This window comes from Neofelis nebulosa, chromosome 16 (assembly GCF_028018385.1).
Source record: "Neofelis nebulosa isolate mNeoNeb1 chromosome 16, mNeoNeb1.pri, whole genome shotgun sequence".
NCBI lineage: Eukaryota > Metazoa > Chordata > Mammalia > Carnivora > Felidae > Neofelis > Neofelis nebulosa.
The window spans coordinates 4,970,236-5,040,087 of record NC_080797.1 but is presented as its reverse complement, the minus strand read 5'-3'; the positions used below and the strand labels follow the sequence as shown (position 1 = coordinate 5,040,087).

Here is a 69,852-nt window from a genome sequence, read left to right as displayed (position 1 = left end):
CCCCTTCCGTGCCCCCCACCCCCCACCCCGGGCAGTGGTCCCTGGAGAATCAATCGCCCCTTCTCTCCTTCCCCACAGGGAGTGTGGTTTGAAAAATCTCAAGTGTGTCTGTTTGTGGGCAGGGGGAGGGAAGCTAGGGCATGTGGGAGATAGGCTTCCAGAGGGACTCTGCCCTCCACGCACTCTGTAGACAAGTCAGGTCGCCTCTGAGATTTCAGGGGAAACACCTGTCACTCGCGAGGGGACCCAACTTTCTGTCCCTCCCAGGCTGCTGCTTGGTAGCTGGGTTGGGCTGCTGCCAAAGCCTCTCTAGCCAATTATGTTCTTCCCAGATAGGCTGGACGCAAAGGACGAAAAATCAAGGAAGGAGGGAGCAAGATTTACTCTGTCCCTAGCTGCCAGCTCACCAACTAGGCACAGAAGCTACAGTACTTCCCACACCAGTCATCAGCTTGAACTCTTGGGATTACTCTTCCCCAAATGTGAAGGGTTAACTCTCTCCCTCACTCCCTCCCCTCCCTCTCCCACTCTCCCTCTCCACCCCCCTCCATCTCCCCACCCAGCCCCCCTGTATGCCTGTATTTCTCAACCTCCCCTCTTGGTCTGCCTGCTTTCTGTCAGGTATTTGGACTTTATCTAACACACAAGTACTGCGTCATCAACCAAGAAATCACTCGATAATTGTTTGATTGTAGTAACTTCAAATCTCCTTTCTGATAAGTGAATCCTGCTTCTTTCCGTAGACTATGAGGTCTTAAAAACACATTTACACAGAACATAATTCAATTTTTAAGAGCTATAAGGCAGGTTTCCCCACAGAGATCAAAAGCACCACTTCCTGCAGGTGGCAGGCAGGGCCGTCTCTATTTGTCTGCAGAGATAAGAACGGCCGGCCGCCATCCAAGCTGAGCTAATTCCACAGCACGCCCAGCAGACTTGTGCTGGATGCCTTTTAACAGACTCTGCTGAAATGGGTAGTGGTGCTCTCTTGCAGCCGGTGGAAAGCCCTGTGCCCTGGGGCATAGGCACTGAGTGACGGTGTGTCAGGATCATTTCAAAAAATGCTCCCCAGGCAGAAACAGGGAGCCAAGTGAGGAAGGGGCGTGGGCAGGAGGACAAAACTATTCAGCAGGAAGGGGCAGTAATGTCTGGGGGCATGTGACACTCCAGCCTCCAGCTCTGCAAAACAACTTCTGACTCACACCCACGATGAAACCACCCAAGGGATAAAGGGGTTTTTTCCACTCAGGTCTCAACTTTGGGACCAGAAGCAGGTCTTCGCCCCTTAATTCTGTCCTATTTGTCCATAAAGGCCCATAATTATGGCAACGGAAGTCAGGTTGTGGGAGCATTTTCTAGGCCAGCACTGAGCCATGTGTTTGCTCACTGGTTCATCCAACCTGTGAACCTTTTACTGCCAAGCCTGCTGTGTGCCAGGCTCTGTTTGGGGGTCCTGGGGATACAATGGTGGGTAAAATATAGAAAGTCTATCCTCTCAAAGGGCTCACGTTCAAGTGGGAAGAGAATTAAAAAATGCACAACTAAATACACAATATAAAGCAATGAGAAGTGCTTAGGAGAAAAATAAAGCAGGCTAAATGGGTAGAAAGTGAAGAAGGGTACTATTTCAGAGTACAGTCTTTAGGATAGGGTGTCCCCTGATGGTAACCTAAAGGAAGGGAGAGATCAAGCCACAGAGAGAGAACAATCCGTGTGGAAGAAATGCCATCGGGAAAGGGGACGGTGTGCGTGGTATGTGGGAGGGAAGCGGGGAACCCAGTAGGTATGGTGTAGAATGAGCAAAGGGGAGAGAGGCGGGACATGAGCTCAGAGAGGTCATAGGCCTTGTAGGAAGGACACAGACATAGAACTTTCTTCTGGCACCACTAGAGTGTTGAGATGAGGAGGGTCTTGATTTTTTTTTTTTCCTTTAGAACAGTTCTGGCTACTGTGGGGAAAACAGAATTGAGGAGGAAAGATGGGGGAAGCCCAGATGCCACCGAGGCAGCAAAGGCAACAGTCCAGGTGACAGCTTTAGCACTAACCCTCAGGGTGGACAGGAGTGGCCCCGCTGTGAATAGATTTCCAAAGTGGAAGTGACAGGTTTGTTGCTGGATTAGCTATGGAAGAGGAAAAGAAGTCAAAGATGATTCCAAGGGTCTTGGCTTGAGCACCTGGGAGAGGAAGACTTGAAGGCGGAGCTGGTGGGGAGAAATCAAGAATTTGGCTTGACCATGGGTGTGCCCTGCCCCCCCGGGGCTCTTTCCCAACCCACCAAAGCCAAGAGCGGGCACTGTCCCAGCACTCACGGGTTGCATCAAATAAAGCTGTGGACACACGCCCCGCCCTCGACACTCTCCAGCAGCCTTGCTAAAGCTGGTGGGAAAGTGTGCACTCAGGAAACACCTCCTGATCGCCTGTCTCTGGTGGCCAGAGGGGCTTGTGTTCCTGGGCCCCATGGGACTGCAACAATCAGAAGGACGGTTCAGAGCACACCCGGGCACTCAGCGCACAGACAGAGCCTGAAACACACACCCATTCTGCCTGTGAAAAAGGCCCATTTACGTGTCCTGGAACTTCAGGCTAAGGGATAGGCTTTAGGTGTGCCACACGTTTAGTGGCTACAAAGATACTCTCAGGGAATGCAGGCAGAAAGACATCATCTTCACAATCTCTCTTGGCGTGGCCACAGCTTGAAGGTACCTCCCAGAAGCGAGCTTATATACTTGTCCGAAGCCCTGATTCTTTCACCTGTCATCCAGGGAACACCTCCAGATCTCCTGGTCCAGAGGTCAACAGGGTCTACAACTGCAGTTCCATAGGACTGTACGTACTTACGTATGTTAAAAGCTGCTGCCTGAGAACCTGGCTTCCCATCAGCCTGGAACTAGGTGCTGAGATCACTCCATCTGGAACACACTTGGCACACGCTCAACAACTGGAACCTGTCAAGGGTAAGTCAGGCTACTTTGACCTTAACGAGCGTGAGGGACAACCAAGAGCTAGGGCAAGTTTGAAAGATAAGGGTCCTCTTCTACACAGGGCCACTCCTTCAAGATTGGGGGGGGAAGCTGTGTGTGCGCCAATTCACAGAAAGAGAGGGAGCCAAGCAAAATGAGAAAACAAAGGAATATGTTCCAAGCAAAAGAAAAAGACAAAATCTCAGGGGAAAAAAAAATCTTAATAAAACAGAGGTAAGTAAAATGTATGATAAAGAGTTCAAAATAACTGGAGCGCCTGGGTGGCTCAGTCAGTTGAGCATCCAACTTCGGCTCAGGTCATGATCTCACAGCTTGTGAGTTCGAGCCCCGCGTCAGGCTCTGTGCTGACAGCTCAGAGCCTGGAGCCTGCTTTGGATTCTGTGTCTCCCTCTCTCTCTGCCCTTACCCCTTCACACTCTGTCTCTCTCTCTCTCTCTCTCAAAAATAATAAAACATTGGGGCGCCTGGGTGGCGCAGTCGGTTAAGCGTCCGACTTCAGCCAGGTCACGATCTCGCGGTCCGTGAGTTCGAGCCCCGCGTCAGGCTCTGGGCTGATGGCTCGGAGCCTGGAGCCTGTTTCCGATTCTGTGTCTCCCTCTCTCTCTGCCCCTCCCCCGTTCATGCTCTGTCTCTCTCTGTCCCAAAAATAAATAAAAAAATGTTGAAAAAAAAAAAATTTAAAAAAAAAATAATAAAACATTAAAAAAAATTTTTTTTTAACAGTGCAAAATAACAGTCATAAATATTCTCACTGCACCCAGCAAGACAGATGAACACAGTGAGAGCACAACAAAGAGGCAGGGAATACAAGAAAGTGCCAAAGAGAAGTCACAAAGCTAAGAAATACAATAACTGAAATGAAAAATACACTAGAGGGGTTCAAAAGCAGACTAGATGAAGCAGAAGAACAGATCAGCAACCTGGAAGACAGGGCAGTGGAACTCACCCAGAGCAGCAAAAAGAAAAAGAATTTTTAAAAGTAAAGAGAGCTGGAGAGAGTGATGGGATACCATCAAGCAGAATAACATTTACATCATAGGGGTCCCAGGAGGAGAAGAGAGAGAAAGGGGCAGAAAAGTTACTTTAAGAAATAATGGCTGAAAACTTCCCTAACCTGGGGAAGGAAACAGACATCCAGGTCCAGGAAGCAAAGAGAGTTACAAATAAGATGAATTCAAAGAGGTCCACACCAAAACACATTATAATTAAAATGTCGAAAATTAAAGATAAAGAACCTTGAAAGCAGCAAGAGAAAAACAACTTGTTACATACAAAGGGATCACCATAAAACTCGTAATAGCTGACTTTTCAGTAGAAACTTTGCAGGTCAGAAGGGAGTGGCATGATATATTCAAAATTCTGAAAGGGAAGAAAACAAAACTTCTAACCAAGAATATTCTAACCAGCAAGGCTATCATTCAGAATTGAAGGAGAGATAAAGAGTTTTTCAGACAAGTAAAAGCTAAAGGAGTTCATCACCACCACACCGGCCTTATAAGAAATGTTAAAGAGACTTTTTTCAAGCAGAAAAGAAAACGAGTAACTAATAACAAGAAAACATGAAAGTAAAAATCTCACTGGTAAATGTGAACATACATTAAAGGTATAAACCACTTATAAAGACAGAATGAAGGTTTAAAAAGTAGTGGGGTGTCTGGGTGGCTCAGTTGGTTAGGTGTCCAACCTCGGCTCAGGTCATGATCTCACAATTCATGGGTTTGAGCCCCGCGTCGGGCTCTGTGCTGACAGCTCAGAGCCTGGAGCCTGCTTTGGATTCTGTGTCTCCCTCTCTCTGCCCCTCCCCCATTCACACTCTGTCTCTCTCTGTCGCTCAAAAATGAAGAAACATTAAAAAAATTGTTTTTAAGTAGTAAAACTTAACTATAACTATAATAATTAGTTAAGGGATACACAAAATGAAAAGATGTAAAATATGACATCAAAAACATAAAACATTTGTAGCAGGGGCAAAAAAATGTAGAGGTTTTTAAATGCATTCAAATTTAAGCTGCAATCAACTCAAAACAAGCTAATATGCACATAGGCTGCTCTATGTGACCCTCAGGATAATCACAAAGCAAAAGCCTATATTAGCCCCACATTGGGCTCCGTGCTGGCAGTGTGGGGCCTGGTTGGGATTCTCTCTCTCCCTCTCTCTGCCCCTCCCAGCTCTCTCTCTCTCTCTCTCTCTCTCTCTCAGTAAATCAATAAACTTAAAAAAAATTAACTCAAAATGGATTAAAGACTTCAACGTAAGATCCGACACCATAAAACTCCTAGAAGAAAACATAGGCAGTAAGCCCCTTGACATCAGCCTTGGCATTGACTTTTTAGGTTTGACTCCAAAAGCAGAGGTAACAAAAGCAGAAATTAGCAAGTGGGATCATATCAAACTCAAAAGCTTCTGCACAGCAAGAGGAAACCCTCAACAAGATGAAAACACGACCTCCCGCACGGGAGAAACCATTTGCAAATCATACATCCAGTAAGAGGTGAAGAAGCTAAAACAGAGAAGGAAGTCAAACAGCTCAACAGCGCAAAACCCTACAAACAATCTGACTGAAAACGGGCAGAGGATCTATATGGACATTTTTCCAAAGAAGACACGGACAGCCCTGAGGCACATGAAAAATGTTCAACATCACTCGTCAACAGGGAAACGCAAGTGAAAACGTCCAGGAGGTTTCATCTTGCACCTGTCAGAATGGCTAGTCTCAAAAAGACAAGAAAGAACAGTGCTGGCAAGGACGTGGAGAAAAGGGAGCCCTCGTGCCCTGTTGGCGGGGACGTAAGTTGGTGCGGCCACGGCAGAAAACAGAATGGAGGCTCCCAAAACATCGAAGAATACGCCTACCGTATGATCCAGCTGTTCCGCTTCTGGGTATTTATCCCAAGAAAACAAAAACACGAGTTCAAAAAGATGTCCGCTCAGGGTGCCTGGGTGGCTCAGTCAGTTAAGCATCCAGCTTCGGCTCAGCTCACGATCTCGCATTTCACGAGTTTGAGCCCCACGTCGGGCTCTGTGCTGACAGCTGAGTCTGGAGCCTGCTTCGGATTCTGCGTCTCCCTCTCTCTGCCCCTCCCCTGCTCACCCTCTGTCTCTCTCTCTCTGTCTCATAAATACATATCAAAAAATTAAAAATAAAATAAAATAAAAAACAAAAAGATGTCTGCTCCCCCCCCCATGTTCGCTGCAGCATTACCCATAAGAACTGAGATGTGGAAACATCCGAAGTGTCCACTGATGGATGGTTGCAAAAGAAGATGTGTACCTATGTACAATGGAATACTACTCAGCCATGAACAAGGAGAAAATCTTGCCATTTAGAACAACATGGGTGGACAGGTTTTGAAGGGGCTCCGTGTAGCGCCTGTCTGGGACACAGGTGTGGTCAGGCTAGAGAAGAATACATTTTGCAGTTGGGGTCCACTTTCTGAGAATGTGACGCACCGTGACCTTGGAAAACAGAGTTAGGACCAAGCGCAGACATGTGTGAGTTTTGCTTGCGAACATGGCGGAGGGGAGGGTGTTGAATAGAGTCCTTTCAAGGGTCTTATGCTAAGTGAAATACATCAGACAGAGAAGGACAGATACTGTATGATTTCACTTATATGTAGAATCTGAAAAACAAAAAGGAATAGACAAAACAGAACTCATAGATACAGAGAACAGACTGGTGGGTATCAGAAGGGTAGGGAGGCGGGAGGTGGGCAGAAAGGGCAAAGGGGGTCAGTTGTAAGGTGACAGATGGTTACTAGATTTAGCGTGATCACTTAGTAGTGTATACAAATATTGAATTATTATGGCATACACACAGAACTAACAATGCTATATATCAAGTTTACCTCGATTAAAAAAAAAAAAAAAAGACCTGAACAGATTAAAATGAAATGACACATAGGGTTGGGTGTAGGGCCAGGGGCGAAGAAGGCTAAAGACTGAGCCCTGGACCACGTGTTGGAAAGATGACAGAGATCCAGCAAAGGAGGCTGTGAGAAGCCAGGGAGGCTGGGCTCTGTGGCTGAGGGAAGAGAGTATTTCAAGGAGGAGGCCTGATCAGCAAGGTCAAAAGCTGCTAGTAAACGGGGCAACAGGACAAGGAGACCCCACCTTGGAACTGACAGGAGGGGCAGATGTGCATGGAGGTGGTAGCCGACCTCGATAAGGTCATAATCGGTAATCCCAGTATGCACGCGGCCAGCTAGACCTTACCTGCTCCATTTTACAGATAAGGACGCTGAGGCCGGGAGGGGTCTGGTGATGCACCCGGGGCCACGTAACCGGTCAGTGGTGGGGACAGGATGGGGAGGCAGATGCATCTGGCCTTAGAGCTGCCTTGTCGGGGCCATCCAGGCTCCTCACCCCCTGCAGCCCCTGAGAGGGCGGTCTTGAATTTACCGCCAAGAGGACAGTGTCAGCATGAGGTGCTCCTAGAAAGTAGCTTGATCCAGTTTGAAACAGAAGCCTGGGGTTTCGTTTTCATTGCTTTTATTCCTTTTTTTTTTTTTTAATAGAAATCTATTTCTTTCTCTTTATTATTTTTAGAAAGAGAGAGAGAGAGCAAAAGCGGGGAAGAGGGGCAGGAGAGAGAGAGAGAGAGAGAGAGAGAGAGAGAGAGAGAGAGAGAGAGAATCCCAAGCAGGCTCCACACTCAGCACAGAGCCCAACACAGGACAGGGCTCGATCCCACAACCGAGAGATCATGACCTGAGCCAAAATCAAGAATCGGAGGTTTTTAAAATTTTTTTTTAATGTTTATTTATTTTTGACAGAGAGAGAGAGAGGAAGAGACAGAGCACGAGTAGGGGAGGGGCAGAGAGAGAGGGAGACACAGAATCCGAGGCAGGCTCCAGGCTCTGAGCTGTCAGCACAGAGCCTGACGCGGGGCTCGAACTCAGGGACAGCGAGATCATGACCTGAGCGGAAGTCGCACACTCAACCGACTGAGCCACCCAGGTGCCCCAACCCATCTTATTTTTGATGAGTTTTCAAGATGCAAACGTTAGTACCCTCCACCCTTTGGCGTGTATATCATTAACTAGAATTTAACATTTGCTTAAGGGTTTCCTTTTTTGAGATAAAGTTTGCAAACAGAGAAATTAACAAATCCCAAGCTTGCATATGCAGTTTGAACAAATACATACACGCCCGGGTAACTGAAACTTCTACTGAGATACAGAAAATTGTCACCACCCCAGAAAGTTCCCTCCTGCCCTCTCCCACTCTCACCCCACAGGCAACCGCTGACCTGATGCTTTTCACCATAGACGATTTTGCCTATTCTAGAATTTCACTTAAATGGAATTCTCCAAGCGTGTGCTCTTGTCCGCCTGGCTTCTTTGGCTCAGTACGATGTTTTTGCAATTCACTAATGCAATAGCATTTTTTAGTTCATGTCTTGTTTGTGTTAGTAGCATTCCACCATATGAATATATCACAGACTGTTTATCCATTCTCCTGTTCCCTGCAATAATTATTTTGATAAAAGAAATTATTCCCTAATGAATTTCTATTTGGGACGCTTCCGCTTTTCTGTTAAGAATTCTCTCATCATTTAAGTTAGCAAACTGGGTCTGAATCACGGCTCCGAGAAGCTGTGGGTTCCTATTTCAGGTCCAACTGTTACTAACTGGGTGACCCCGTGCCAGTCACCTGGCCTTACCGCGCCTTCCTTTTCCCAGCTGAACACTGGGAGCAAAAATATCTCAAGCATGTGAGATGCTTCTCAGGATTAGAGCTGCGACTTCATTCCTTTGCTCCTTCATGTAACAATAAGTAACAAGTGCCTGCCAGGTTCTGACTTTGCTAAGCCCTGGGAAAGCATCAGGAGACAACAGCAGGCACCGACCGCCTTTATGGGGCTTTCAGACTGGTGGTGTAGACCGACACCACATTGCACCGTTAATTATTTAATTGCCATTGTGATCAGGGCTGTGAGGGGAGATGGGCAGCTGCTGAGAGCCTGTAAAAGAGCTGCCAGAGCAGACAGAGGAGCCAGAGTTAAGTAAGCAAACGGGAAGCCTTCTGGGCAGGTGCCACAGAGCTCCACAGCTCCCCGGAGGGGTGGAGAAGCTATGCCGGAAGAACAGGAGAAGGCTGTGCAAGAGAGGGGCGCAGGTGTCTACGAGAAGTGGAGGGGAGGGCAGAGGAGCAGAGAACAAGGGGAGAGGCTGGCCAGACTGGGTTTCTCGGACTGTGTTCAAGCCTCAGAGCCACAGGCCGCTAGGGAGGGCGTATGCTTCACACAGGACCATCAGGTGGCCTTGGCTGCCTTGCTCAGCGCCAGCTCCCTAGTGCTCAGCACAGTGCCTGCACCAATTTGTGCAAGGAAGGGAGGGAGGGAAGGAGGCCTGACTTTAAGCACAGGTTTGAGATTTGCGTCTCGCTCGGGTCGCCGGCTGCAATGGAGAGACAGGGTGGGAGGGAGCGTATACGAGGTGCATGAGTTTGCTTGGGCCCTGGAACAAAACAGCACAGGCTGGGTGGCTGTGTCCACAGACATTTATTTTCTCCTAGTTCAGTAGATGGGAAGTCTGAGGCCAAGGTGCCATCAGGGGGACATTCTGGAGCGGTCTCTCTTCCTGGCTTGCGCACGGCCAGCTTTTCACTGGGTCCTCACGTGGCTTTCCACTGTCCCTGCGTGGAGAGAGATCTCTCTGGTATCTCTTCCTGTAAGGACGGCAGTCCTATCGTATTAGGGTCCCACCCTTGGGACCTCATCTAACTTTATCTCGTGAGTCTCCATCTCCCAAAGCCACCAACACTGGGGGATAGAGCTTGAATATACGAATTGGGGAGCAGGACCACGGTTCAGTCCACAACATGGTGGACGCAGGGAAACCAGTGAGGAGGTTAGGGAAGAAACGCCGATGGCTTGGACTGGGTGTTGGCAACGAAGACAAAGAGTCATGGAGCAGAAAAGTCCTCCGGAATCGGTGGTGGACTTCAGAGGGAGGGAGGAGGAAGAGGTGTCCAGGGTAACACCTAGGTTTCCACAGTGGCATTCGTGCACTGAATGGTGGCCCTGAAAATGTCTATCTGCGACCTAACCTATTGGGAATTGGTGAATGGGACCTGTTTTAGAGAAAGGGGTCTTTGCAGATATAATTGAGTTGAGGATCTGCGGGTGAGATCAACCTGGATTACCCAGGGGGGCCCTAAGTGCCAACGATCCTGTCCATCCGTCTCCTTATAAGGGACAAAAGAATGAAGACAGGGACCAGAGAAGGCGTTGTGAAGGGACAGAGGGAGACTGGAGTCACGTGACCACAAGAAGCCACCGAAAGCTGAAAGAGGCCAGAAAGGAGTCTCCCCAGAGCCTTCGGCGGGGAGCCCGTTCCTGCTGACCCCTGGCTGGACTTCGGGTCTCCAGAGCGGTGGAAGAATGAATTTCTGTTGTTTTAAGTCCCCAGCTTTGTGGTAACCAGCCAAGTCATTCCTAGGCAACTAATCCAAAGAGTAAAAGGGTGATGGTGCCATCTGGAACGGAGGGAGAGCTGGGAGGGCCAGGTCTTGTAGGATGGGAGCAAGAGTGTGAGTTTAGATCTGGAAATCCAGACTTCGCGGTCACTTTAGGGTGTCAAGGACATCAAAAGGCAGCAGCCGGGTTCACAGTAAATACTCAACAGCTGATTGCTATTATCATTATTATTTACTTCTGCAGTGCTCTAACATTAGAAGCGATTGTTCCTCTTAAACATATCTATCTTAACTTTCCCTGGAATCTCGGCGGGGCGGGGGCGGGGGCGGGGCGGGCAGTAAGCAGTTTGCACTAGGACACAGGCAAAGCTCAGCTCTACCCTTGCAACGCTCCCATTTGGACACCAGTATTTCCTGGTACAAAGTTCTGTCTGTACCTCTTCCCCCGATCCCGACTCGGCAACCACCCAGAGAGTCTACACTGCAAGCAGGCAGGGGGAGCCAACGGAAACAGCCAGCCCCGCCTTGCCCTCCCTCCCTCTCTCCTTCCCCCCCCCACCCCACTACAGAGCCGCTGAGCCTCCTGGACTCCACTGGTAGCAGGAGTCCGCCACCTTGTGGACACCCACGGTCCTAACAGCCTGGTCCTGACTCACGTGGGGATCAGAGAGACGAGGGCTCCAAAGTCACTTCACCTTTCCCACCTCCAAGTAGTATTCCCACCTTCACGGAATGAGGCTCCAAAAGTCAAGGGTAGGGGTAGTAACTCTTTGTGGTATTGAGAACGGCTGAGAGGCAAGCAAGCAGGCCCTGTATCCAAGTATGCCATGTACCCCCGCGAGAGAGATGGAAATAAGTGACCGTTCGTGGGATAGTCCAGGAACAGGAACAGCACACTCACACACAGATCAACCAGCACAAGGGAAAAACCAAGATGCGCTAGGAAAGCAATAAAAGCCGAGTGTAAGGAGAAGCAGGAGAAAGGACCCCTGGTTCCCACCAGAGGACGAGGGAAGTCCAACTGAGGCCAGGCAACGAATGACCCACCAGGGAATCTGAACAGAGCCAAGGCCATGTAGGGGAGGGATCCCATCGTGGGCAGGTGTCAAGAGGTCTCAGAGTCCTCCCAGAGCTCACCGGCCTGCCATAGCCAGGCCTCAAGCACGCAGACCCAAACACTTAATGGGCCATCACGCAGAGAGCGGACTCTCGTGTGCTATTCCCCGTTGGCTTTCTGTCCTCAGTGTTGCTCGAGCGGGCTTTTCTCCCCGCGGCTACTGCCCTCCCTCCCAGTCCCAGCCAGCATCACGTGTGGGCTGGTCTGCTGCAAGCACCTGCTGGCCAGTCCCTGCGCCTCCTCTGGGCTCTCTCAGCCTTGGCCCGCCCAAGCCTCCCTCCTCGCCACCCCAGCTCAGCTCTCCATTGTACTCGGGATAAAACCAAGCTCCTTGACCTGCACCTTTCTCCACTCACACCGGGGCCCCGGCCTTCGCTTCCCAATTCGGGGCCTTGTGGCCTGCCCCGTGGTCTGCATGAAGCCCTGCCCCATACCTCCCTCATCTGCACTCACCCTTCATCTCTCAGTGCCCTCTCCAGGAAGTTTCTAGAAGCCTTTGGAAAAAGTCCGATTCCCCTGTTTCACACATCCCTACTGCAGTCCTACTTGCCCGCCCTTCCCTGCTGTGATCACCGGCCTGTTGCCATGATTATCGCTCAGTCTGCAAACGCCAAGGGGCAAGGACCCGGCGCTTCTGTTCACAGTCACGTCCTCGGTTACCAGCATGGCGCCTGATGCAGAGGAGAGTCTGAATAAATATTTAGTGAATGTGTGAAATCAGTACGCTGCTAGGGAGCCAAGCGATGGATAGAAATATACGTCGACGCTATGTCGAACTGTCCACATTCTCCCTCCGTGGGTATAAGGGGAACATCCGGAATTTTGAGGAACATTATTCGAGGCAGGTGACTTTCACTGTCAATCAGTATGGGTGGGCTTTAAGGCTTTCATAACGTGGTCTGAGTCTTGCTGGTAGTAGAAATAACGAAGTTTTGGGGTGATGGTGGGGTGGTCCAGAGCCGATGGCCAAGAAAAAACTCTTGAAAAAGATATCTTTGGTGCAAAATGGTGATTTTATTAAAGCCCAGGGACAGGACCCGTGGGCAAGAAGAGCTGCCCTGGGGTTGTGAGGAAAGACTGGTTACATACCGTCAGGTTGGGAGGGGGGCAGGGACAGCATAAGTCTCTAAGGAATTTTGGAAGCAAGGTTTCCAGGACCTTGAGGGGCTAGCTGTTGCTAAGGAAACACCATTTATGACCATCTAATAAAACCCCAGTCATGAGACCCTTCAGATGCATATCAGGGGGCCATAAGCTTAGAGTACGATTGCCAGCATATATCTTGGGGCAGCTGAGATATAGGAAATTGACTTGCAGAATCCTCGAGGTTGGGATAATATTAAGCTAAGGTTCTCTCTTTGCCCCCAGCAAAGTGTCGTCATCGAGGCAGCTGAGCTCCTGGAGGACGGTCACTCTGCCCGTTTCAAGGACTTGTCAGTGGGCGGTAGGCAATAAGGGAATTGAATTTTTCATTTGCCTTAGTTTCCCACGTCACCACGGCCAGCACTTAAACCCCGTTCCTTTGTTCTCGGGTAGGCAGGAGTGTCCCAGGAATATCACACAGATCCCGCCTGGAGGGAGGAGGTGTGTTAGCCTGTCCTCTGCCCTCAGCTTGCCCCACGCTCCCTCATCAGAAACCCAGTCCCTGATGGAGACCAGGTGGGTTTTGCAAAAGCAAATCAATCCTTGCCCCGGTGAGGTACACGTCTGATTTCAGAGACCTTAGGTGCAGTCTTTAGAGCTGGGGGAGGAATCCCTCCATTGTCTTTTTCCGACCCCACCTCCCTGCCCCAACCCCTGCCAACAGCAACGCTTCCCTCACACAGACAGAATCAGCAGACTGGACAGAAAGGTGGAGATCCAGTGCGGTGGATGGAGAAAGGTGGATGGGACAGGATCTGGCACAGGCAGGATTCTTAGCCCCTGTCATCTCTGCCCCCACACACGGCATCCAACGGGCATCACCAACACCCGCGTTCAGGACACTCACCGACGATGACCCTGCCACGGACTCAGTCTCTCCTGCTCCACCCCACCCCTGAGTGGCTGATGACAGGACAGGTAATGGGGATGGGTACAAGATAAGTGAGTCTGTAAGAGAGAACGGTGCCTCCTCAGCTGCACTCAGAAGCGGGCGAGATGGCTGGGGCCAGCAGGTCAGCTCGGTTTCCACTCTGCAGGCGAGGTGGGTGTGAGGCCACACTCTCCAGAACTCTAGAATCACAGCACAGAGAGGAACGGAGCTTGTAAGGTGCCTCTCGGTCGACATCAGCCTGCGCGAGGACGTTTGACGGGGAACCTTGAGTGTCCCCGGCCGGCAGAGGAAAGCCCCTCTTCGGCCTGAGCTGGTGTGAGATGGGCCTACCCTGGCCCACTGGATGGACATGACTCTGGGTTTTCACGGCCACCAAGCCCCCTCTGCTGACACTCTTTTTTAGACACGCTCAAGGCCTCATCAGCTGCCCGTCAATCCTGTGGCCCCGGGAGGCCAGCTACGTCTGTCCGTGTTGAGTCTGCCGGTCTCCGCTCCGTCAAAAAATTCAAGTTACTGAATTTATAATCCCACTTGCAGAGCACAAGCGAGCACCTCTGTTTCCAAGTCTTCCGGGGACAGGTATCCGCGTGCTGCCCAGGCACCGGTGGCTCCCGCTGCTTTCCTGATGCTGTCACGACTCTGGAAGCTGGGGGACAGCCCGGCAGAATGGAGGCCTGTCGAGCCGCCCCTTCTGCAGAAGCCACCGTGACAGGTCCCTGCCCCCACCCACGTGGCATCATCTCGACTGTACTGTAACGCTGCAGTCAGAAAGGGAGACGAAGTGACTCCTCAGGCAGACCTCTCTGGGATACTGGATTCTTTCAAACTTATTTCTTGGGGCGCCTGGGTGGCTCGGTCAGTTGAGCGTCCGACTTTTGATTCTGGCTCAGGTCATGACCTCATGGTTCACGAGACTGAGCCTCGAGCTGGGCTCTGCGCTGACAGCACGGAACTTGCTTGGGATTCTCTCTCTCTCTCTCTCTCTCCATTGCTCTCTGGCCCTCCCCCACTCATGCTATCTTTACCTCTCAAAATAAATAAATATACTTTGAGAAAAAAACTTATTTCTCATGACTTTTCAGGCTAAGCCTTCTCTTCCCTGTCTTTGCAAAACACAGGATTTCAAGCATAGGTCTAAGTACTGATTCATGGTTTTACAAGCCATCGTTCTGCGGTCATGGGTGACGAAAGCCCAACTCGCACAGGCGTACATAGAAAGAAGGGACTCTGCTGGCTCACAAAACTGAAGGGGGGGCGCGGCAGCCCCCAGCGTTGAACATGGCTGGTTCTAGAGCCTCAAGTGATGTCCTCTGGTACCTGCCTTCTTTGTCTCTGACCTCGGATTCCTCTACATGATTTCACCCTCAGGAAGGCTTTCTGCTGGAAGCTTTGGCATATATGTGGTCAGCTCAACACAGTCAGCAAAAAAAAAAAAAAAAAAAAAAAAGGGAAGCAGTCTGGGTTACCAGACTTTGCAAAGATTTGGGACATACTCATACTAAAAGAATGATTCCTTGTCGATGTGAAAGTCAAATGTCACTAAGCACCCCGTATTTTATCTGGCGACCCCAGTCCAGCACAGCTCCCAGGACCGAACGTGGCCAACTGGGATCACGTACCATCCCAGACCCAGTCGGTGTGGTCAGGAGGATGGGTTACGCCGAGTGGCAGCCTGGGGTCACCTCCCTATTTCTGGAAAGGGGGCAGCATGGTCGGCCCTCTGAGTATAATACATGCCCCAGGGGAGGGAGGTGGGTCCCTCCCCAAATAACTGGTGTGCTGACCCTAGAAGGAGGGGGATGAGCCCTGCACAGGTGAAAACAACAGATGTCTACACAGTGACCTTGAAGGTCCCAGACAATAGCGAAAGTTATAAAACTCCACGGTGGCTTTATGGCACACCATAGTTTACAAGGCACTTTCCACACTAGTCTCTCCTTTGCCATATACTCCTGTTTGGTCCACAGATAGTATAATCACTCCCTGCATGAGTTTGCCGGGGCTTCCGTAACAATGTAGCCCAGACTGCGGGGCTTCAACAACAGACATCCCTTTTCTAGGATTCTGGAGGCCGGAAGTCCAAGGTGAAGGTGCAGACAGGGCTGGTTTCTTCCAAGGCCTCCCTCTTTGGCTCCTAGATGGCTGTCGTCTTTCTTCGCTGTGTCTTCACGTGATCTTCCCTCTGTGTGTGTTGTGTTTGTGTGTCCCCATCTCCTCTTCTTAGAAGGACACCAGTCATGGGGGCACCTGGGTGGCTCAGTCGGTTGAGTATCTGTCTCGATTTTGGCTCAGGTCATGATCTTGTGGTTGGCGAGATGGAGCCCCGTGTGGGGCTCTGTGCTGGCAGCATGGAGCCTGCTTGGGATTCTCTCTTTCCCTCTCTCTCTCTGCCCCTCCCCTGCTCTCTCTCTCTAAATAAATACGTAAACATTAAAAAAGAAAAGGACACCAGTCCTATTGGATCAGGGCCCACCCTAGTGATCTCATTTTAACTTAATTACCTCTTTTCAGATCCTATCTCTTGTGAAAGGTGAAATAAAATGGAGTCGCTTACGTCAAGCAGTTTTACAAGGGAGCCAGGGGACTATTAGGGAGGTGGTCCTCGAGTACATCCTCGTTGGGTAGAACTTCTGAACTGGGCCAAACCACAAATGTTCCAGGGACTCTGCACGAACACCTGTAGTTGCCACAGGAATGGACTTCTGCTTGGTGGCATCCTTGGTGACCAATGATGTCCAGCCACCACTGGCTTTCTGCCACTAACACCAATCAAAATTATTTGTGAACAACATACACAAACATTCCCTTGTGTCTTCAGAAACCTGACTTGTGTTCCTCATGGGACACAATTTGGGCTGCTACCCGAATCTGTGCCCCCCCCAAAATGCAATTCTGGGACCCCCAAATAAATGCTTTCATTTTATTTCAGTTCTGCCTCTTTTCTCGGTCGACTCTTCAAACACGGCCACACTCTGAAGTACTGGGTGTTAGGACTTTGATATATGAACTTGGCCGGGGGTGCAATTCAGCCTAAAACACTACCCTCTCCTTTATTAGTTTTTTTAGAAAAATTAAAAAATAATTAATGTTTATTTATTTTTGACAGAGGGAGAGCGAGAGAGAGGGCATGAGCTGGGGAGGGGCAGACACACATTCCGAAGCAGGCTCCAGGCTCCGTGCTGACAGCAGAGAGCGCAATGTAGGGCTTGAACTCACAATCTGTGAGATCACGACCTGAGCCGAAGTCAGACGCTCAACCAACTGGGCCACTCAGGGGCCCCTTTTTTTCAGATAAGGAATAGAACAGTGAGGGTGGTCAGGACTTGCTCTCGGGTTCCAGGGCTGATTAGGCAGCGGAACTCACTAAGAAGCCACATTCTCTGACTGGCCTTTATCCCCAACATGCAGCCATTGTTTCTATGTGTGCCTGTCTGTCCCCCCACCCCGCCCCGTCCCAGCCCACAGACTCCCTACTCCAAGAACACACTGCAAATCCACCCGCAGGGTCCAGGCCCTAAGCACGGGGCCGGGCACCCAGAAGGAATGACACTGAGTTAAAGAAACTCCTACAGCATTTTACGAGATTGAGCTAAAAGAAGGCCAGGAGCACGTGCTCCTGATTTGAAGAGATAAAGATGCCTTAGAACAGTAAAAATGATGAGGCCTATGGATGTGTAAATGAGCCTGGGGAAGACTAATCAGAGGATAAATTACACAACAACAACAACAAAAAAAAGGACTGTAAAACAAGCAAGGGGAGGACAGCGAATATTTCGGTGTCTTTAGTTCATAAGAAATTCATGAGCAATGCGCAGGGAAATTTTGTTGGTTTTGGGGGTGGGAAAGAATTGTAAATATGTAGAATATGTAAATACCTTTTATAATAAAAGCCCATGAAGATAAACGAGGCTGTCTGCAGAAAAGCTGTGAGCTGTGTAAGATGCTAACAGAACTGTCATCACTAAGAAATTACCATAATGCTTACAGGGCACTCAAAGTTCCTGGAGCTTTGGAAAGACATGCATAAATACTAATCAGAAAATGCACACAGACAGAGGCCTCTTTCTCCGCCTCTCACTCTGCGTTCTCTTTTTTCCTCTAATGTGAGGAAGGTAGCTTTGGGGAACAGGCAGGGTGGTTGGACCTACAGGGTTCAAACATGACCTTCCGCCACCCAGGAGCAGCACTGACTCCAGCTACTTCCGTTTTGACCTCAAACGTTCTAACTGATGAAGTTCTGCTTTCCAGCTCATCCCTTAACTCGGGCAACAGACCCTGCGGGCAAAGAGTCCCCAGATGGGGATCGAACCACCCCCTCAAACCATAAGGACCTTCCTGAGCCAGCAAGACCCTGCATGAGACCCCAACACAGGGTTCCACCTGACCTGCACTGCCACCTGCTGGCACACACCGACCCTCGCCCTACATTTTCCTTCCGTAAGCCTAGAAGTTTTTCTGGCACTTCGGAGACAGCGTTTGAGACGCTGGTCCGCTGTCTTGCCGGTGTTGGCCTCACTGAAACAAATTCCTTTCTTGTTTCGCCACCAGTGGTCGCCCTGCCTTTGGATTTTTTCAGCGGCGAGTGACCGAATCTGGTCTGTGTGGAGGCCCCGGAGCCGTGTGCCATCTTGGGCAAGTCATCCAGTCGTTCTGAGACTCGCTTTCCCCATCTGTGAAATGGGGACACAGCACCTTCCTTGGCCACGCCTTCGGGAGAACCTAAAGGGGGGAGTAGTAAGGCTAAAGTAGTGCCACATCCTTACCCAGCGAGCGGCCGCCAGCGGCCACTCGACACCTGGGGGGGTGTTTGGGGAAAGAAACCGGCGCAGGACAAAGTGGGTTTCAGGGGAAGCCCACCCACCGCTGCCCTGTTGCAAGCCCCGCCCCAGCCCCGCTGCCCCGCCCCCAGCCTCTGTCCGGGACGCCCCACCTCTAGGCCCCGACACCACAGCCTCACCACGCCCCGAAGCCCCGCCCCCGGCCTGCCTCGCACCGCCCCTAAGCCTTCACGCCTGGCTCCGTCCCCGACGCCCCGCCCCCACCTCCGCACCACGCCCGCCCCTAAGCCCCGACGCCCCGCCCCTAGGTCCGGGACGCCACAACCCCGCCCCGCCCCGCCCCTAAAGCCCGACGCCCCGCCCCCGGCCCGCCCAGACCCTTGGCCCCGAGCGGATGGCGCCTGCAGCGGGACGCTGGGCCCCCGGCCTGTGGCGGGCCTGCAACGGGCTCATGGCCGCCTTCTTCGCGCTGGCGGCCTTGGTGCAGGTCAGCGCCCCGGCTCCCGGCGGCGGGCGGGTTCCCGGCACGCGGTGTGGACTGACGGGGCCGCAGGGTCGGGGGTCACGCCCCGGAGCCCCCGCCTCTGTCCCAGCGGAAAGCCAGGCGCGTTCCCGTGACCGCCCGCCCGCGTCCCAGAGCGGGGACCCAGCGCGGTTGAGGGCCCGGGAGAACCGTCTGGGGCGCGGGTACCCCTCAGGTCTGCCTTGGGACCCCCGATAAGGGCTTTCCTTATTCCTCAGACGGGGGCGCCCACAACACCGGTACTGTGTGCGCAGTGTGTGCGGCCCCCTTGCGGCGCTCAGCCAGAAGCCCCTGCGACCCCGCCCTCCGCTAGACTCTGTCCCCGCCGCCTGGCGCCGCGCCTGGCACCTAACAGGACTGGGACGCATCGAGGAGCAGACCAGATACGGGAGTGGGGCACGGGCCGTGCCTGCTAATGCCAGACGTCCTGTCTTTCCAGGTGAACGATCCAGATGCAGAACTGTGGATGGTGAGTAAAAGCTGCTTCCTGCGTCCCAAAGAACCGTGGAGCCGTGCACGAAACACAGGCTTGTTACCCATCTTGTCGCCCCTCCCGGCTCCATGTGCGGAAAAACTCAGAAATAAATTCTTTGTAAGCTCTTTTTCCTAAAGTGTCAGAGGGGAAGGGATCAGGGTAGTAATGTGTATGGGGGAGAGAACAAAGAATTTTCCAGACACAGGGGTCCTTAGGGCAGTATTCCCTTTGCATAAAAATGGGCCAACTGAGGACACTTTTCTGAAGACACAGAGTAGACCTCCCAAGGTCAACTGAACCATTCCCCGTGAGTTTCTACCCAGACACTCCAACAAACATTTGACCAGAAAATGGCAGGCTTAGGGTCTGTGGTTCCTCTAATTCAGCGAGTTATATTTATAAAGAGTAATCCGAGCCCATAAAATCTACAGGATACATCTAACCAATGCTCTGGCTGAACTGTTCGGAGGAGGGAGAGATCGTCCACACGTTTCCTGAAATGTCTGGATCTTGCCCAGTTTCTTTCAAAACGGATACGCAAGACTGCAGTATCGCCAGCCAAGATGACTTTTGGCTTTGGAAGAATATTAGCAACAAATGGAAGTGTTTGGATTTGTAATGTGAAATCCCAGCCAGTCTTTTTCCTTCTGATAGTGCTTATTGTCCAGATTCACATGCTCTCGCATCAAATCAAACTGCCTCTTCCTCAGCACGCGGGGCCATGTCCTGAGTTCCAAATATTATTTCCCTGCAGGCGACTCTCCAACACCCAGCTTAATGGTGAATTTGCAAAAGACTGCTAGATCTTTCCACTTGTATATCACACTGGCTCCTCAAACACCCCGAGGTCCTGCCCAGCACCTTTCCCTACAAAGCCCCCTCCTCCTCCTGACTCACCCATTTCTATCAACAGCTGAATCATCCTCCGGGTCATCCTTGCTCCAAACCACATCTCAGTCCCTTACTACCACCTTTGAGAGCCTTTCAGAAAACAAAACGAAGAACAAAGCAATCCAACAGCGCCCCGTGTAGGTCCGACCGCTTATCTGTACAGTCTCTGTATGTCACCTCTCACTTCACGCTTAGATGACATAACACCAACAGACAGCATGTCCCCGCAGACAGCCCTCCAGCTTCCCAATTCTTGGAGCTGCCTCTGATCCCTTCCGCTTCCCACGTATCGCTTCCTGCTTCAGAAACTTCCCCCGCTCCCCAAGATCCCTGAGTTACAACTCCCCAGGTTGGCACTCAACGCCCACCGCAGGATGGCTCCAACCCACCTTCCCAGCCTGGTCTTGGAAGCCCGATCCACCTGTAAAACTTACTGTGCCTCGCCCCTGGGATTTGTGTGTGTCGTGCTCAAGCTTCAAAGTCTGTCTCAAATGCTACGTCACTCAAGTCTCTCTCCCTCTTTCCCATAGGTTCTAACCGTCCTTCCTTCAAACCTTTAACACTAACCCATTCTGCTTTACATTTAAGTTGGTTCGGTACATGCCAGCTCCTGGGAGAACAGGGACCACTTACTCCTTCTTCTTGGTATTCCTCAGGCAACCTAACAGAGCCTTCCTATGGCAGTCCTTCTGTATTGACCGTTGAGTAAAAGAATGAATGGATGCAAACAGGAACCAGTACTACGTCACTGGGCCTTGGGGGCTTGTACCTCACACCTGACTCACTTCCACGTCCCCTACTTCATCTTGTTCACGGAGGACTCCTGTATCAGGATGCATATAGGAGCAGATAACAGAACATCTGCCTAGCATCAGGTTATAAGAGTAGAGTATCTCACTTAACAAGAAGTCCAGAGGGAGTTGCTTAGCAGCCAACAACGTGATCAAAGACCCGGGCTTCCTTTCTTCTCTGCCATCTCCAATGTGTGGGTGATATATTCTCTCATGTTCACAGAATGGCTGCTGCAGCTCCAGACATCATCCCCAGACAAGGGCATCCCAAGTAGGAAGAAGTAAGGCAGGAGCAAAATGATTTTTCCTCCTGTGCTTTCTTCCCTTTTATTGGGGAGGAAATGTTTCCCAGGAAGCCCTTCAGACAGGCTGCTAGTCAGTGTGTGCATACCAACTTGGTTTATGGTCTGGGATCCATCCTGCTCGGTCAGCATCCGGGCATTATTGGTTGTTAAATGCTCTAGGTATCAGCCTTGCCCCTACAAGACTTCTTACTACATTTCATGGCGGGAGCATGATCACCCTAGCTGAAGAGGTTGGGAATATAAATTGGCTTTTTTGGCTTTCATAATGGCAGGTGGGCAAGGGAGAGAGACACTAAGAACAAATGCCATGGGGCGGAAATTACCCACGTAATTTTCTCTCTCTTTGCTAACAGGTGGTGTACATGATCCCTGCTGTGCTGACCTTGCTTGTTGGACTTAACCCCCTTGTCACGGGTACGAACCCTGGATTCTGCAGGGAGATACAGCAAATCAGATTTCTTGTAATAATGACAGACTCCCAGGAGAAACACGGGGCTGTCCAGGTCTTCTCATTTCTGATGATGAGAGGGGCTAATTCTAATCTAGATCACCCACACCATCTGCAAGCAAGTGTCACAAGGACCTGCCATACCAAGACGGTCTTTTACCAACTCGGAACCCAAGATCGCTTATGCTCGTGGGCAACAGTGGTTCTGCAGGTTAGCCCGTGAGAGAGAAGGGCGTCAGTCACCGCACCGATTTCTAAAGCCACCAAGCTGATAGAAAATCAGCAACAAAGTGCTAAGTTGGTATCTCCAGAGTCAGTGGCAACCAGTGTCTATTATATGTTTACTCTTCATCAATTCTTCTTAACTCCGGTACCACTGCCGGGAATCACTTTCTTATTTGAACTCATTCAACCCCCGTGTATATGGCCGGCTACTCTATGTAGAGAAACGGTTTATAACATCCATACAAATGTCTAGGTTTTGCATTAATACGTATCACCCCCCCCAACCTCCCTCTGTCCTGTCGTAGTACCTACGACAATTTATTTCATGCTTTTTTTATGTTTTCCCCCCACTAGGCTGTATGCCCCTTAAAAGTCGGGCCATGTCTAGCCCATCTTTGCCCAAGCCCCGCTGAAATAAGGCCACGAATACGGTTTGGTACTTAATGCTTGTTGAGTGAATGGATGGCTGTAACACAGAGGCTTTATCATACATTTTGTAAACTGCTCCTTGGAATGAAAAAAAATATATATGTATACACACACACACGTATATACATATATTTTTTTTTCATTTCGCATACATATATAAAATCTGCCAGGTGGATATACATACAAAGAAATTCCCTTAAAATATCAGGTCTGTGTTGCCCACAAGCTACCTACTACGATGTGGGCAAAACATAGTCGCTTCACCTTTTACAGCCCCAAAAACTCAACGAACCTAGAGGTGGACAGTTTTATACCATAAAACCGTGTCTCATAACAAAAAAGAAATTACATTTTACTGTGTTTACTAACATTTTCTTATTAACAGGGACTGTTGGTCCTGACAGGTTATTCTTCACTGTTGTGAAAACAGCTCCTTTGCCAGTGAGTCCTCAGAGTTCTCAGGGCCTTAGAATAAAGACCAGTGGCTCCCAGCTGGATGGGGAAAACTCATGTCCCCTAGATGCACACGTTCCTCGTACAGGCGCCGGGAACTCTTGTCCGCATCTTTACGGTGCAGTGGTTTGGGCTCCATTAGTTGCCGGCAAGGAAAAAACTGAACTCAAACGGGCTGTGAGCTCGAACGGAGACGTACTGGGGTACGTGACTGAAAGAAATGCAGGGGTCGTGCTCGCTTCAGGCACTGGCTCAGAACTCTCGGCACCTCTCTGTTCCACCACGTGCCGATGGACTTCAGTCCAGGGCCCCTCGTGGTAGCCCGGCAGGTCAAAGTTCACTTCTTCCTGCCCGCTCAGTCCAACAGAAGATAGGATCTGCTTCCCCGATATCTCCACCGACGTCTCAGAATTGAGTTGTCGGCCCTGATTTGTCAGCTGTTCTTCTGGAGCCAAAGCACCACCACTAAAGGGATGAAATGCACTGAATAATCAAGCTAAGGTCCAGTTGTCTGGGACACACGGCCAGGGGGGGTGTGGGAAGGGCAGATCCCCAAAGAAAATGAGGGTAGTCATCATAGAAAGGGCACATGTCCACTTAAGCTGATTATTACTGCTTTAACCTCTATGACATTCCCCAAAACAAAACTTAAAGAAACCCCAGCTTTTTTTTTTTTTTTTTTAAGTAAGCTCCACTCCCAACGTGGGGCTCAAACTCAGGACCTTGAGATCAAGAGTCCCATGCTCCACCCACTGAGCCAGCCAGGCACCACCCCAGCCTTTTCTGAACGCTTTACCTGAAAGACTATGGCAGAGCAGATACAGAGAGGTCATGGTTTCCCTGGGAGGTGATTCCATGACTGACAGTGTCAGAATATCTATTTTCAGGCAACATCATTTGGAAGAGTATCTCTGCTATACACACATTCCTGTGTATCCTGTGGGCTGTCGGCTTGGCGGGCCACCTCTGGCTTCATTCACAACAGAACGTCTTACATGAGGAAGAAGGCAGGTGAGCAGTGACCTTTGCTCTTTGGAAGGGGTGGGGTAGAACTGAGAAAGCTCCTGGTCCTCCGCAACCCCTGATCCGCACCACGATGACTCAGCTCCCTCAGCCACACCATCAGGAGCAGGGAAGGTATCACCTCCTTGAGAGGAGCCTGGGGAAGCCGAAGGAATAATGGAGCCAGGATGCACAGCCAGCACTGCGCACCACATCCCACAATCACTGCTGGAGGCGGTCAGCACACAGGTCGGGCAGTTGACCTCGGCTCCCTTATAATGAACGAGCCAAGGAAGCCGCACAGTTAAGAGTCTGGTCGAACAAGGCGAAAACTCCATCAGCATTCTGGTTTAGTTGTGGTTCTGGCCAAAATCTTACCTACAAGCGTGAGCAGCCACCTCAGAGGTCAGTATTTTAAGTCAACGTCTGTCAGCCTTGCCCTGCTAAGTCTCCTGTCATCTCCTCCCTTTGTCAAGGCCATCTGATCCGAACTTATCACCTCTTCCTTTGCTTCCTCCCACCCTTGACTCCTTGGCCTGTTGCATAGCCCCCTTCCCTTCCTGTCCATCCTACTGCTAACACCAAGAGTTAGAGACCTAGAAGTTACTCGTCCCTGGCAGGGTGCTTCTTTGCCATAGGCCTTAATCCCTGGAAAACCAGAGAGCAAATCAGGTTGGGCTGAATCACCTCCACCGACTTCAGGCCCATGAGTTACTTCCGGTAACTTCCGGAGTTACTTCTGGCTTCCGGTGGTACCATGGCCAGCTATGACTGTCTTCTACTCTATGTAAAAGATGCTTTTAAGGCATATTTCTAGAAGCATCTACCCACCCAAAATCATTAGTTGCCTCATACTACAAATCATTCCTCTCCACTAAGACGTGACCCATGCTCCTGCTGCACGTGCTTAATTATTTATTGATTTGAGCTCATCTTACCTAACATTGATCCCTCTAACACAGTGGTAAAGTGGTGCCTGTATGATCGATCTAGGATCGTTTCCCTGCTTGTACTCTAATCCTCCCCGTGACCTGAAGTGATTTCTGTGTTGTGCTGTTGTTCACTTAGAAGCTGAGGAGCAGTGATGGAGCTCACACCTGCCTCATAAGACGAAACGTGTGTTCATATAAGGCTTTAAATGGTCTGAAAGAAGTAACTTATGACTCATGGCCAGACTTGAAAATATTCTGTAGATGCTACGTATCTTGGGGGAAGGTCATCTAATAGCAGCAGCTGGTGGTCACAGAGAGAAAGGGACGATACACAGGTCATTTGCAGCTACTTCAAATATCTGAAATGTATGCTGTTTTATAGGGAACTGTTTGGTCTGGTGATTATCACAGCATGGATGAGCCTATGTCACAGTTCATCAAAGTAAGTTTTCAACTCGTTAGCTAAAATCAGATGTCTTGAGGACACCCAGGTGTCTCAGTCGGTGGAGGGTCTGACTCTCGATTTCGGCTCAGGTCATGATTTCATGGTTCGTGGGATCAAGCCCCGCATCAGGCTCTGTGCTGACAGTGTGAAGCCTGCTTAGGATTCTCTCTCTCTCTCCCTCTTTTCCCCTCCCCCACTCGTGCACCCTCTCTCTCTCTCAAAATAGATTAACTTTAAAAAAATGAATAAGTCACTTCAGAAATATAAACTAGCAAAACTGACACGAGAAGAAATACTCCAGGACAATTCCATAACTATTAAAGAAACTCTAGACCAGATGCCCTAACTGGAGAATTCTACCTAATATTTAAGGAAAAAATAACGTCAGCCTTTAACACACTCCCAGAGAACAGAAAAAGATGAAACACTTTACAATTCATGTTATGAGGACAGAATAACCTTGATGCCAAAACTTAGCAAGAACATTAAAAAAAAGAGAGAGAGAAGAAAAGAAATTACCCAGCAGCCTCACTCACAACCACAGATTAGAAAATCCTAAATAAAGCACCAGTAAATAAAATCCTGCAATATGTCACCCAACCACCGTCTTGGGTCCATTCTGTGAACACGGTTTAACATTCAAAAACCAACCAGTGTTCTCTATCATGTTAACAGAATAAAAGAATAAATAAGCTCTCTTCTCAATCTATACAGAAAGGATACCTGGTAAAATTCACCGTCCATCCACAAGAGGTCTTAGGAAACAGGTGTAGAAAGGAACTAAAGCTGACCAATGGGATCTACACCAAAGCCTGATACTCAGTGGCCAGCAGTTGCAAACTTGCCTTCTGAGATCAGGAAAAGGTGAGGTTAGCCACCATTACGACTTCCGCTCAACACTGTTCAAGCTAGTATCGTAGCCAGTCCGATAAGGCAAGAAAAAAATTAGAGGCACAACGACTAGAAAAGAAAAACGTTCGCTATCCGTGGGTAACGTGATTGTGTACACAAAAAATCAAAAAGAATCTGAAAAGTCGTTAGAGTGAGTTTATTAGCATGATTGCTGCCCACTAGGTGAATGTACTCAAATCAACAAGTCACGGAAAATGGTGAAAACAAAGTTAACCATAAATAAGAACATTGAGAAATCAACTCCCTAGGAATAAATCTAGAAAGAGATAGGCAAAAGCTCTACAAATAAATCGACAAAACACTGTGGGAGAGATTAAAGAAGACCTAAGCAAGTGGAGGGATAAACCTGTACTGGGAAAAGGGTAAGACTAATGAAAGAGTAAATCTAGAAACAGGTCCATCCACGCACAGGTAGACCCTTGACTCCTGACCGCGTGGCAGTACAGGTGCAGCAAAGAAAGGCAGACTTGTCAGCAAATCCTGCTGGATCAACGGAATGCCCATGTGGCCAAACTTTCCCCACCTGACTTTCATAAACAGCCGTTCCAGGTGGATTACAGATCTAATGTGAGAAACAAAACAGTGAGCCTTTGAGAGAAGATAACCCCAAATCCTCCCCAAGACCTTGGGGAGGAAAAGTTTTCTTAAACAGGATACAGAAATCATTAGGAAAAGATCGATTGTCACACTGCCTAATTAATCAGTGACTTCAGTTCCTCAAAAGACATCATTATAGGAGTGGGAAAAGCTATTTGCAACATATATAAACAACAAAGATGTGCACTAAGAATAAAGAACTCCTGGGGCGCCTGGGTGGCTCAGTTGGTTAAGCTTCCAACTTCGGCTCAGGTCATGACCTCACGGTTGGTGGTTTTGAGCCCAACCTGGGGCTCTGTGGTGACAGCTCAGCCTGGAGCTTGTTATGTCTCCCTCTCTCTGTCCCTCCACACCTCATGCTCTCTCTCTCGAAAATAAATAAACATTTTATAAAAGGTAAAAAATAAAAAAAAAGAACTCCCACAAATCAATAAGCTATATGCCAATAAAAATTAAGAAAAAGTCCTATAAAAATGTGTTCACCAAATTCAACCTTGATATTTGTTTCCAAAGCAATCCATAAATGTTATTGGATTTTTACTGATAATCATTCCTGTGTGTCTTCATAGGAATCCAGTTGGTGGAAGAATTCAGTTGGCTACTGCCATTGTAATCGCTCTCTTCCCATTTCTCTCTTGGGTCTACATATACATAAACAAGGAGATGCGGTCCTCCTGGCCAACTCACTGCAAGACAGTACTTTAAATGAAGCCAAGAATCCCATTATTAAAATGAGTATTGTCAATCAATTTTTTATAAACATGCTTGTAACAAGCCAATTTCCTAGGAACTTCAGGTAATCTCAGCTAATATTAGAGGTAATTAAAAAAAAATGCCAAGAACTTTCTGAGGATGTCTACGGTACGGCATAGAGTTGCATGGAACTGGTAAGAGAGGGGTCTGATATTCGATTGGGTCCCCGTAGAGTAGAGAAGGCCACAGAACAAAAGTGAAGAGATATAAATTCTGACTCAGCTTACCCCTGTCTATATGACTTGGGCAAATATATACACCTCCTGGCGGATATGTCTTCATCTGTAAGACAGGATTAAAACCAGATCCCCTACTTACTTAATACAGTTGCACGGGATTAGAGTGGATAATATGAGAGCCTCCAAAATTACCAAGTGCTTATAAGGGGCTTACAGGTGATTAAAACAGAAGAAAACAGGGTTTCGGTGGAATGATAGAAACAGAGATTCAAGAGAGGGCTGTGCCCCCGAAATGAACTCATTATACTGGACCCGTGCAGTGCAGTGAGCTCAATGATGCCCAAGGAACGAGCACATCTTGGAAAGAGAGAGTTAGGTAGAATAAAGGAATTTGGGACCAGAAGGAAACGGAATATTCACTACATGGTAAATGAGAAGTATGACCAAAATCGATATTTTTTTAAATGAATGTCAAAGGTAACCCTGGGGAGAAGACCATCTGGGAGCTGTACTCTCCAACCTGGCGACTTATGTTACCATAACCGTGGTGCGCACACACACGACGTGGTAACATGACCGCAGTGCGTGCACACACGCGTGACACGGTGACATCACCACGGTGCATACAAACGTCACGTAACATGCTAACATAACCATAAGATGTAGCACTGAGCACTTGGAATGTGGCTACACTGAGGAAGTAAAATTCTACGGTTTTCACTTTAATTTTATAACATGTCGATTCAGTTATTAGAAAAGTTAGAAATGTGTCTGCAACGCTTGTTTTAAGTGTGTTTGGAACAACATGGTTATGTGAATCTGCTTAATTCCAGTTTTTATATCTAAATATAGATGAAGTATTAACAGTGAAAATGTGGCGTCCCAATGGAGGGGTTGCTTGTATAAAACACACACTGGATTTTAAAGACATAGTACAAAAGGAATATAAAATATTCTCATATTGATTACATGTTGAAATATTTTAGCCGTATTTGCGTTAATATAAAATATATCATTAAAATTTGTCATCTGTTTCTATTTACTTTTTGAAGCGTGAATGCTTTTATTTTTATTTTTTTTTTTTTAATTTTTTTTTTTTAACGTTTATTCATTTTTGAGACAGAGCATGAACGGAGGAGGGTCAGAGAGAGGGAGACACAGAATCTGAAGCAGGTTCCAGGCTCTGAGCCGTCAGCACAGAGCCCGACGCGGGGCTCGAACTCGCGGACCGCGAGATCGTGACCTGAGCCGAAGTCGGACGCTTAACCGACTGAGCCACCCAGGCGCCCCGAAGCGTGAATGCTTTTAAATTACTTAAATGGTTCACATCGTATTTCTGTTGGCTGGCAATTTTGAGGGGTCAGCATCAAGCTCTGGGGTCAAAATACCGTCTCATGACATTTAGGAAGTATTTCACTCAAAAGAATATTAGTACCAATCATGTATCAGGAGAGTGGAAATAAGTCTGTCCATTTGTCTACTTTTATAGCCTTTAACACAATATTAAGGATTCTATAAATACTTGTTAAAGGAGGCACGTATGTTTTGTGTTTGGTTTACACAGTGGTCACTGGACAAGCGAAATTCTCTTTTCAAGGTTTAGATGAGGGAAAAGGGAAAAAGAAAATCTTGTCAATTGTAAGCAACCGACGTGAAATTTATTTCAAGGTCGATAAAACACACATAAAGGATTTCAGTCCAGTGCACACTTAGTTCACATGAGATTGATGGTTTTTACACCCCTTTTCATGTCACTACCAAAGTTACACAGGAAGAAGTGGATTTGTTTGCAAAGCCTGTATAGGATCTATCATCCAAGGAATGCCTGCTTCTGTGCTTAAAAGACCGTAATGTTCCAGTTTTTTAAAAAAGAAGTGACGTTCAAAATGCACTTTCATCGTATCTGCGGCCCCCGTGTCACTGCGAATTCTGTGAATACACGCGGCTCCTTTGAGATCTCTGAGCACAGAAAACTTCTGGTAGGAGTGCTGCCTTCGGAAAGGCACTGAGATTGTTGTGATCTCTGTTTCTCCGCTGAATTTAAGCAAGCTTAACGTTTCTATTATCAGAGCCCCTGCCTTCCCGCCCATCTTTTCTCTTCCCCATCAGCCTCTCCTCCTGCGAGGACTGAGAGGCACCTGTAACCACACTTCCCCAGCTCAGAAACCCGACAAGCTCACTTCCAACTCCAGGCTCATCATTCAAGACTTCACAGCACGGCCCTCGCCGGTGCTCTGCCTTCGCGATTTCTTGCCATAACCCCAGGCACCTTTCGGGGAGTCTACACAGCATTACTTGCCACTCAACTCACCGTGCCCTTTAACCTCTGCTGATGCTCTTCTGCCTAACACCCCATCAAGACCCTTTTCCTCCTTCTTCAAGTCCTCCCTAGTCCCGTGAAACAAAAGCGAACCACCCCTCCGCTCTGCATTCCTAGGCCTCTCTTCACACATTTGTGTCCACGGATGGTAAAGTCGGTGAATGCAGGGAGCGCATTACAGTCACCCTTCTGGTGGGCCGAATAACGGCCCGCAAAGATCGCCCGGTCCGATCCCCAGAGCCTGGGACTGTTACCTTGCATCACAAAGTAGACTGTGCGCACACGATTAAGTTAAGGGTCTTGAGGTGGGGAGACGATCCTGGATCGGCCAGGGGGTGCCTCCCCGTCATCCCAGCCATCCCGATGAGAGAGAGGGAGGCAGAGGGAGGCTTGAAGAGGCTGCACTGGTGGCTCTGAGAATGGAGGCTCTAGAAGCTGGGATACAGATTCTGCCGCAGAGACCCCCGAGGGGGCGCGGCCCTGACAACAACTTGAGCTTGGCCCAGGGAATGTGGTTTCAGACTTCCGACCTCCAGAAACGTCACATACACGCAATCTAAGCCACCAACGTGGGGGTAATTTGCCACAGCAGCCACAGAACACGAACACACCCCTCGCCCCCGGAGCCCAGGTGCTCGGCAGGTGCACTCAGGCTGACTAGTATCGGTGTCTTCTCGCTTGATGTTTCGTTAGGCCCTGACTCAAACTTGCTCCAAGCTTCAACGGTCCCGTTCGCCATCTAGTAAATGTTTCCGCAAAGAAACCTTAGCGCGTGGGACAGCCGAGTCAACGTGCCCCATTCGTCTACACGGGGAGCGGAGAGTAAACTCAATCCCCCCTGCAGTCTCACACAGCACTAGCTGCTGCCCAGAGGGGCCACACCAGCAGGTGCACGGCTGTGCCGGCCCTTGATCCCGCTTTACTCAGAATCACGAGGGGACCGCGTGACTTCTCCGGAGGCCTTTCTCACGGCCTCGCATGGAAGGGACCACACATTCACCCGTGAGACAACTTACTTTGTTTACAGGACAGGAATACAAGCCAATAAATGTACAAATATGTTGGGTATTCTGAGAAAAAAAAGTCCAAAGCTCATTCACACAGCAGGATACACAGAAAGAGTTTACCTGAGCTTATTTTATTATTACGAACGTTAAGTTACATGGTTAATACATGAATATATCCTCCTTGGTAAAAAAAAAAAAAAAAAAAAAAGAAAGAAAGAAAAAAAAAAAATTCCAGATCAGGCTAAATGAAGTCTGTCTTGAGGACTCGACCACCCCCCTCAGTCTCTGCCCTGGTTTATTCACGCCACCTGCATTCATTCTGTGTCCAGTTCTCAGCACCGGATCTGTTATCCAAAAACGACAGGTCAGAATATCTCGGGAGCTGACGCGCCCCGAGGCCACAGATCCGTTTTGTCGTGCAAAGAGAATACTAAGCAAGGAGACTGAGGGCTCTGGGGTGGGGGCGGGGGTGGGGGGGGAGATGAACAAAAACACAAAGCTCAGCCGTGCTCTCTCTCTCCAAAGGCAAACGAGATGGAACGCAGTGAGCCAGACTAACACCGGAAGGCGTTCTCCCTCTTATAATTCATGATCCTGTCCGGAACCCTGCCCCTCCCTTTCAACATCATCTTGTCAGGGTAGACATAAACGGTGCCAAAAGCCTGGCTGTCCGGCGCCGTCTCTATGACCCCTTCTAGGTTGACGTGGTGCACACCGAAAGGATCCTCGGAGTAGCCACCATCGTGAGTGTGACCGGCGAAGAAACACACGACACACCTGTGGGACCAAATGACGGCCAGCGCGTCTCTGTAATTCCAGGCCAGGCACACACTGTCAGAGGCCTCTGGGTAAATGGGAAGATGGCCTGTTAGTTAAAGAGAAGAAGAGTTATGAGCCGAGTAGGAAATGTCTCTTTCATCAAAAGAAATGGCTAAAAGCTAGTACTCACGGGGAAGGGAAAAAAAAAAAAAAAAAAAAAAAGCACGTTGCTACTTCTTCCAGATGGACTAAGACCAGAGAAAATCCACATACGCGAAGAACTGGCTAATCTACAGCCACATCTGTGCAGCGTAGACACAGGGAGACAGTCCGCATACACGGGGAGAGGCCAGAACCCCTGGCTCCCTACGCCCAGAGCGTCTGAAGACGCACAGACATGGAGAAACCCTGAGGGCGTCCGCAGAAGTCAGGCGGATGCTGTGCAGGAAATCCGTCTCGCCGATTTCCTCAGACACGAGCGGCAGAGACGCAGAAAGAGGTACTCCTAAATGTAACAACAGTTCAGGGATGGGTCAACGGGTCATAGGTCACTTACACAGACACTCAGTGCATTAAAATGGATGCACGCCACTGTAAACACCTCCACGAGATCAAGGCAGTCGGAGACATTTAACGGATGCGAAAAGTGAGGTAAAGCAGGGACTATTTATCCTAGGTCCCACAGGAGGTGCATGGAGGGAGAGCCAGGAGAGTCTCGAATTCCTGAACACACGTGGAGGCCACCCCGTCTGTCGGTCTGCAGCGTGGGCACAACAGCTCACTTGGCTTTGCTTCTTCCCGTTACGTCACTTTCCTTTTCTGTTCCTTAAACTGTTATTTTTATTCTGACATTTATTCTGAATTTTTGTTCTGTTTTGTTTCTATTTAGTTTGTACTATGGAGGATTAATAGCTCCCTAAAGACAGAGCCAAAGGCATCCAAAGAATTTACGAGTGTGCCCACGCACGACACATGCCCACTCCTGAGGCCGTGCTAAGGGCTCAGGGTCCAGAGAGGCCAGGTGACTTTCCAGATCGAGAGACCTGGAAACACGTGACCCAGGGACCGTCTCCCCATCCCGGAGGCCCCAGGCTGCCAGAACCTCACCAGTCCTCCTCTTCTTCCTCCCTGCTCCACGGACGTTTCCACGAATTCTCACTCCCCGCTTCTTCCTGGGAGCGCCTGAACACTCGGTCCCTGGGTCCCTTCTCCACTCGCGCCTGATGCCTTGGCGATCCAGGAATCCACAGTTCCGACCGTCACGGGCACCTTCCAAGTCCCTCGTGGTTACATCCCGCCCGGACTCCCCACCGCGAATGTCAGACTCAAACAGCCAAACTGCTTCCTCAGCATCTCCACTGATCTAGCGGCCTCTGAAACTTCACACTTCCAAACCCCAACTGCTGAATCCTCCACGCAGAACCCCGTCCTGCTGTGGTGTCCCCACCACATCTCGGCCACCAGCCGCGCCAGCCTTCCAAGACGCAGGCCAAATGGCCTGTGGGTACCCAAAATCAAAGCGAAGGAGCACAGAAAAACGAAAGCCAAGGGCTATCAGCCATTTTAAACTTTGCCATAGAGAACCTGAGGACTCAGTTGTTAAAGGTTCATTCATCCGGTTTCTCAGCTTACAGCAACAGGCAAGAACCTAAGAGACGATAACGGAGACAGGTGCCCTGAAGTAAAAAGACAAGGGGGAAAGGAGGCTGGGATGGGCTCTAGTCCCTGCCAAAACCACACGCTGAAAACCACACCAAAAGAACCACGTTGCTTCATTTCTCTGTTTCCTGATCTTTGACACTGGCAGGTTTGCCGGCACGACCCGTAGGTCCCTTTCCACGCCAGTGTCCTCGGAAGTGACAGGGCCGGCCTGGCAGCGGGAAGCTGAACAGAGACAAGTCAACAATGAGACCAGCTACGGAGGAGTCAGGGAGTGTCGCGTTGCACCAATGACCCCGGGGCACCTTGTGTCCTCCCAGCCTGGAAGGACACTTGATCTAACGGTAGCCCCAACAGCCCTGCTCCGTCTACGTGTTTTCCCACGGTGCAGGATCACCAAGTAAAAACCACACTTAGAGACATACGCGTTTCTATCGCCAGCTGTCAGACTAGCCCGTCGTTTTCGAGGGGTTTTCGTGTCCATGATTCCATGTGATACAACACTCAGAGAATCGGTCTGAAGGTTCCACGTTTACCCAGTCACATAGCTCACGCAAACACCCGTGCACGGAACGGCGTCCCGTCCCTGGGACCCCGAGCACGGTCTTCTCAGCCACTGCGCCACATCAATTCTACAGCGAGGATCGAAACTCAGACCCCAGACCAAGGACACCAGCCATACGCCAAGTCCAAATTCAGTTCTGTGTGTGTGCGCACACCTGCACCTCAGGTTCCTACAACCTACGACGACAGCAGTTCTGTAGAAGATGACTCTAAGCAGAAGCCTCGTAAATCTTATCTCCTTGCAGTGACGCAGCAGACACAGCTCCAGATGTGAAGTACTGACCGCCACGTGCATGTCACACCTGACACCCCAACACTCGACAGCCGATGCCTCCGTCCAGCGGCCACAGTGCCTGACCGGCTGAGGTCGGGGGGGGGGGGGGGGGGGGGGGGTCTGGACCGAATCTCGCACTCAGATGTTACAGTTGACGGTCAACAAAGGTTTGAACTGTACGGGTCCACTTATACACAGATTTTTACAGGACTGTGAACGTGCCTTCTCTTCCTTATGACTCCCTTAATGACATTTTCTTTCCGCTAGCTCACTTATTGTAAGAATACAGTGTAGGATGCACGTAACGGACAAAATATGTGTCAGCCAACGGTTTACGTTACCTGTAAGGCTCCCAGCCAACAGGAGGCCACGTGTAGTTTAAGCTTCTAGGGAGTCACAAGTTACACGTGGATTTTCGACTGTGCAGGGGGCGGCACCCCATCCCCTGCGTCGTTCAAGAGTCAACTGTGCTACGTAAACTGATCCCCCGTGCTGAAATTCTACTTTGAAACCTAAAAGGCCGACTCCCAGGCACTAACATGTGGCAACATGTTTTTGTTATTTTACAGTTCTTTCCTGGCTCGGCTGTAAACGTCAATCTTATACTCCGGTTCTCGGTTGGGGGCGGGGGGGGGGGGGGAATGGAAGCATTCATTTCACAGCAAGAGGTCATCACAACCGAAATACTACCAGTGCACTTTCGACCCAACTCTCCCGTCCTCCACGACGCTGGTGCAATCGAGGAACTGAAATACTTACTCACAATCACCACCTTTTCCTGGTTTCTGTCCGAGAAGGTGAGGACTTCGTTCAACCAGTTCAGCTGCTCTTGGCTGAATCCTCCATTGAACTGGACAAACTGGGGCTCAGACAGTCCTGAAATGAATGAGGTACGTTAGACCCATCAACGGCCAGTTTTCCCCTCATTTGGGCACTCGAACTCGGCTAACGTGGGGACACTTGCACCTTTCCTGAGGAACGTTGGGCAGCGGCTGACTTAAAACGGGGAGCCACGAGGCACAGGGCAAAGTACGGATGAGGCGCGCTGCACATGCTCCCCTGCTTCCCTCACTGGCCTCTTCCTGTGTCCTGATGCCCAAGGCTCCCTCTGCCGGGCACCTTCCCATCTGTCCCCGACTCCGTCCCCAACACTCTGCCCACCCCGTGCTTCCCAAGGACGACTCCTTCCAACCGTCCAGGTTTCCGCTTCCATGTTTTTCTCTCTGGAGAGGCCATCTCTGACCACTGAAGCTAAAACAGTACGCGATCCTTTTCTTTAACATCCTATGTGATTTTCTCGGTAGGATCTATCACCGTGGAAGTAATTTCATTTGTTTCATTTATTCCCGGTCCCGCCCACCGTGTCTCTCGTTTCCTCCACTCAATCCACTAAAAAGAGAGGGGATGCTGTCAGCATGGCTTATGGCTCTGACTAGCTAGCCCTAGAAAAAGGGCCTGGCCCAGAAGAGACATTCAGACATCCGTGAAACGTATCTTCAACCGACTGCAACCAATGCACGTGCCATGGGGCTTGTGACAAATCCTGACCCTGAACGACGGCGACGATATACTTTTACCTTAACCGTCCATCTTCCTGCTGAATAAAAGGTGGCTGAAGAATTTAAAGACAATGTATTAGATTCTCAGCTCAAAGGAATAATTCACCTTGAGGACTATTCAATTCCGAGTTTGGATTGTGACCCTTCAGTATCTTCAGACACTGCTGGTATTTTGCAGAGGACTGATCCACGCCCAAGACGCTCAAGTCGTAAGCATCCAGTAAAATGAACCGGAATTGAGGGAACGGTACAAAATGATAAGCATAGTAGTTCTCTGAAGGCACGGTCTCGGGATGGTGCACAATCTGGTCTTCCAGAAACTTTGTGTTAAGTTTAGAATTTGTTAAGTAGTTTCTGCTGAAGTTATAGAACTCGTGGTTCCCCCATGTATGATGAACGGGAACTTTAAGCATCTGGAATGTGTTCATAACAAGTTCCAGCGACTTTTCAGAGGCTTTATACTGCGCGTTATATCCGTCAATGATGTCTCCAAGCTGAAGTACACAGCGGGGCGGGCTGCCTTCTGTATTCCAGTGCTCGATAGCACCTTGTAAGTGGAGCAGACTGTGTCTGTAGTATCGCCGTCTGTTTCCTTGGAAATTATAGCCATCTTCTAGGTCAGCATACTGAATATCTGCTATAACTCCAAAGGAGAAGAGAAATTCTGAAGTCTCACTCAGTGGTCCAGGACCGGGCTTATCATCCATAACCTCCACACGGCTTTCTAAAACAAACAAATAAAACAAAATAAAGTAAAAAAGATATCCGCGTTATAAACATCTTAGTCTTCTGAATGGGCTGAAGACAATGGTGAAGTGAATGTTAAGAGTTAACCTGCCGGGCAGCATGGCAGACAGAAAAGTGCAGGCGTCTTAGAGTCAAACGGTCTTGGGTCCAAACTAACCGTCTTTGACACGGTTCCTTTCCCTCATTGTAAAATACATGATCATCTCTATTCTTCACAAGAGTAACAGTTAACAAAAGGGTATTATCCTATCATGAACAGGCATTCTAATTCCAGGCAAGTCAGATTCACATCCGACAGAATGTGTCATTTTACACACAGACACACGCACAGTACTTTCTTCCACAAAAACCAAAATAATTCTATCAAAATGCCAGAACTCGGGGCTCCTGGGTGGCTCAGTCGGTTAAGCGTCCGACTTCAGCTCAGGTCACGATCTCACGGTCCGTGAGTTCGAGCCCCGCGTCGGGCTCTGGGCTGACAGCTCGGAGCCTGGAGCCTGTTTCCGATTCTGTGTCTCCCTCTCTCTGCCCCTCCCCCGTTCATGCTCTGTCTCTCTCTGTCTCAAAAATAAATAAACGTTAAAAAAAAAAAATTTTTTTTTAAATAAAAAAAAAAAAAATGCCAGAACTCTTTTTTTCAGAAAGTTGTATATTACACTCATTCATTGCACTCGATATGTTAGATTCCCCCTCTAGGTTATTTTTGTGTCAGGCTGAATCTTTTCTTTGGTGGCCACACCACTTGAAATAACTTTCTCGTATTTTACACCTGGAATAACAGGGAGAGGAAATAAAGGTATGAGAGGAATCATTTTAAACAAACAAAATCCAGCACAAAAACTGTAATATTGATGTGACTATCTCCATTTCTGAGAAAACGCTCCTGGTTCTTCAATAGTTGGATTCTAATCTGAACCAGTTTTCAACCTGACGATTAAGTAGCCTGGCCCCACAACCAAAATGGGAACTACATAATCTTTTCTTCTTACATGTGATCTGTGCCCTCCCTCACTAGCCAACAACAAGGGATTTAGACCTGAAAAGCTATGATTTTATTAGATTGTTTATAACCGAAATTTAGAATCATTTGTAACACCTTAAAAGAGCCAAGAACACTAAAAATTAAAATAAAAATCAGGGGCGCCTGGGGGACTCAGTTAAGCGTCCGAATTCAGCTCAGGTCATGTTTTAACAGTCCGTGAGCTCAAGCCCCACTCTGTGCTCTGGAGCCTGGCGCCTGCCTGCTTTGGATTCTGTGTCTCCTCTCTCTCTGCCCCTCCCCCGCTCACACTCTGTGTGTGTGTGTGTGTGTGTGTGTGTGTCTCTCAAAAGTAAACATTAATTTTTTTTTTTTTTTTGTAAATCAAAGGCTATGGTCCTAAGTCTATTCTTATTCTTATTGACTATTCTTATTCTAAGTCTGCAGTAATAAACTGCGCTGTGATATCTAAGTTTATTAAGGCCTAGTTGTTTCTAAAACAACAAATCCATTTGGAATTTCTAAAATTACTTTCAGACTCCTGGTCCCACTATGGCTACTGGGTCCTTTGAACCATCTACAATAGGTGAAGTCTTAGTCGACAGATCGCTGCTGTCAGATGTGAAGGGGACCCTCCGCAGTCGGCAAAAGGGCGGGACTTCAATGTGGCTTGCGGACGACGGGCCTTTATTCCGAAACTGGTGCTCACGAAGGACACGATTCTACCTGACCCACCCAATGGGAGCTTCCGCTACTTTCTTCCTTATTCTGGTTGGTGGAACTCTAGCCCTAACACAGGCAAAGCAGCACTAGAAAGATGGCAATCCTGAAAACTGGCTTGGTGTCCTTACACTTTTTTTTTCTTCTCACATGCTCATTGCTTCCTGCAGTCCTCATCTGAAAATCCCAGTAGATAGCGAGGCAGTCAGTATGTGTGGGGGGTGGGTCAGATCATCTCATTTGAAAGGTGAAGAACTCAGATACAATAAATCTACAACTCCTCCAAATCTGATGACAATCTGTAGTCATACTAGGTTTCAAATATTTGTGACTCCAAGTACAGATTAACGGAAGAATCCAACCAGAAGGTAAGTGAGTAAAGGTGTCCCTGGAGCGTTATTACCAAAGCTTCAGAGAAAACAATTTCTGGGAACGCTGTTCTCCCTTGCCAGAAAAGCCTCTTTGTTTTTGTGTTTACGCTCAGAAGTTTTAAGGTGATGACTGGTATGGTGGATCTCCTAGAGGGAGCTTTTAGTCCCAATTAATTTGATCTTCTCCAGAGACAGCTATCATTTTTGCCTGCCTACCCAGTATTCATTTCCTGTTCTCGTGGTTAACAGCACCCCCGTCTCTTTAGACATCTACACAAATCCTCACTCTCAGCGCACGTGGTGTGGCCTTCCCTTGCTGGCTGTGGAAGCGTCCCTCTGGTCGGTCAGGGGCAAGCACGTGACCCAGGCCGAGTTAGCCAGCACCAGCTGCGTGCGGGACTGTTGCTGGAGTTACCAGCCCAACTACCAGAACTATGGTGTGAAGCTGACGGCGAAGACTGGAGCTGCTGGGGAAGGCGACCTGAGAAGAAACCCAACCCAGATGGGAGCAGACCGGAATGATGGAAAGAAGTCAAGTTCCTGGAAACATTAGTTGAATGCCTGGACCCACCTGTCCCTGCTTGATCATTTCGTTCTATCAGCCATTAAATTCTCCTCTCAGTAAAGCCAAACGGAACTGGCTCTAAGGTCCCATCAGATACACCTTCCACTGGAATACAGTTTGGAGAAACTCAAGGGCAAACTAAGATTTGCCAACCTCTTAAGGAAAATTAAGCAGTGTGCAGAGAAGCAGCAGGGGCCACACACTTGGAAACAGTAGCGTGTTCTGCGGTAGAAAGGAGACGTGTAATGTCAAAGACGTAGAGCTTTTAAAAACAAGGCTGGGGCGCCTGGGTGGCTCAGTCAGCTGAGCAACCGACTCTTGATCCCAGCTCAGGTCTTGATCTCAGGGCCATGAGTTCGAGCCCCGCACTGGGCTCTGCGCTGGGCGTGAAGTCTGCTTAAAAAAAAAGAAAAGAGGGGTGCCTGGGTGGCTCAGTCGGTTAAGCGGCCGACTTCAGCCAGGTCACGATCTCGCGGTCCGTGAGTTCGAGCCCCGCGTCGGGCTCTGGGCTGACGGCTCAGAGCCTGGAGCCTGCTTCCGATTCTGTGTCTCCCTCTCTCTCTGCCCCTCCCCCATTCATGCTCTGTCTCTCTCTGTCTCAAAAATAAATAAAACGTTAAAAAAAAATTTAAAAAGAAAAAAGAAAAGAAAACAAGGCTAAGGACAGGGAAATACCATTTTATGAAATAAAGAAATTATTTTGAAAAACAGAAATGAAAATTGCTACTGCAATCTGTTAGGAGAAAGGCATGAAGCAGGGGGTAGGGACCAGGCCACATGCAGGGAAGGACTGTTAGGGTCAGAGGTGAGTAAGGCGGGTCAAAAAGAAGAACCCCGAGTGGGCAGGGACTGACCCAAGAAACTAATTCAGCGTCTTTTACAGTCTGGCCCTACAAGATGCCTGGAGCTCAGAAAGACTGCTCCTGGTGGACAGAGAGATAAAAAGCTCACACGCCTCCGGTGGGGAAACTAGGAATTACTAAACACACCAATGGCATGAAAGTGTTTCAGAGTGGCCTCCATGGCCTCCATCCTCCGCCAGATACACACAGAAGTGGGGGAGTACAGGGTAACCGCTGAAGTGAGTAATGGGCACGGGAGGTTTACTCTCTCTACTTTTCTGCGTGTTTCTAAATGTCTGTAAGGTTTTTTAAGAGGATTTGTAGAGAAGATCAAGTCTAGACGGATTAGAAGACCTAAGGAAATAATGTGCTCTTGAAAAGAAAGGAAAATCCCAAGTTTCAAGTGGGACTTTGTTCTCAAAGTTTGGACCGCACACCACTATACGTGACATTACCGACATTTTAGTTACCGGGCAGCAGGATGGCTGCTGAAGGCTCTGGAACTGAAGACCTGGAAGTGAACTGTAGGCCCAGTTTTTCCCGGAGCGAGATAACCCTCATCAGCACTTGTGAGATTCAACTCACTTATAATGCACGGCAATCCACCTTGTAAATCACAAAGTACTGCATGCTATTTTTTAATTATCTATCAGAAAATACATCTGCCTAGTGAACCTCAAAATAACCAAACTACTGCAGCTTTTTATAGATCAGTATACGGTAGAAAACTCTACCAGGTTTTCAAAAACTTTATTAGTAAATTCCTACAAAAACTCCTTCCAATAGTCATGGTGCATGATACACAGGCAGCATTTTGTGAAAACCTCCTTAGGCATGAATGATTTTTAAGAACAGGAAGAAACGGGCACCTGGTGGCTCAGTCAGTTAAGCATCATGTCATGATCTCACAGTCCATGGGTTCAAGCCCCGCGCCAGGCCCTGTGCTGACAGCTCGGAGCCTGGAGCCTGTGCAGATTCTGTGTCTCCCTCTCTCTCTGCCCCTTCCCCACTCGTGCTCTGTCTCTCAAAACTGAATAAACGTTAAAAATTAAAAAAAAAAAAAAAAAAAAAAGAAAGAAAGAAAGAAAAAGAGAGAGGAAGACGCCAATGTGAAAGGGCTACATACCATAGGACTCCAAAGATATGACATTCTGGGAAAGCAGGACCATGGAGACAGTAACGAGATCAGTGGTTGCCAGGGGTCAAAGAGGAAAGAGGGATGAACAGGTAGAGCACAGAAGATTTTAGGGCAGTGAAGCTATTCTGTATGCTACCATATCAGAGAATACCTGTCATTATTTATTTGTCAAAATCCAGGGAATATACAACACCAAGACTGAATCCTAATGCAAACTATAAACACTAATTATGATGGGTCAAGGTAGTCTCATCATTTGTACCACTCTAGGGACACCTGGGTGGCTCAGTTCGTTAAGCATCCGACTTAGGCTCAGGTCATGATCTCACGGTTCGTGAGTTCAAGCCCCGCGTCGGGCTCTGTGCTGACAGCTCAGAGCCTAGAGCCTGCTTTGGATTCTGTGTCTCCCTCTCTCTCTCTCTGCCCCTCCCCTGCTTGTGCATGCACACGCTCTCTATCTCTCTCTCTCAAAAATAAATAAGCATTAAAAAATTTAAAAAAATCAGGAAGAAATATCTCAGAGATGCTTATTTTCTGGAAACTTGCTACAAGATGATACGAATAAAACTTCAGTAATAAGACCGGCAGAAGGGTGAAGCTCCATATTGAAGTTCCCTCAAGCATCTATGATCAACTTGCGCATGAAGACAGCCCTACGCTATTGTCAAAGGAAACCAAAGCAGTGGGCAAAGAAGTCCAGGTATTAATAAGGAGAGACTAGCAAGGGGAACCACTGTGATAGAGACACTCAGAGGCTAAGCCAGAAGCATCTTAGGGAAGAAGGCAGGTGGAGTCAGCAAAGTTTTTATATGCAGAGCCCATGCGATGGGTGGCTGTGGAAAGAAAAGGTGGGGGGGGGGGGGGTGAGCAGTCTGAGCATTTAATTGTGCTAAATATTACAGTAACAGAAAAGCTGAGGCTGGAAAGGTTTGTGGCTAGGCACATGGGGCGGGAATCTGGACCTGAGATGAAGTGAACAAGTTACAGTGCTGGGAGCTATGGGGGATGAGCTTAGGAACCCCCCCCCCCCCCCGCTCCCCCCCCCCCCCCCAGGCTTATGCCAATGGGTTAACAATGCTTAAAGAAATACAAAGCCATTAAAATGCTCAAACCTGAGTTTGGGTAAACCAGATTGGCACCCCAAGGATAAGGAGGCACAAAGGTGCCAGGACTAAGGAGGTACAAAGGCACCCCAAAATAGAGAGGGGGTGCAGAGCCCCCAGAATAGAGAGGGAGGGGCAAAGTCCTGAAACAGAAACGGTGCAAAGGTGCCCAGTACACAGGTATATGAAATAAACAAGATTAGATATTCAAGGTGGAAGCACCCCAGTTTAGTCCTATGGCAGAAGCTGCTTTCACAGGGGGATAGGGCCAGGTTAGGTAAATTGGACAATGGACCCCATGCTGCAGGCAAAGCAGCCTGGAGCATAGACGGTTAACAAAAGAAAAGGTGCCTTGTCAACCCTGAGGTTATTCCTCCTACCTGTCTCATCCCCTAGGCTAGCTAAGATAAACAGAGGTCCTGCCTCCTGTCCGCTGTAAACAACCTTCCTCCTGACTTCCCAGCGCCTGGATTTTGTTTTGTATTAACCCAAACCCCCAACCCCGAATATCCTTAAGACCCCCTTTCCCTCACGTCCACAAGTTAACATTCACAGATTCATTGTCCCTTTGTGCACATCCATCACCACATTTATAAGCCTTCTGATCCTAATAAAAACGGGGAAGACCTTTGTCTGGGGCTCTTGTCTTTTCCCAGATATTAGCCATCTCTCACTTTAATCCTGCGTCCGCTCTTTTGCTGGCCAAAAGAGAACTTTAGACTTAGAGTCAATGACAGGGAGCCACACAAAGTCAGGCTAGTCCTGTCCTAGTCAAGACAGCCTAATGTTAGGTCAAGCACAAAATCTGATCAGCCTGGTCGCTACTGATAGAACAAACGTTAGATGATATTATCTAGGTCCCGTCTCCTTCAAAAACAGTATCTAATTAAAAGGGGAAAACTCATTTGCTGATCTCCATGGTTTAAAAGTCGTAATAAAAGCGACAGGTTTACACCAGAAAACTTAGGGATCTTTTAACACTAGAGTTTCACGGGTCCATAAAATCAGGTTTAGAAGTGTGATGAGCAATTCATCCCACATATATTTTTAAAACACCTACTTTGAGTCAAGAATGGTTTTACAAATGAGTATTTTATTTAATATTATAAATGTAATAAGAAATAGTTGTAGGGGCACCTGGGTGGCTCAGTCGGTTGAGTGTTGACTTTGGCTCAGGTCATGATCTCACAGCTCGTGAGTTTGAGCCCCCGCCAAACCACTACTGTCAGCACAGAGCCTGCTTCGGAGTCTCTGGCTCCCTCTCTCTCTCTGCCCCTCCCCTGCTCATGCTGTCTCTCTCAAAAATAAATAATAAAAATAAATAAGTAATTTTTTTTTACTTAAAAAAAACAGTTGTAAAAAATGCTTTGGTAAACAAATTAAGAATAAAGCTATTGAAGGAATCACTTTGGCAAACACAATTTAACAGACCAGCTAAAAATAACACTGAATTTTAAGCTATATGATCGACATACTTAACATACAAAGGAGCAATTAAAAAAGATAAACAATAATTTTGTGTGCTCCTTGCCTGAGTTAGCAAGCTGTTACTGAATCTTTTTGGCAATTTGTGGGAAAACTCCTTGGGCAAACAAATACACAGAAATAAGACGATTAAAAAAAAAAAAAGTTACCCAAGGGCAATCTCAGAACAGAAAATTTTACTTTGAAAATGATCTTAAGTGCACCATGTACTTGGAGCGGAACTTCCAGAAAATCCCAGTTCGACTCCAGAAGCAAGAAACTCAGGCATCACCGGGCTCCAACTTGACCGTCCTGGGCCAGTGGTGCGGGCTCGAGGACACAGCCTGCCCCAGTTCCCCAATCACTGGGACACGAGCTGCTTCTGCTCACTGGAAGCTCGCTGACAAAGGCCACGCGGGAGTGTGACCTGAAGTTAAGGAAGAGAATTGGGCATTTTCCAGTGTTTTGCCAATCCCGTGGGGTGGGGAGGCGTCAAGAGTGCAGACGCGAAGAGATTAAGAAGGCAAAGAGGGTGTGAGGGTGTGTGTGTGTGTGCGCGCGCAAGCTGTACCTCCGCGAGCATGGGAGGCGCAGGGATGCTCCGTGCCGTGAACGCGGGCTGCCCCCCAAGGCAGCGGGTCCCAGGTGAGGGCCTCACCCGCCAGGCTGAACCCGGGAACCGAGGCGGGGAGGGGCGTCGGCGAGAGCACCCTGGGACGCCGGGGCCCAGCGGGCTGAGCCAGAGCCGTGGCTCCCAGAGAGGTGACATCGCGGCGAGGGGACGGCTGCGGGCGCCCGGCACTCCTACCCCACCGCGGCCGCCCCAATTACCCCAACAGGTCCGCCTCCACACTGGGGGCGCAGCGCAGTCAGAACCCAGCGGCTCCCCGCCGGCGTCCAGGAGGACCGGGGCTCTGCGGGCGGTGACTGCCGCCACGCCCCCGCCGCGCGGCCCGGACGCCGCCGCAGCCTCCCACCCCCGGTCGGTCGGCCGCCCGCCCGCGCCGCGAAGCCCCCGCCCAGCCCCGGCCGGACCCGCCTCCAGCCGCAAGGAACCACCTACCGCGCGGCGGGTCCGCGGCCAAGTCCTCCCGGGCTACGGGCTCGGCAACCTCGCCACCAACGAGCGGAGCGGAAAGAGCGGCCCCCTGCGACTTCCGGAGGAAGTGGAGCCGGCGCCGGAAGTTGGGGGGCGGGCTAGAGGAGGCGCGGTCTCCTAGGTCCATGGCGGGCTTCTTACGGATACCGGGGTCCGCTATGCGGCTTCCGGGGAGCCGACTTTGGCGTCTCCTGCCCCACGGACTCGGGGTCTGGGCCCCGGCGGACGGGACCGCCGGAGCCTGGATGAGGCAGCTCTGCGCGCTGCGAGAGGAGGCGCGACGGACCTCGGAGCTCGCACGCAGCTGCCGGGGAGACCGGCCCCTCTGCACGGCGACGCCACCTCCACCGGGGTCGTCGGGTCCCGAGCCGAAGGGCCGCAGAGACCCCACGCGGCCCTCCAAGCCCGGGGTGAGTGCACAGCCGGAGCCCTCCCTCTGTCCGTCGCGTCTCCACGCCGGCCCGCGACCTCCCCATCCCACTTGGTCGCAATCTCGGAAACCACTCGGCCGGGCCTGGAAGGGTCCTCGGCTCAGCCTTACGCGGTCACAGACTCTCATCCCGGACTCTCATCCCGCGACCCCCTCGGTTTGCGGGAGGTCCCAGCGCGGAAGAGAGAACCGACGCCTCCCCGCGGTTAGATTCTCGGGTTTGGATTGTAGTGCGCTTTTGTGCCCCCTGCCCCCAAAATGAGTTCGGGTGTTCTTGAAGGTCTCAACCTTGAACTGACCAGGAGTGAGGAATCCAAGCATGTTAATTCCTGTCACTTGAACGCCCCTTTAGATGTTCGATGTGTACGTTGAAATTGAGCAAAATGTGGGTCGTAGTTGCGTGCTGGGTATGCCCTCTTTGATTTCGCTCAGGTTCTAGTTCTGATCTGGAAAAACCTGAGAGCCGCTCCGCACTAGTGATGGTTAAGAGAAGTGGGTTTTAGAAGCTGGGGGGAGAAGGGTAATGAATTAGACCAAGGTAGTGAACATCTTACTTACCTTGGGACCTGAAAAAGAGTACAAAGAATTAACTTCATGCAATTTGCAAGAAGCTCCATTTTTAGATCTCTTCTACTTTGACTTTGTTACTTCTGGAAGCCAGAGTTAGAGTGACCTCCCAAATTGTTATTTGGTTTATTTATATTTTCCATATCAGCACAAACACATAGTTAACTGGATTTGAAATCAGCCACTATGGTCAAGGTCACACGTGTTAACAGTCCTGGTACTTGAGCTTCAGGTCCTCTTTCACATGAAAGGAAATGGACTTAGGGAATTTCTTCTTGAAAAGGAATGCCTCTGTAATTGTGTTGGGAGCCCAGATGGAATTGCATCCACAGATACTGTCAAGTATTTTTTTTTTTCAGTTTATTTTTTTTTAACATTTATTCATTTTTGAGAGACAGAGCTTGCATGGGGGAGGAGCAGAGAGAGAGAGAGAGGGAGACACAGAATCCGAAGCAGACTCCAGGCCCCGAGCTGTCAGCACAGAGCCCGATGCGGGGCTGGCTCGAACTCACAAACGGTGAGATCGTGACCTGAGCCAAAGTCAGACACTTAACTGACTGAGCCACCCAGGCGCCCCAGTATTTTCTTATCCCAGAGCAACACGAAACATTCTACATGTTGAAGAAGATCAAGATGTGTGTTTATGTATGTTAAAAACTACCATAGTAATAAATGTAGGACGATTGCATGTTTGCATCTGACTAGTATTTTTGTTTGTAAAATCTCTGCCCCAGTAGCCTGTTTCCTGGAAGTCTTTAGCATTCACATTTGCTATTGGTGGAGCCTTATTGGCTGGAATGAAGTACTTCAAGAAAGAAAAGACAGAGAGTAAGTAGATATTCTCTGCTCAGCTCTGAATAAAACCTTTCTTTTTTTTTTTTTAAGCATCTTTTATTTTGTTCTTAAACTTTTTATCTTGCAATAAAAGTTTTTAGTGTTTTTTTATTTTTGAGAGAGAGTGTGTGAGCAGGGGAGGGGCAGAGAGAGAGGGAGACGCAGAATCCGAAGCAGGCCCCAGGCTCCGAGCTGTCAGCACAGAGCCCAACGCAGAGCTCGAGCTCACAGACTTCGAGATCATGACCTGAGCTGAAGTCAGATGCTTAACCAACTGAGCCACCCAGGCACTCCTATCTTGAAATAATCTTAGATGAACAGAATGGTTATAAAGATGACACAAGAGAGTTACTATGTACCTTTCACCTAGCTTTCCCTATTGTTAACAAATTATATAACCATGGGTCATTTATCAAAACTAAGAAATTAAGATTGGTTCAGTACTGTTCACTGAATTCCAAACTGGATTTGGAATTCACCTGGTTTCTCATTGTGTTTTTATCTGTATTCAGATGCCACTGTGTAACAATATGAAGACTTAATTGTGAACAGATGGGAGCGTGGGTGGTATGACGCCCAGAGGGTTCCCAAGGATGACTTAGATGCATTCCAGCCATCGAGGTGCTCGTGACAGGGAAGCAGACACAGAAGGATTTCACTAGAAGAGGTTCTCCCCAGCCTCTGAAGGGCCAGCCCCTCCTACAGACCACCAAGTATCAGCAGAGGGAAGGGCCACAGGCTGACCTTGGATGATGGAGGGAAATAGGGAGAATCTGGTCAGGGAGTGCCAGGAACTGCTCTGGCTTAGCACTTGAAATGTCCAGAAATTGGCTACGAGAACTTTATATTTTAGTCACTACTCCAGGCTTTTAAGATTTGGTTTAAAAGTTTCTAGTCAAACTTTAAAATATCACATGGGGCGCGCGGGTGGCTCAGTCCATTGAACATCCGACTTCGGCTCGGGTCATGATCTTGTGGTCTGTGAGTTCGAGCCCCGCGTCGGGCTCTGTGCTGACAGCTCAGAGCCTGGAGCCTGTTTCAGATTCTGTGTCTCCCTCTCTCTCTCAGACCCTCCCCCGTTCATGCTCTGTCTCTCTCTGTCTCAAAAATAAATAAACGTGAAAAAAATAATAAAAAGATAAAATATCACTTAAATCTGTTCTGGTTCTTCAGAGTCTGTTTTGAAGCCTTGATACAAAGGATATGTTTAGATCTGGGAGAATTCATAGGCTTCTAGAATCTTAGCAGTAGAAGGCCCATATTGATATACAGACCTGTTTGTTTTGTGTAACAACCAGTATTTTATTGATGGGATTTTCATATTCTAGTAAGAAATTAAGCTCCTTTAGTTTCATAAAGAAACAAAACAAGCCAGGAAAAGTAGTGGCAGAGACCATTCTAGAATAAGCAAGCTTTTGACTTTAGTTTGGAATTTCACCTGCGATAATATTTGTTTTATTAAAAACCCTATTGTGAAACGATATTTAAAGTATCTCCAGAGGCACATAGGTGGCTCAGTCGGTTAAGTGTCTGGGTTTCGGCTCAGGTCGTGATCTCACGGTTTGCGAGTTCGAGCCCCGTGTTGGGCTGTGCGCTGACAGTGTGGAGCCTGCTTGGGTTTCTCTTTCTCTCTCTCTCTCTCTCTCCCTCCCTCCCTCCCTCCCTCCCTCCCTCCCTCTCTCTCTCTCCCTGTGTCTCTCTCTCTCCCTTTCTCTCTTTGTGCCTCTCCCCTGCTCTCTCTTTCTCTCAATAAATAAATAAACTTTAAAAAATTCAAGTATTTCTAAACCATTTGAGAGTGTCTGCTGACATGCATCATCATCTCTACTCCACTGTGTACTTTTTTACAGACGGGCAGGTACGTTCTCCAATTTAATCATGATACAGCCACCAAAATCGGAAAATGAACATTGACATGTTCACTACCATCCAGTCTTCAGGCCTCATTCAAGTTTTGCAACTTGGCCTTCTTGGTAGCAGGAGTTCAGCTCAGAACCAGGCCTTGTACCTACTTGTCTCTTTAGGCTCCTTCAGTCTGTAGCAGTTTCTCCATCTTTACGAGACTTGGATGACCTTGAAAACTGTGACGATTACAGGCCAGTAATGTCCCTTAGTTTGGGTTTGTCTGGTTTCCTCGTGATCAGATTCGGGTCACGTTCCTTCAGCAGGAATGTCACAGAACTCGTGCTCCGTTCTCGTTGCGTCTAGTCTGGTGGCACAGGGCCTCCTTTGGTCCCGTTACTGATAGTGCTCAGGTTGAGGGTGTGTCTGTCAGGCTTCTGTCCCGAAAATGTAATTAGTATATATTTCGTGGTGTGCATTTACACACTTAAATGTTCATCCCAGTCCGCATCAAACTCTCCGTTTATTTATATCCGTGTGGACTCGTGCTCTCCTACGTATTTAATGAATCGTAATCCATATTCTCTTCATTTTGATGCTCCACTGTCCCCTGTTGGTCCCTGGCAGTCTGAGCAGCTCTTGTTCCTTGGGACACGTCTCCAGTGTTCTTTGAGTTCTTCCTTCGGTCTGACGTGACAGGATGTTCCAGGCTCGTCTTGTACTTCTCTGCCATGGCCCTGACACCCGCCATGTCTCCAGAAAGCCCTGTTCGCTTTTAGTGGAGGATGATACTTAGAACCCAGGGCCCGTTGCTGCTGGGTTGTGTCCACTGCAGGGTCCTCTCAGTGGACAGATGTGGTTACATCTACGTTTGCTTCTGTGTGAATGCATCTTGCAGCCACAAGTTGACCCTGGCACCTCCAGTTTCTGCACAGTACTACAGACTGCATTTGGGTTTTTTCTCCCCATCTTTCTACCTCTTGCCATGTATAACGCTTATCTTTAATTTACTTACTTGTTACTAATCCCCTGTATGGAACTGAGGTCCCATCACTGCTGTCCCCACCCCATTCAGATGCCCTTGGGACACTCGGGTTAAGACTCCTGGTGCCAGGCCACCCCCCTGCCCCACTTGGGCTCAGACAGTCCGCTCTGGGCCCCTGTGGCCCCTCCCCCACCACGGCCACACCTGATGACAGGACTGAACTATTCCAAAAGAGGAAGAAATACCTTTACCACTTTCTTAGAGTCCTCTCTACATACCATTCCATTCAATTTGGTTTTGTTGCATTGTCATAGGATTGTTTTTCTTGAAATATTTTTTAAGTTTCTAGAAAACAGACTGTTTAGCACATTTTGTGCCCCCACAGTCATTAGTACAGTACTGACCGTACATCAGGCATTTCAGTACCTGTGGTTAGATTGACTTGTTTAACGTGAGTGTTTGTATCTCTTTAAGAGCTAGAGAAGGAGCGGCAGCGGAGCTTGGGAAAGCCTCTCCTCGGGGGACCGTTTTCCCTCACGACTCATACTGGAGAGCCCGTCACTGACCAAGACTACCTGGGTCAGTGGGTCCTGATTTATTTTGGTTTCACTCATTGCCCTGATATCTGTCCAGAAGAACTAGAAAAAATGATTCAAGTCGTGGATGAGATAGGTAAGCCACCGCTAACTGTAAAAACTACTTTTCCGTAGTTGCACGTCCTCGGATTTCCGTTGGGCAAGGTGTTGTAATTATTTGCTTTCTGAGAATATAAAATTTCAGCATCAGGCTCATTTGCTGCTTTGATTCCCACGACCATATTCTCTACCAGAGGGAGCTTGTTCTGATGCCAAATGTTAAATTGCTTAAAAATGTGAGTGAGGTCTGTTCCCCTTTAGCGCTGCTTAATGTCCCTTGATTGTAGACATCCGTCACTGACACTGTCGTCGTCCCCGTGACGGACTAGCAAGACGGCGGTGTGGTCTGTGATGTGCCGTCAGCCGCACTGGTTAGTCCCAGACAGGAGGCAGGCCTCCATCCTTAAACTGGATTGTTTCCGGGGATTCAGTCCTCACTAATAGTTCACCTTGCCCTTGAGGTGTGGTGGGGGGAAAACCGCAAACATCGCGTTGGATCAGAACACGAGATGCCCACGTGACAGGACCCCGGTAATGCGTGTGCACCGGTGAAGGTGTTCAGTAGGATTCTTATCTGATCCCACCGCAGATACTCTGGGGACCTGCTCGCAGGCCATCCCATCCCTTCCCCATCCTCTCCTCCACGCTTAGGTGTCCCTGTGTTTCCCTAACCCTCGCTGTAGCACTTCCCGCTCTCTCTGCTGTAACTGCCAGCGTTCATCTTTTCCCCCGGAGCGTGAGTACTGACCAGTGGGAATATTCTTTCAGATGGAATTCCAACTCTGCCAAATTTAACTCCGCTTTTCATCACTATCGACCCAGAGAGGGACACCAAAGAAGCCATCGCCAAGTATGTGAAAGGTAGGTCCTATTAATAATGCTTTACATTTGTGTAGCTCTTAGAGTTCTTGAAAGATGGATTCATTCGACCTTACGTGCCTCGTGGACACAGGAGGACAAATGGTGTCGTCGTCAGGTTTACAGGTGAATAAAAAAGGTGAGGCTCAGTTGTGACCGTGAATAAGCAAATAAGAAACAAGTTTCTCAATTCCTGATGCACAGCTCTCTGTATTTTGTCACAGGAAGGACCAGACTTGGCCTCAGATATCAACTAAGTTAACAGAATCTTGAGTTGAGAGGCAGAACACATTGCTTCTCCTTCTGCCTCTGTACCTCATTCTCTCTGTAATAGGACAGGTGTACATCCTGGGAGTATGGACATTGGGAGATTAATGACATTATTATTATTTTTTTTTTTTTAAGTTTGCTTATTTTTAGAGAGTGAGCGAGCAGGGGAGAGGCAGAGAGAGGGAGACAGAGAATCCGAAGCAGGCTCCAAGCTGTCAGCACAGGGCCCGACACGGGGCTCAAACTCACGAACTGTGAGATCATGACCTGAGCCAAGTTGGACGCTTAACTGACTGAGCCACCCAGGTGCCCCAAGATTAACGACATTATGAGATGTGAGCACAGTGTGAACTCCTACCGTATACTTTATAAATCCAGAACATTTAGTATGAGAAGCACATTTATAACTTTTCATAGAAGAATCTCAGTTGAAACATCACATGCAGGTTAAAACCTAAGAGAAAGCAATTCTCAAGACCAAGTGCCGGTAGAATTAAGGATGAACGCCTACGTTCTTAGGAACTTGGGCAAGTTGCATAATCTCTTAGGATCCAAGTTTCTTCAGCTGAAAACATGACGGGAATAAGAATCTGTTTTGTTGTTATAGGAGTGACAGGAACATGGGCACTCAAAAGTCAGGAATTGGAATTTTAAGTCTCATTGTGGTGAAATTGATTTAGGCCAGAGGAGCTCATGAGTACTTCTACATTTAATTTTGTTATATGACCCCTTGCACTGTGTATCATCTAAAGCTTTGAGGTTTTTTTAAAAGTGTGTTTTGTGAAGGACCTGCTGTATCTTGTCATTTAACGTATTTATTGAGATACAATTGACGTATGATAACATGTACATATTCAAAGTGCACAGTTCTCTTTTGTCATGTCTGGACTTGTGACACCATCACCACCACCAAAAAATGAATATACCTGTCACCCCTTGTGCCCTTGCCCCCGTCCCATCCCCAGATCTGCTGTCTGTCAACATAGATTAGTTTCCATTTCCTAGAAGTCTGTGTCCACAGAATTATTTAGTGTACTCTTTTGTTTTTAGTGGCTTCTTTCCACATAATTATTTTGAGACCCGTCCATGATTTAGCATGTTATCAGTTGACTCTTTTTTATCTTCTGAGTAATATTCCAATGATGGACATTGGAGTCACTTTCAGTTTGGAGCTATTTACAGAGAGAGACAGCTGCCAAGACCATTCATGTACAAGCCTCTGTACAGACACGTACTTTTCATTTCCCTGGTAAACGCCTGACTGCTGGACCATGTGGTGGCTGTGTGTTCATCTTTTTAAGAAACTGATAGTATTCCAAAGTGGTTGTACGTTTTCACATTCCCAGCAGCCGTGCATGAGAGCTCTGGCTCCTGCCCGTGCTCCCCACACTTAGTGTGGTTTGAAGAGCACTTTATTGGTTTAGAGACAATTAGAGACCCTTCTTTTAGTTTCATGTGTAAGAAATCTTTGTCCAGCCCAAGGTTACAAAGGCTTATGTTTTCTTAAAATTTTAGAGCTTTTATTAGATATTCAAGGTGAATTTGTGTTCACTGTTTGCAGGTTAGGCAGAAATTAGAACAATGGCATAGTTTATTCCAAAAGCAGTAAAAAGCAGGTATAACTCATGGGGTGATAAATGATCTCTGATGGAAGTGTGTGTTACATTGGTGGCTATTTTCTTTTTAACCATAAATTAACCAAATCCTAAATATCTCCCGATAAGTAGGCATCTGAGTTCCTGTAACTGAAATGCAAAACCCTTACGGTAATATTCTCCACCAGCACATACATGCAGAGTGGTCATCTTGACCAGTTGCACTGGATGGGGTGGGCGGATTTGAAAATATTTAAGTTTGGGGCACTTGGGTGGTGCAGTGGGTTAAGCGTCCGACTCTTAATCTCGGCTCAGGTCATGATCCCACAGTGCATGAGTTTGGGCCCCACATCCGGCTCTGCACTGATGGTGCAGAGCCTGCTTGGGATTCTGTCTCTCCTTCTCTCTGCCCCTCTCCCCCGCTTGTGTGCTCACTCACTTGCTCTCAAAATTAATAAAGAAACTTAATAATTTTTTTTTACATATTTAAGTTCATATTTAGAAAATTATTGCAATTTCAGCAATATTTTTTAAAAGTTTTGGATATACAACTAATTCAGACTTCATTTACCTTTCTGTTTACTCAGAGTGGAAAAGAAAAACAAGCCATTGTGCTTTTTCAGTAGCTGAACAGATTTTCAATTTAGGTTGGATTAGTCCGAAAAATGAAAACAGGCTTTTTTCCTCTCTGCCTTTGGAAGAAGGCACTGCTGCTCAGTGTTGTACTTCCATCCCCGTGGTGGTTTGGTGACTTCACCAGCTCACTTCCATAAATCCCAAAAACCAAACAGTAAATACATGCCGGGAGGTTATTTGCTGGAAGATGAGACACAGCCCTGGACCAGAGTCGAGTGAATTGTGAAGCAAAAAGCAAACCTCTTTTTCAGGATACAACAAAACACTGTAATGCTTAATTCGTGGTAGTATCTTTAAGCTTGAGCATGTCTCAGAACCGTATCTGAGTATTTAAAAACAACTAAATTAATAAGAAATGTGATTTAAATGATTAGAACATATTCCCTCCAGATCATTACAAGAGGACTTTGAAAGGATTTCACTTCCATATGATAAAGAACCAGCTTTGGGTTTCAGTGATTTTTTTCCTCTTTTCAGTTTCATTGATTTCTGCTCCACTTCTTTTCTTCTCACTTTGGATTTAATTTGCTCTTCTTTTCCTAGCTTCCTAGGGGGATGTTTAGATTGCTGATTTTAGGTCCTCTCCACTGTATAAATTCAGTGCCACAAATATCCCTCGAAGGACTGCATTGGCTGCATCCCACACATTTCTATAAGTTGTGTCTTCATTTTCACTTAGTTCAAAATACTTTTAAATATCTCTTGAGATTTCTTCTTTGACCCGTGTGTTATTCAGAAGTATGTTTCGTCCCTGTGTGTCCTGGGATTTTCCAGCGATCTTTCTGTTACAGACTTTGAGTTCAACTCCACTGTGATCTGAGAGCACACATATGGTTTCTGTCCTTTTAAATGTGTTAGGGTGTGTTTGATGGCCCAGAATGTGGCCTGTCTTGGTGAACGTGACTTCTTCATTACAAGGGAGAGTTTGCGTTTGTTCTGTGTGCGTGTCTGTTCCTGTGAGTCACGAGGGGGGGACCAGGACACACGGAGAGAAAGCAGCAGCAGAGACTCTGAAGGCAGGGGATGGGGGGTGCTTTCACTCGCTTCTTATTTTTCACTGTGTTTCTTTTTTTTTTTTTTAATTTAGAATTTTCTCCCAAACTGGTTGGCTTGACTGGCACCAAAGAAGAGATCGACCAAGTGGCCAGAGCGTACAGGGTGTATTACAGTCCTGGCCCCAGGGACGAGGACGAGGACTACATCGTAAGTAGACACTTGAGTGCCGCCCACAGGCCGGTGCTCAGACCGCACGTTTGTGCCAGTCTGACAGTGGGCTGCAGAAATGAGAGAAAAGCTGAGATCATCACAAATTCCTCAGGAATTAGGGATATTTGAAAGGATAATAGAAGTATAATTTTTTTAAGGATGCTGATTTAATATATATTCAGTGTCCTTGTAATTGAATTGCCCATTTTCCTTTTCAGTGGCCCAGAAAATTATGGGAAAAGATATGATGAGTGGTATTTTAGATTCAGTAGAACATGGTACTTGGATACCATGTTGGAAATAAAGAGAACCCATCATTTGGGGACAAAGCTTTATTTAAATTTAAAAATATAGGAGCCCTGGGGCACCTGGGTGGCTCAGTCGGTTAAGCATCCGACTTCGGCTCAGGTCACGATCTCACAGTTCGTGGGTTCAAGCCCCACGTCGGGCTCTGTGCTGACAGCTCAGAACCTGGAGCCTGCTTCAGATTCTGTGTCTCCCTCTCTCTCTCTGCTCCTCCCCCACTCATGCTCTGTCTCTCTCTCAAAAATAAATAAACATTAAAAAATATATATATAGGAGCCCTGGGTGGCTCATTTGGTTGAGCGTCTGACTCTTGATTTCGGCTCGGGTCATGATCCCGGGGTTGTGGGATCGAGCCCGGCGTCAGGCTCCGCGCTGAGCGTGGAGCCTGCTTAAGATTCTCTCTGCCCCTGTCTCCAACTCGTACTCTCTCCCTCTCCAAAAAAATAATAATAATAAAATAATAAAAACCCATTGTCTAGGTTCTCTGTGTCCCCAGGCAAAAGGTATAAGGAGCAGTGTTAGGCCATGGAGAACTGCGTTTTTGGAATGAGCAAGAGTTCTGAAAATCAAGAGAAAAGACTGAAAGCTATAAGAAGATAGACTTTCCATCAGGTTTATTTTTATATGAATTATATACTTCAATTATATTCAATTCAAATATGAATTATATGCACAATTACGTGTTTACTATTTGCTTTCTGATGATGGTGACCAGAAATGCGGTCATTCCTGCACAGCTCATACATCCTCCAGCACTGCCCCCGGAGCCCTAGGTGTCCACATCACCCGGTCCCTCTTCTTACCTGGGCTTTCACAGTGAAGCACCAACAAAGGGCATCAGCACCACCCCACCCACCCGGTTTTCTTCTCAAACGGGACACTTTTTCCTGTCCATTAATAGTTGGCCTTGCCGTTTAGTATTAGTTCAGTTCTTCCCCCTCAGCTGTCATGCTCTGGTTTCTCTGTAACATTGGTCGGGTGGAGTGATTAATTATAGGAGCCTGTCTCCAAAACATGCCCAGCTATACAATCAGCTGCCCTTCGTGTGTTCTTTAAAATACTTTGAAATGTTGGTGTCGTCTACCTTGACTGTTTGGTCTGGGACCCAGCAAGAACACATCATTTTCATGCTGTCTGCCCTGTAACCAGGAGTGACAGCAGGTGTGTGCGAGATCATAGACATAGACACGTATTTGGCCACGGAGATTTGTATTCAGTTATAAGATAGTCACGCAGATAATCCAGAATATGAGTATTACTTTTTTAAGTTTAAAAATTAAAATGCAGATATCTAAGTCTTATGGAGACTTCTTGGACCTTCTGGAATACATCCTAGACCCGATTTTGAGAAATACTGGTTTACTGCCATAAGAATTTGACCTTTTGATCAGAACCAGTGAATTGTGCCTTTGAAGCTAATGGAACTGTATGTTAGCTTCGCTGGAGTTAATAATAATGAAAAAGAACCAATGAGTTCTTTGCTAAATCAACCAGTAGGGGGAGGCACTCTCCAGCTTGTTAGGTTTTTCATTGGTATGACTTCTGTCCTTTGAGGTCACAGATTTTCGTCCGCAAAATGGTGTGGGAAACTTCAGTCAAGATTTAAGGACCCGCAGGGAGTGAGGGAATCAGGCTTTCTTAATCTCAAGCAGCAGTAGCAAAGGGGAAGCTTCTGGCTTTTGAGTGCCCGTGGAATCTTCAGACTGATAGTACATGTGAATTGGATGTGCCAGGGACGCCTGGGGGGGTTCAGTCAGTTAATCATCCGACTTCGGCTCAGGTCATGATCTCACAGTTCATAAGTTCGAGCCCTGCGTCAGGCTGTGTGCTCAGAGCCCGGAGCCCGGAGCCTGCTTCGGATTCTGTGTCTCCTTCTCTCTCTCTGCCCCTCCCCTGCCCATGCCCTGTCTCTCAAAAATAAATAAATGTTAAAAAAAAAAAAATTAAAGAAATGGGTGTGCCAACCATTTAGGGTCCACTGGAAACTATATGTATATATTATTGATATATATATACATACATTATATATATATAATATTACATTCATATGTAAGTATTAAGTAGGAAGTATTTTTGAAAAACAACATAACTGGCTTTCAAACCCAAGAAAAGATGTGCAGTTCCACTCCTAATGAAAGAATGTGAATTGTATAATGCAATGCTATTTTGTACCTGTTAGATCAGCAAAGGTCAAAAGTTGGAAATGTATCATCGAAATCTAATTTGGGGAAAAAGGGAATATGCTGTTGGGAGGAAATTTGGAACCATGGGCATTTCTGTGCATAGATGATAGGAATTTAACTGAGAGACCCTCTTCGGAAGCCAAAACTGTCAGTATCTGTCAGCGTTTAAAGTGGAATACTGTTTACTTCAGAGATTCTACTTTGAGGGATTTTTCTACACCTGTACCCTACAGTGTTGTTCATAGGGAAGAACCAGGCAACCATTTTTTAAAAGCTACCCTGTACTTACTGGCGGAGAACGGTGTCCAACACCTTGTTAAATGAGAAAGCGTCTACGGGACGTTGTTGCTTCTGTATAGAAAGAAGTAGGCAGGTATGTACACTCGCTAACAGATGTGGACAGTTTTCTCTTGAAGAATCCAGAAGGATCTGGTGGCAGTGGTCCCCTTGGAGGAGAACGGGAGGGACTCCTGGAAGTCTGGAAGGAGTGGCAGGCTTCCCCTGTAGAAGTTTACCGTATATTCTTTTCGATTTTTATGCGCGTATATTTACTTTGCAAAACATAAAAATGCACGTGTCTGTGAAGCATACACACTGCTCCGCAGAACGCTGGCAGAGATCGTGCAGCAAGGTGGCAGGAGAAGCGGACTGTGAAATCGGGCAGGCCTGGGTTCTCAGCTTCGGTCTGGCTCTTACTGTTCTATAACTTCCTCTCCAGCCTGTTGGATTATTTCTAGAGGAGTGGGATGCCTGGCTCGGGACGAAGGTGGCATGTGACAGAGCTTGTCGGCGAACGTTGGCTTCCTGTATCTGTCCTGGGACCTACTAGAACTCTAAACTTGTGGGTTAGACACATACGACAGCTCTCGCTCTGCCCACAAGCCAGCTGGACGTTGAGACACGGCCACTGACAAGTTTGACAGATACGGGTAGAACGGTATTTTCGTTCTGTACTAGAAAGTAATTTCCAGTAAGAACACTCATAACATAAGTCCCCTGGAATTTTAGTTTTTTAAGGGAGTGAGAGAATCGAGTACAAAAAGAAACAGAAAAACGGAAGCTATAGATACAGAGGAAGGCGTAAAGCGTGAGCTGGAGACCCAGTTCTGAGTCGGTATCAGATATGCGGAGAAACGCTGATCCCCCGTCCTGCTCCTTCAGCGAATTATTCCAGGACACGTGAAATCACCAGCTGTTTGAGCTCTTGGGCACATTCTTTCCTTCTGTGCGCAGGCAAGTGGCTCTTTCCATTTGCTCTGTGTTTACAAATGTGTGTATATAAAAAAGCAATAACCTCACAGACCTATAATGTGTGGCGGGTGTATTTGGGGGTGTCTCCGGTTCGGTATGTGTGATCACATTTCGGTCTTTCTTTTTGTCTTGCCAAATAGCAATCAAGCCTGCAATAAATTCCAAGGACTCCTTAAGCGCCAAGCCTTCTGCTCATTTAAAGTTGGATTAAGTGCAGGCATATAAATAAAAACTGTATGACTGATCCAAGCTTAGGTTAGAGGTAGGAATGTTTTCAGAACTTTGCTCGGAAAATAGATAACTGTAAGACGACTCCTCGGAGGGGTAGCATGTATGTCTCCTGAGGACGGCCCAGGTGATCTGCCTCAGATAGGATCATTCGGCAGAGTATATGCCAGCTTCCTGGGGGAGAAAAACCCTTATTTCCACGTTTCCATGTGAGTCACTAATATCAGGACTAAATAGCACTCCAGAATGTATAAATCATACACTTACAGTAGTGGTGACTTTTCTGGGTTCTTCTGATACAGTGTGGTAGGCAGCATTTGGGACCAATGAGGTACCCGTTTCTTCCAAAAGCAGCAGCCATTTCTTGGAAGTCGATTCTCCGAGATCAAGTGCATGTGTGTGTTATGGACAGAACCAGAAGAATCCCAAATTCTAGCTGATGTCTAAGGCAGTAGTCTGTGGAGAGTGCTGGAATGCAAACAATTTTAGATATTTGTCACCGTGAATTTATGAAAATAGGCTTAGACGCATTCTGTAAACGATACATGTTACAGAGGTTATTTAATCATTAATGTGAAGTTCTCATCTGCAGCATTTAATCAGAAAAAGAAGCGACTTATTTTGGTAATCTTTTTGTCCTTTCCCTCCCCCACCTTTTTCTCTGCAGGTGGATCATACAATAATAATGTACTTGATTGGACCAGATGGCCAGTTTCTAGATTATTTTGGCCAGAACAAGAAGAATGCAGAAATAGCTGGTTCCATTGCTGCGCACATGAGGGAACATAGGAGAAAGGGCTAGCCAGAGCAGTGGCGCCGGGTGGATGTTCTCTTGCCAAAGAGGAGAAAAGCTTTGTCTCCCATAGGAGCCAACATCCATCTGTGTATATACATATGCAACCGACAGAATGGCCTTCGTACCGCAAGAACATCTGTATTGTGGACATCATGGGTGCAGTACAAATGGGTATTATGTTACCCTTGGGTTCAGCCAAGATCGATTCTTGGAACTGTAAAGATTACAACCGAATAGTCGCTTGAGACCGGAGGACCAAGTTACCGTGAAGCCGTGGGATGGACTCAGGAGAGACTCAGCAGGTGCATTTCTCCACGTCAGAGGGGCCCTCGGATCAGCACTGCTGTCTCTCCTGTGTCCTGGACCCTTGTCACCCGGGTTGTGGGGCTGAATTTCCAGGAAGAGTAGTTTCCACAGTGCCCTCGCTTTCCTCTTCGAGTTCTTGGTGGCTGGTAACAGTCAAATTAAAATCGGGCTCTTGGACGTTCACAGTTGGGTTTTTAGACCTGAAAGCATTTAAGTATAGTCTTCCGTGCGAACAGACACCATGGTCAAGTTTGTATTGTGCTTCCATCGGCACCTGCTGATTTTACAAACGAGGAAGTCTGTTGTTTGGGGAAGATGGGTCAGTTTCTCTAGGGTCCTTTTATGTGATTTTCATTTAAATGTGCCGGGTTTCCAGCCAGCTACCAAATGGGCAAAGGAGGATCTTGAATCGGGACTGTGGCACAGGGTTCTCCTCTGCCTTGGCTGGGTTGCAGTGGGTGTGAAATAAAGGTGTGCTCGGTTTTGCAGCTTGGACAGTGTGACCTTTCTTGTGGTGAAGGGTGGGTGCGTCCACGGCAGCACAGAGACCCGCAGACTCGGGTGGGCCCCTTGGGTGCTTGTTAGAGCTCAGGTTCCGGCCAGGGCTGGATTCGCAGGTTCCGGGTGGGACGCAGACCTGTACACTCATTTTTTTTTTTTTTTTTAACGTTTATTTTATTTTAGAGCGTAAGTGGGGAAGTGGAGAGAGAGAGACACACAGAATCCAAAACAGGCTCTGCACTGTCCGCACACAGCCTGATGCGAGACTCGAACCCACGAACCACGAGATCATGACCTGAGCCGAAGTCAGACTGAGGGTGCCACCCAGGCACCCTGGACCCCTGTGTTCACAAACAACACGTAGGTGCCTCAGATGCTGGTGGCCTGGGGATCAGGCTGGAGAAACCGTTTTGTGGGGAAGCAGCATTTTGATCTGCACACGTGAAAAGCTGACCCATCCTTTGGTGTGTCTGTTAACAGCGTGCTGTGCACACAGCCGTTGAGGAGAACGAGGGGTGGTGTGAATCCTTTGTGAATTCAGCTTCCCTGGCCGTCTGGGCTCGAGTGTCCCTTTTTCCTACCAGAAGCGGCCACCCAGGGCCAAGTGCTCCCCAAGTTTTTCAGTAAATCCTAATGCAACGGGTACAGTTTATAGTCAGACACACTCTTGCACATCACTTAGGTTCCACGTGCACATGATACAGGCCTATCGCGGTTTTTAAATTCACAATACTTCCGTTAAACCTACAAGAAATACGTCAAAGTACATGAAAAAGGAAAACCTTACACTCCAAAGTGGCCATGGGCTGCATGGTCACCGCCCCCAGGATTCGGATGGTGAAGTGCTGATCCCCAGTACCTCAGAATGGGACTGTATTGGCAGAGGGCGTCTTTGCAGAGGTGACTCATAAAATGAGGCCGTTAGGGTGGACCCTCACCCAGTGTGACTGGTGTCCTTAAAGAAGAGGGCGGGGGCACAGAAGACCAGCTCCATGAGAAACTTAACCCCGCTGACACCTTGATCTCGGGCTCGGAGGCTCCAGCCTGGTGAGAAAATGAGCCATGCTGAAGCCCCCCCCCCCCCCCCGCACCCCGCCCCCAGTCTGTGTGGCTTTGTGCCAGCAACCTGACCGGCTGGCACCTGGCCGTTCTCCCGTATCCAGAAGAGAAGAAATAGCCACAGGACTGAGTTCCTGTAAACGCCAAGGTGGAATGACTTTCCTAGGAACCTTGTCAAGAAGGTGAGGGGCTTCGCTGAAGGACTGGTCTCATGTGACAAAGAAAATACCAAATGTCTAACATGCCAGACGTGAGAGAAGCTGGTCTGCTTTAGGCCACAGGACATTTGTGTGGGTCACTTTGCAGCAGGCTGGCCCCAGATAAAATGGAGTCTTCGTTCTCTGATGTCACAGGTTAGAGCTGCACGAGGATCCAGAGAGCGAACAGCGGCTTTTGAAGAACCGCATTTGCTGTTCGTTCCGGTGTCAAGTTTAAAGGCTTAGAATCAGGATGTTAGAAGCAGGGATGACGTCAAATCTCGTTTTAAGCGCGAGGGGACAGTCCCAGAGATGCGGCTACTGCCCTTCCTCGTGAACCTAGGTTAGAACGTGGGTCTCCGTGTCCGGTCAAGCCCCTGCGTGACCCACTGCCGTGGGGTGCTGACCGTGACCGTGTGAATCCAACCAAGCCTGGGGGTGCACTGTGGCGGGCGGGCAACCTTTCCAGTTGTGAGTTCGGGGAAATCAGAACGAAGGCTGCCTTTCAACAAAGTATCCCTTGCAGACCTTCAAGTGCTCGTGCTGGGCTCTCCAAGGGAATTCGTATTTTTAGAAACGCTGTTGTTTATTTGAAAAGTAGAAGAATCCTCCCTGTGCAGCATGCACGGAAGTACTTCATGCACCCGGCTATCCGCGAGGCAGCTGGTAACCTGAGGTCCAGGGGGCGAGATTCACTGAACACACACCCACTTGGTCAGTCGACAGTAAAACACCCGAGGGCTGGAGGCTAATGGGAACCCAGTAGAGCGATTTGACGTTGTTGTTGTTGTTTATGTAAGCTCTGTGTCCAACGTGGGGCTTGAACCCATGACCCTGAGATCAAGAGTCGTATGCTCTACCCACGGAGCCAGCCAGGTACCCCCCACAGTAGAGTGATTTGGAATTGCAGATGAGTTATTTTAAAGTATCTTTTGGGGCGCCCGGGTGCCTCAGTCCGTTAAGCATCCAACTCTTTTTAAAAATTTTTTTTTTTTTTCAACATTTTTTTATTTATTTTTGGGACAGAGAGAGACAGAGCATGAACGGGGGAGAGGCAGAGAGAGAGGGAGACACAGAATCGGAAACAGGCTCCAGGCTCCGAGCCATCAGCCCGGAGCCTGACGCGGGGCTCGAACTCACGGACCGCGAGATCGTGACCTGGCTGAAGTCGGACGCCCAACCGACTGCGCCACCCAGGCGCCCCAAGCATCCAACTCTTGATTTCACCTCCCCCACTTGCTGTCTATCTGTCACAAAATAAAGTATAAAAAAGTTAAAATATCTTTTATTGCTTTAAGTCCATAAAAAGATTAAATTTTTGAAGTCATCCACAATCCCTCAACATCTTTTTTTCATATAGTACAATTTATTTTCTTTTTTCAACTTTTTTTTTTTTTTTTTTTTTTAATTTATTTTTGGGACAGAGAGAGACAGAGCATGAACGGAGGAGGGGCAGAGAGAGAGGGAGACACAGAATCGGAAACAGGCTCCAGGCTCCGAGCCGTCAGCCCAGAGCCCGACGCGGGGCTCGAACTCACGGACCACGAGATCGTGACCTGGCTGAAGTCGGACGCTTAACCGACTGCGCCACCCAGGCGCCCCTCATATAGTACAATTTAAATCTGCGTGAGCTACTTTTAAAAGAGCAGCCACCCACGCAGAGCATTTTTCATCCACTGAGTTTATACTTTCTACTCATAGTCATGAGTCCCATTACTCTTTAAAAAAATTTTTTTTATTAACATTTATTTATTTCTTGAGAGTCAGAGACAGAGCACGAGCAGGGGAGATGCAGAGAGAGGGAGACACAGAATCAGAAGCAGGCTCCAGGCTCTGAGCTGTCAGTACAGAGCCCAACATGGGGCTTGAACTCATCAACCATGAGATCATGACCCGAGCCGAAGTCAGTTGCCCGACCGACTGAGCCACCCAGGCGCCCCAAGAGTCCCGTTATTCTTAATGATATGGGTGGCTCCTCCTATTTGCTAACGGGATGCAGTTACCCCTTTAGCCAAGCGTTCCTTTTTTTTTTTTTTTTTTAATTTTTTTTAACGTTTATTTATTTTTGAGACAGAGAGAGACAGAGCATGAACGGGGGAGGGTCAGAGAGAGGGAGACACAGAATCTGAAACAGGCTCCAGGCTCTGAGCTGTCAGCACAGAGCCCGACGCGGGGCTAGAACTCACGGACTGCGAGATCATGACCTGAGCCGAAGTCGGCCGTTTAACCGACTGAGCCACCCAGGCGCCCCTAGCCAAGCGTTCCTTAACACCTCCAGAACTCAGGCGGTCATCATTCGTTATTCGTTGCTAAGATGTATTTTAAAGTCTATTGGCTCTTCTTCCACAATTTTACTATATTCTCGGTAAAGGAAATTTGGAATATACACAAAAACTGGAGGGAGTAAGTTAAAAATCACCATTATTCCCAAACCAAGAAACAGCATTGGGATGTATTTACCTTGAATCATCAATATTTAAAATCTCTTAGGGGCACCTGGGTGGCTCAGTCAGGATGAGCATCTGACTTCAGCCCAGGTCGTGATCTCACGGTTCGTGGGTTCGAGCCCCACGTGTTGCTACGGTGACTAGCACAGATGATGCCCGGCTGTTATGTGACTCTTAATTGTTATAGTTTTTTATATTATTGTATATATATTTTGGTGTTTTTTTTTTTAAGTCTATTTTTATTTATTTTGAGAGAAAGATAGCAAGTGGGGGAGGGGCGGAGAAAGAGGGAGAGAGAATCCCAAGCAGGCTCCACGCTGTCAGCACAGAGCCTGATGTGGGGCCTGAACCCACAAACTGTGGGATCATGACCTGAGTGGAAATCAGGAGCTGGACACTTAACTGACTGAGCCACCCAGGCACCCCTATTACTGTACATTTGTTGATTGCTGACTTTGGTCAATAATGAAATTAGCCCAGTGTTCTCGCCAAGGTTAGGTGGTGGATTAGCCAGAGACAAAATACTTTTCAGGGCAAACTTGAGCTGTCCTGTCCGTGCTCCCCTGACCCTGTCACGCACACGTGCACACATGCACACATGTAGTCCAGAGCCTCTCCTGCAGGTGCTGGAAGTTGTGCACTGAGCACACAGCCTGCGAGCTCACCCGGAACCATCACAGTCTTGCTCCTCGGGAACCTGTGGCACCGAAACCAGATCTGGTTTCAACACGGACCGTGCGCGCCGAGCTAACCCTTCAGAGACCTCTTTTCCTGCCCGTGACCTGGGAGTGCTCACAGCACCGCTGGCCCTGGGTCAACGTCACAGTCACGAGAAGCCGAGGAGAACAGCACGTGCCTAACATGCCTCTAGGTGGGGGCTGCTGTTCCTTCTGGCCCTGGTGAGCGTGGGGGTTTGGGCCTTGCTTGACAGACGGTGTCCACAAGTGGGTTGGTTAGAAGCGTGTCCTGCCTTCCCTCCGTCACGGGTCCACTTGAGCCTGCCTTGAAGTGTGTGGTCTCGTGACAGGCCCCTGCCTGTTCTGACCCCCTTCCCGTACTGGCACACACGTACCTCCTGGACCTGTTTGGTCGTCCTGCCTTAACGAACTGCTCACATCTGCTTGCTTAAATGGCATTCAGATTTAGAGACAAGTTTCTTGGAAAAAAACCCATAAGGCTCGAACCAGAAACTTGAGGCATTTGGTCGACACAAGAACACCAGGGCACGATTATACGGTAAGAGCAGGCGGTGTGACGGGGTCCTTTCTCAAGGACCTGGTGGGCACGGAGGCCTCATGAAGTCCCCTTATCTGTAGTGAAGTAGACGGAATATGAGCAGATGTATTAAATGGTGTCAGTGAGTGCTGTGAAGAAAAGAAGTAACAGTTTGAAGAGTGATGGGGAGGACTGGCATTAACTGGTCATGGACGGTCCTTTGGGGGGTGACCATCTGAAACTTGAGAGCGAGCTGTGTGAGTACCTGGGGGGAACCTCCCAGAGAAAGGGCCCTGACCCCGGGGTGTGCTTGGGAAGCAAGAATAGCAAGGGGCCTGGCGTCACAGTAGCTCAAGGAGCCAGGGAGGACGGCAGGTAGAGGCTGGAGAAGAGGCCCGGTGTCACATTCTGTGCACGGCAGGGACTCTGGCTCTACAGTCTACAGAAGGGCTGAGAGCAAGAGCCTGGCCCGACCCATCTGCACAGAGACCCCGCTGTAATTGTTGCTTTGGTTCACGTAGGAGTCCGGGTTCTAATGTACCCCCTCATTGCGGGGTGGGGGCGGTCTTAAAAATCACGCACCCTGTGTACTAATTCAGGAGAACATATCTGGCTGTCTAATCGAAAGAAAACGAATTTTCTTTTTTCCTTTCATGGTGGGAGTTTTAAAAGCCAATCCAAGTGTGGAATAGTTCAGCGGACTTGGTAACGCCCGTCACCAAGCTGCTTTCATTATCGCTGCAGGGCTGATCTGGTTTCAGCTACATGCACCCACCCCCACCCACCCCAGTGCCCCATGGGTGTGACTCTCTGGAAGATGCCAACTCTGTCTTTGCAGAACATAGCCACAGTGCCATCATCACCTCCAGAGAAGTCTTGGGGGGGGGGGGGCGCGCTGCGTGGCTCAATCAGTTAAGCATCTGACTTCGGCTCGGGTCATGATCTCACAGTCTGTGAGTTCGAGCCCTGCATCAGGCTGTGTGCTGACAGCTCGGAGCCTGGAGCCCGTTTTGAATTCTGTGTCTCCCTCTCTCTCTGCCCCTCCCCCACTCGTGCTCTGTCTTTCTGTCTTAAAAATAAACATTAAAAAAATAATTAAAAAACAAACCAAAACAAAGAAGCTTGGGTGTCTTGTTTAATATCAGCAAATAGGCAGTCAGTGAAAAGTCAAGTTTACAATTGGGTGCTTTCCTTGCAAGGGGCCTCGACACCGTTGTCACAGAGGTGCGCTGTGTCCAGGTTGCACGTGGACTCTGTGTCCGTGTCTGCACTCAGCCCAGGACACGCGGGGTTTCGAGTGGCACGGCCCCCACAAGCCTCCCTGCGTTCCCCCTCGGGAGTGGCGGTGTTTGGGCTGGACCACATGGGAAAGACTGCCCCCCACCCTGCTCTTAGTTGTTTTCTTTGCGCAGCAGGAATAACTGAGCACAAAGCCAAGCGCCACGAGGACAGGGAAGACTAAGGCACAGTCCGTCTGGTGCTCCCACCCCGGCAGGAGCTGGGTGCTTACTGATGGCAAAGCTCAAAGGGACAGCGTGAGCCCGGCAATGACACGCACATCTGAAACGTATTCAGCTCTATGGGGCTCCCGGGTGGCTCAGTTGGTTAAGCGGTGGGGGGAGTGGACTGCACAGAGACAGCCCGGCTGTGTGAGGCACAGAAGCTTGCTCAGAGGCTCCTGGAGGCTTCCTGGGCCCGGAACACCACGGGCCGCCAGCGGAAGGAGGGAGCAGGCATGTTCCTCGCTGGCCGCCACCATGAGCAGCAGCTGGCCGTTGTCAGTCAAGCTGGGGGCCGCTCTGATGATTCCTGTGCCTGTCAAGGCCCTTTTTAGGGACGCACCCAGGGACACGGCCGTGTAGTCGAGCCATCTGAAGTATTCCTGGGCGGGTCTGCAGTTGGCGGCCCTTCAGCCATTTTCCATGAAGATGATGCCAAAGCTGAACCTTGTGGATGTGTGCGGGCCTTCCGGTCTCAACCAGTCCTACCAAGAGCCCTGGGCTGTGTCCGCTGGGCCGCGAGGTCTCCACGATGGCCTTGAGGCCTTTATGCCAACTGGCTATGGGACGTGTCGCAGACCTTCCAGCAGGTCCTCGTCGTGTGGGGGAGGAAAGGCCCGAGTGGGGACTCCTCTGCAGGTTTGTGGTAAAACCAATACAAGAACCACCTCCCAGCCCTTTCACCCAAGTGTGGCCCTGGGCCAGCAGTGTCGTGGCACCCCGGGGCTTAACTAGAAAACACAGGGTCTCAGCCTCCCCTCCAGAGCTCCTGAATCAAAAACCTGCATTTTCATGAGACCTCCAGGTGATTCGTAACTCACATGAAGGTTTGAGAACCACTGTTCCACGACACGTTGACCTCCGTCCCCTCTAGGCCGCAGAGCCCCCTCGTTTCTCCCCAGGAGGAAGAGGGAAAGTAAAAACTAATAAAGTAATTCATCTTCCCCCAACCAGGAAGCCCTTTCTTTAATTAATTTTCCTTCCATCAAACACATAATTTGAAAGAGTCTCTCAAGTAAACAAATTCCATTTTCTGATAATGGTTGGATCGCTCCATTTTTCAAATTTTAATCAAACACATAGATCACTCCCTGTCAGAACTTCTCTGCAACAGAGGATGCCAAGGGTTTCTCTGTTGATGTAATTACAGCAAAAAGCAAAAAGATATGCTGTTTGGTTAGCCTGTGAGGCCTTATCAGGGCTAAATGCAGTATTTCCCCTTGGGCATTTTGGAGAATTGAATTGAAACAAGATTGAGGAACGTTGCCCTCCAGTCGCCCCGGGGCTGATGAGAATAGCACAAGTAATGAAGTAGGTCTGGGAGAGGCTGAACCTGCCTGTCTCCCGGGCAGCTCAGGCTCTGGTAAGACTGAAAGTGGGGCCACGGAGCCCTGCAGAGGATCACCTTCCTTCCTCAAAAGGGCCTGGCAGTTAGCGTATAATTTAGGCATATCCACAACATAGATCTCACGCACACGCCTCGATAAACCTTACTTTAAAAAGTTCCAATGGCATTTTTGGGAAGCTCAACAAGAAAGATTCTGAAATCAATCTGGAAAAATAAATATGAAAAATAGCTATGGAAAAGCTATACAGGAAAGTACAAGAAGGTGGTAAAAATAATGGCAAAGAGAAGAAAAAGACTTGCCTCCCCAATATTATGACATATTACCAAGCCATCAAATTTTAAAAGTGCAGGGTATAGGGGCGCCTGGGTGGCGCAGTCGGTTAAGCGTCCGACTTCAGCCAGGTCACGATCTCGCGGTCTGTGAGTTCGAGCCCCGCGTCAGGCTCTGGGCTGATGGCTCGGAGCCTGGAGCCTGTTTCTGATTCTGTGTCTCCCTCTCTCTCTGCCCCTCCCCCGTTCATGCTCTGTCTCTGTCTGTCCCAAAAATAAATAAAAAAACGTTGAAAAAAAAAAAAAATTTAAAAAAAAAAAAAAAAAAAGTGCAGGGTATAAACCGCATTCACCATATAGATCAAATCACAAGTAGAAATAGGGAAACAGATACACGCTTTTATAAAACTTTGTAACAAACGTGGTATATGGGTGACGATTCCTAACAATTAGTATCAGAACTGAATGAACTTAGTGAAATGAAAAATGTTAGATTCTTAAATGGAATCGATTAAAATGGACGTAGGTAGATTAAGAATTCAGGAATAAAGACTAATAATAAAGGCTCTGGGAGGCAATACCTGTGAGTAGTTAGCTATCCCACTGGAGGTAAGTTTACCCCAGGTGACACGGTGCGTGACCTGCCCACACGCCTAAGGGCGGCAGTGGATGGTCTGTTGTACCACACGGTCACACGCGCTGCAGCCCGGGGGCGGCCAGTTCACAGGCTGGACGGCTCAGCTCGTCCCTTGGGTACTCGAACAGAGGAAGGTAACTAAGCCGGTCAGCTTCGTGCACGCAAGGCAGTGAGCAAAGGGGCCCTGTGGGCAGAGTAGGGGGCAGGCAGACAGACAAGCAGGAACCCCAAAGGAGAGACCATTCCTTGAGCAGCCATCTCAAAGCTTTTGGAGTAACAGGTTTTTAAATAAGAAATGCAGCCTCCAACATATGTACCCTTAGCTATTTATAAATTATATGCACATACTACTCCATGAATACACCTGTCAATGGTTGCCAGAGGTAACACGTGGGGAAAAAAAAAAGACAAAAATGGGAAATTTGAAAGGCTGAGATAGCAAATAAATGATGTTATTAGCCTGGGTGATGTGTACATGGGAATTTGTGTTATTATTCTACAAACTGAATGTGTATAGTTGTGTGTATCTTACGTATGTTTGCTCTATTTCCCTATACAAATTTGAAACATATATGCAGCTAAGCAGAGGGGCTGACATTTTCTTCCCCCATTCAAACTGACCCTGGAGACTTCCAGAGTGCTTCAGCGTGCCTGGGGATTCCTGGTTTAGATCTCACCTCCACCTGCTCTTACAGTCCCCACCCTCCCCATCCCACCTTCTTTTTCTGGAGCTTCTGAATGAGCCCCTGTTACTTGCCAGCATAAAAGGCTACCTAAAATGGTACAGGAAGACTTTGTAAAACATGGTTCTGAAGGCAGAAAGCATAAAGTAAGTCACTGCTAGGCTTGATCAAAAAACGTAAGTAACAGAGTTACCAACACCAGTACAT

The 69,852-nt window shown here is 48.4% G+C and overlaps 3 protein-coding genes across 6 annotated transcripts; 2 read left to right on the top strand and 1 right to left on the bottom strand.

Annotated features, from left to right (window-relative positions):
* Positions 1 to 18,686: 18,686 nt before the first annotated feature.
* On the top strand, positions 18,687 to 28,729 carry TMEM220 (transmembrane protein 220). The gene is made up of 6 exons (XM_058703983.1): positions 18,687 to 18,818; positions 19,294 to 19,323; positions 21,670 to 21,730; positions 23,759 to 23,882; positions 25,188 to 25,247; positions 27,329 to 28,729. Exons 1-6 carry the CDS (start codon positions 18,726 to 18,728, stop codon positions 27,462 to 27,464), a joined length of 504 nt encoding a protein of 167 aa, XP_058559966.1. The 5' UTR covers positions 18,687 to 18,725; the 3' UTR covers positions 27,465 to 28,729.
* Positions 28,730 to 28,981: 252 nt separating this feature from the next.
* On the bottom strand, positions 28,982 to 44,929 carry ADPRM (ADP-ribose/CDP-alcohol diphosphatase, manganese dependent). Of its 3 annotated transcripts, none has more exons than XM_058703978.1 (5): positions 44,334 to 44,552; positions 43,964 to 44,189; positions 35,940 to 36,557; positions 35,034 to 35,150; positions 28,982 to 31,883 (listed from the first exon to the last, which is right to left on the bottom strand). In XM_058703978.1, the coding sequence occupies exons 3-5, from the start codon at positions 36,538 to 36,540 to the stop codon at positions 31,573 to 31,575; spliced, it is 1,029 nt and encodes a 342-aa protein (XP_058559961.1). In that variant the 5' UTR covers positions 36,541 to 36,557; positions 43,964 to 44,189; positions 44,334 to 44,552; the 3' UTR covers positions 28,982 to 31,572. The 3 variants fall into 3 exon arrangements, with proteins under 3 accessions (XP_058559961.1, XP_058559962.1, XP_058559960.1); XM_058703979.1 differs by having other exon boundaries at positions 43,987 to 44,189; XM_058703977.1 differs by lacking the exons at positions 43,964 to 44,189; positions 44,334 to 44,552 and adding an exon at positions 44,826 to 44,929.
* A 4-nt stretch (positions 44,930 to 44,933) lies between these two features.
* Positions 44,934 to 60,277, top strand: LOC131497596 (protein SCO1 homolog, mitochondrial). 2 transcript variants are annotated; one of them, XM_058703982.1, is made up of 6 exons: positions 44,934 to 45,271; positions 46,596 to 46,686; positions 49,994 to 50,098; positions 50,923 to 51,015; positions 54,601 to 54,716; positions 59,355 to 60,277. In XM_058703982.1, exons 1-6 carry the CDS (start codon positions 44,987 to 44,989, stop codon positions 59,487 to 59,489), a joined length of 825 nt encoding a protein of 274 aa, XP_058559965.1. In that variant the 5' UTR covers positions 44,934 to 44,986; the 3' UTR covers positions 59,490 to 60,277. The 2 variants fall into 2 exon arrangements, with proteins under 2 accessions (XP_058559965.1, XP_058559964.1); XM_058703981.1 differs by having other exon boundaries at positions 44,935 to 45,271; positions 49,994 to 50,191.
* The last annotated feature ends 9,575 nt before the right edge of the window (positions 60,278 to 69,852 follow it).

Bases quoted from the DNA above. Each gene is read 5' to 3' on its own strand.
- TMEM220 (XM_058703983.1), top strand. From the start codon at position 18,726: ATGGCGCCTGCAGCGGGACGCTGGGCCCCCGGCCTGTGGCGGGCCTGC. The intron at 18,819-19,293 runs GTCAGCGCCCCG...CTGTCTTTCCAG, and splicing joins CGCTGGCGGCCTTGGTGCAG to GTGAACGATCCAGATGCAGA. The intron at 25,248-27,328 runs GTAAGTTTTCAA...GTGTCTTCATAG, and splicing joins CTATGTCACAGTTCATCAAA to GAATCCAGTTGGTGGAAGAA.
- LOC131497596 (XM_058703981.1), top strand. From the start codon at position 44,987: ATGGCGGGCTTCTTACGGATACCGGGGTCCGCTATGCGGCTTCCGGGG. The intron at 45,272-46,595 runs GTGAGTGCACAG...CTGCCCCAGTAG, and splicing joins CGCGGCCCTCCAAGCCCGGG to CCTGTTTCCTGGAAGTCTTT. The intron at 51,016-54,600 runs GTAGGTCCTATT...TTTTTAATTTAG, and splicing joins CATCGCCAAGTATGTGAAAG to AATTTTCTCCCAAACTGGTT.
- ADPRM (XM_058703977.1), bottom strand. From the start codon at position 36,540: ATGGATGATAAGCCCGGTCCTGGACCACTGAGTGAGACTTCAGAATTT. The intron at 35,151-35,939 runs GTGAATTATTCC...CATTCATTTCAG, and splicing joins GGAATTGAATAGTCCTCAAG to GACTGTCTGAGCCCCAGTTT. The intron at 31,884-35,033 runs GTAAGTATTTCA...TTTAACTAACAG, and splicing joins GGAAAAGGTGGTGATTGTGA to GCCATCTTCCCATTTACCCA.